This window comes from Miscanthus floridulus, chromosome 11, assembly GCF_019320115.1.
Source record: "Miscanthus floridulus cultivar M001 chromosome 11, ASM1932011v1, whole genome shotgun sequence".
Classification (NCBI taxonomy): domain Eukaryota; kingdom Viridiplantae; phylum Streptophyta; class Magnoliopsida; order Poales; family Poaceae; genus Miscanthus; species Miscanthus floridulus.
Window position 1 is genome coordinate 55,223,752 of NC_089590.1, and position 72,089 is coordinate 55,295,840.

Sequence of the window (72,089 nt, forward strand, 5' to 3'; positions counted from 1 at the left end):
CTACTTAGCGATATATGAATATACACTTGACATGGCATGAATTTAGATCATGTGCATATCTAGTTCAAGCACAAGGATTCAATTGGATATTTCGTAGAGTAGCAAAAAACAGTGAATCATTTATATCCAGACTAATTTGATAATTAGGCAAAAGGGAAAATTCCATAGTACCTGCATGAGATGAGGGGTTACTGGTGGCTCTAGTAGGAGAATTTGAATGGGAACTCGTCAGCTGGTAGATCGAAATGTCGAAATCTATGACATTAATGAAAATTCATGAAATCCAAGATTTAGTAAAACATAACTAGTCATGCCACCATGGTTAAAGGGTTGCAACATTTTGTTGGTAATCTAAATTACTGAGAATTGCAATGGTTTTGCTGATCTGAATGTTAATTTATTTCAGGCAATGACTTCAGTTTGCTATTCTGAATGTAGATCTTTTTCTATCTAGTAGCATCAAACATGTGAATAAAGACCTAATTCACATGTTTCCTTGTCACTATAGCAGCACAATGCATAACATAGGTGAGCTTTACTTGAGCTAGCTGCAGTGGTTACCACAGGTTAGTAGTCTTGTGAGAATGATCTGCACTGCTTTATGCTTAATAACAAGCTACTGCACGACCTGCATCTAATATGGATGCAAAACAAGGAAAGTATCATGCTTCTTGGTAGTGTTGCGATTGTTATACCTTACTGCATCTACTCAACTGAAAGGTTAATAATAAGAGCTACCATGAAGACCACGAATTAAAGAAGAGCTGTAGGTGTGGTGTTTGCTGTCAGTTGAGAGGAATATCTTCCCATAGGCATCATATTCATATCTTCTGCTGAAGTTGAGAGGAATATGTGCCAATGCCAATGCCATACCTTCATTGATGGATGGATGCCTTGCCAAGCATCCAAGAGCTTTCCACTTAGTAGGGAATTTCATCAAACACCTTACATGCATATGCCAACTCACAAGAGGTAGTCGGAAATAGAGAGGGAGCAGTGCACTGACGCATCTGTTCCTTGTATGTGGCCAGGCGACCAGCACATCGTCCTCCATGGAGGCCTGCCAGGGGCGTCGCTGTTGACTGTCTCCATGCACATCCCAAGCCCCTCCTTGGTTAAAACTGATACCACCACCAGCAGTATCCACCCTACACTCCGGTCCGACCTACGAGGAAGAGTGAGAGAAGAGGAAGAGAGGGAGCTAGGGCCTCGCCACCTCAATGATCTATGCCCCACCCATGGATCTGAGCCGTCGCTGTGTTAGGAGGCCACCCGTGATGAGGTTGCCATGTCAGAGCTCGCCCATGCTAGGGCCACCTCTAGAGAGAGGAGTGGCTACCGTAGGTCACGTTCATTGCGAAGAGAGGAGCCACCGTCGGAGGGGAGGGTGCTCGTCGCGGAGAGAAGCTACCACCAGAGAGGAGGAGCGGTTGTCGGAGAGCGTGGTCATCACGGGAAGGAATGGTCGATGGATTCAGGTCACGGTCCTCATGGGTTGGATGCGATGACGGAGCAGGCGAGCACGACAAGGATGATGGCGTGGCCGCATGGGGGAGCGAGCAGGATCTCGTGAAGGGGAGCACACAAGCGGGGGAGGGGGAGCGAGCGGGATCTCATGATGAGAAGCAGAGCGGGATCTTGAGCGAGCGTGCAAAGCGGAGGAAGTAGAGCGACGAGGCGGGCTCGCGTGCACTTGGTCCTACATGCCGGCGCCTTTCATCAAAGTCATGGAAGGGGATCGCAGAGCGACGACCCCAACAATTATCACACCATTCTGTTATCTTAGTTTGCTCTTTTTAGTTATATATACTAGGTAGCATGCCCGTGCATTGCTATGGGACAACTAAACTTTTGTACTTAAAATACACGGATCACACGATAAGATAATAATATTGTAAAAATAAATACCGACATTAAAGTGACTATTTAATCCAAAAAAGCAAAGTTCGTGCTCGTGCATTGCTACAGAACAAATAAGACCACAACAATCAAAGTCTAAATGTGTGTTATACATTTACCAAAAAATGATGTTCGGAGTGTGTTTTTCAGCGATGTGCCATAGCAAAGGAAAAAGGCAATAAGAGGGAAAACATATGATAAATGAACATGGCAAAACTTAACAAATAGATTTATTAGTTCTATATATAGGTTCGTACCCGTGTGTCGCTGCGGGAACAAAAAAACAAATATAATCATAACAATTGAAGTCTAATAATGTTATACCTTTACCAAAGAAAAAGGGATGCTTTGAGTGTGATTTTCGTGATGTGTGGTAGAGAAAACAAAGGCAATAAGAGGATCATGGAAAATATGAGGAATGAAAATAGCAAAACTTAATTAACTGCGTTGCAAGCATAATCTTATAGAAAAGCTTGAGTGGACATAATGACTAATCCCTTCTTAAAAAAATATGCACTAAACAGGAGAAGTTCTGAACCAAAACATCCATAGGCTACATGTGCTCTTTGGCTGCTTGTTAAAGAGCCAGTGGCATGACATGTGAAAGTGTCCTCGAAGAGTCCACCCTGCTAGGAAGCTCTTGTTGCAGACTATGCCAATGCTTATGAAGCCTATGTGAATCTTGATGCCATATCTGAATCAATGAAGACGACAGTAAGTCACACTTGATAACAGTAAGAAGAAACAATACAAAAGTGTGATGAGGACCACAAATTATAGGAAGAACAGCTTTTACTTTTATACTGGGATGCTTATATGCATGCAATGCATATGTTTAACATCACAGTTATGGTAAGAAGACAAAAAGAATTGGTAACCTGGATTTCCTTTGGGAAAGTCACACAAAATGGTATGGTCTATAGCATGAAACCAGGTGGAGCCATGTCCATTTGCTCAACAATTCTCATAACTTGGTTTGGAAACCCATATCAAGCCCTCTATCTTCCGTGCTTATAGGTCAAGATATCTAATTGATTGCAAAGATGCTCTTGCCTTTTTGACAAATCGACTAATCGACCAGGGGTGGCCACATGCCACAAGAAAGTAAACAACGCTCTAGAAATCTCTTAGCTGCACAAAGAGAAAACAAACTTAAGAAAATAATTTATGGCAAACACATTGACCATTCTAGACCAAATGTGTGGTGAAATATCTTAAATTTAAAATGGTAAATCTGGGTACTATATGCTTGTGATTCATAACATGGAACTTCTTGAGGGTGCAATAATGCATCTGAGCTAAATACACCTTCTTTAATGTCCATGTTCAAGAATTGAACATAAGGTTATCTAGGTTAAAACTTGTATAAGCTGTTACTGTTAGCACATATGACAAACTCAATAGGCCTGAATGATGGTGTTTGGACCATGCTCCATTTTAGTTGTTAAAATAAGCACATGACTAATGCAGCAAGTAATAGAACTAATCACACCAATATGAAACATGACACATGAGATACACCAAACATGGATATGAAGAAACAAAAAAAAAATCCTAATTGAGCACCTAAATGTGCCCATTCCCAGGATTTTTTTAGCATTTTTAGGTCTAGAGTACAAATAAGTTGACAGTCAATAAGCATAAGAAGCTAGCTCTAGTGCTTAAAGCTTAGCTTGATAAATGCTAAATTCTCCCGCATGTGCACACATGACCAACAAAGCAGTAAAGCACCTTAGTCCAATAGGAGTTGTCCTAAAGCCTTTCATCTACAATTTTGACACTATCCAGCTTCACCTGTTGAAAAGGAGTCAGAGCTATAGTAGATGAACAAAAAGGAAATTCATCACAATTCTGACATTGGTCAGACTAATGATGCCTACTTCAACTTGCTCTGAACAGAAAAGGCTGATGTTGGTGCTTTTTGTTACAAGATTAATGAAAAATAACATCCTCCAATAGCCAATGGACCAAATAAGATCACCGAAGCATAATAAAATATAGGCAATGCCTCAGGTTTTTGTTAACGTTGACTGAGATCCTATAAATTCTAATGTGATTTTTGTTTATCGTGGTGTTTAATCAAGATCCTCTGTCAGCTCAATATTGCCTACTAAATTTGCAAAAAATGTTGGTGACCCATTGGACTGAATAGCTGAATCCTCATAATACAAATCAGCAACAAAATCCATATTTGATTTCTATTTGTATTTTTTCACTTAAAATGGAAACATGACTCAGAAGGCAGTAAAATAGACGAATACTTGGTCACATACTCACATCCAAATTTTAGTTTTGGCATATCAGCTCAAAAAGCAAAAACATAACAATCCTGGTTGCAATAGGAAAACATTTTTACAATAGGGGCATGCCTTCACTTGTCATATCAGCATCAATGACAAGCAAGGCCTTTGCAATATCTCTATTTCTTCTACATACATATATGGCTAAATAGAAGCATGCATGAATGCCGCTGAGCACTTAACATTTTAACTGAACTAAATTTTCACTGTGCAGTTCACACTCATGGGTTCTGAGCCATGAAATGGACAATGATTAGCAAGTATGCATTTTACCTCATAGTTGTAATGAACCACAATAATTAACAAGTAAGCGAATGATATGTTTGCACCTACGTTCTGAAGCCCGCACATTCAATTGTCACGCAAAGGAGGTAAACTACCATGAACACACTCCAGTGATGACACCACCAACCTCCCTCTAATATCTTGGCTGAGCTAAGCTCCAAGAATAGGTACAAGTGTACGATGACTGCAACCTCTTCACCTTCAGGACAGAACTTACTGTCATCGAGCCCTTCTCGACGTGCTTCCTACATAGCACTACAAGGAGTACGCAAATATTTTTGCCAGAGGCTCTGAATTTGAGACATCAAGCAGGAGTTGATTCAGGGCTAGGGTCAAAGCATTCCACCATGTGATGGTTCATAGATGCTGGCAAAGGGGGTGTCACTAGACTTGGGTGACATGAAAGGCGACATCGAAACTGGCCGACAGGGAGCACGAATGGCGAGGGCAATCCCACATACTCTTCAACCCAGGTACTCCTAGCGTCGAGCTCCTACAAGCAGCCCTTGCGCTACTGTTCTCCTCCTCATGCAGCCACCCAAGACTTGTTCTCCAGTTGCGTCCTTCCTCGCGTGAGCAGCCACGGCTCCGCCTGCTCCAGCTCCTCGACCGCTTGCTACTTCAAGAAGGACACCATAGATCTGGGAGAGGGAGAAAAAGGGACATGGACAGACAGAGGAGAGGAGGCATGGGCTCACCTCGGCCTAGGGGTTTGGCACGGTGACCAGCAGACCCTGGTCATGTCACGCGTGCGGATCCATCATGCATGTCTCACACTTGGATTGTGGTAGGGCTGGGCACCGCTAGAGCAATGGGCAATGGCGGGGAAGAGCTAGGGAGTCCCTAGAGCCATCCCTATGGCAGAACCACCAAAATAATGCACTTACAGAGGTACTTGTCTTCCACTAGACACTAAGTACCCCGAGAACTGAGCTATATCGGGCAGGATTCCTGTCGAGCACACCCCAAGAGAGAGCCTAAATAATCCACATTTTCCCCTCAGGATCCAATAATGATAACAAGTTTACATTACATAGTCTATTTCATACATCCAGAGTTCTTAGAAATACATTATTATAGGACCAATTTAGAGTGTGGAAATTAAACAACATAATGAAAAGAAACATCTATCGATAATATACAAGGATCCATCTGTGCCCTACCAATTCGTGAATCAATGTGCCCAGCTGGGTACCCCTGAAACACATGCCCCGCTTGTACCCTAGGCACAAGCAGGACCAACCCACCACTCTCCTATCATGGGGTCTAGGTCCCTGTCCAAACTTAGACTCCAAGCCCCCGCTCCTTAGTCCTGGACTCAGTGCGGTGCTTAGACCTCCACCATCCCCGCCTCTAATCTATCGGTTTGAAAAGAGCTAGAACCCATAACAAGAGAGCAACAAGCCTTCCCTACGTCCATACATAAGTATGTGTTCAGGATAATAAGTTCCGTGACTTGCCTAGAACCCAATGCAATGGCTGATCCTTAACCGACATAGACAGGGAAATAGTGTAACCAAGCTATGGCCCATTGGCCATAGGACACAACCTCTTACATCCACCAATACCTAAACCATATCCCTACCCAGTCTCCATTTTCCTTTCACCATTTCCCCATTGGCCATAGGACACAACCTCTTACAGAGGCACGACCACGGTAGCGCCACGAGGGAAGTAGTGAGGACGAGGCTTAGGTGCGCACGTTGAGGAGGACTACGAGGCGGGGCTGGGGGTGCAACCAATTTGGCTCGGGATGACTAGGTGCGTAATGCCCACGGCAACGGCGGCTTAGCCTTTAATGGTGCGATGGCAGACGTCTGGCTCCAAATTAGAGCTTGCTAAGGCGCTATTGGACATTTCCCATCCATGCTGGATTGATGGCGTGGTCTAGTTGGCCCGGGCAATAAAGGAGGGAGGGGAAAGAAGGGGATGGGTTCGGCTGCTTGCTCGAGCCTTGGCAGGATGCGGCGACCACACACATGCAAGCGCTACAAGCCAACACAGCCAGGAGGCGAAATGTGCACAGCGTGTAGCCTCAGCAAGCTCACGTGCGTGAAGTCAGGACGAGCAGTGACACAGAGGCATAGGCAGACGTGATGCAACACTATGGCACAACGGTGACAGCGCAGTGCAGCGAGCTAGTATGTAGCCTAGTGGTAGGACGGCAGGTGGCATAGCGACATAGGTGGACACAACGCAAGCGGCATGGGCGCACGCGGGTAACCCAGCAAGCGCGACCACCACCAGCAGCAGCGGCAATGCGACGCAAGCGGTAGTGAGGCGAGACAGCTGCCAGCCAGGGCTCGACCAAACATGCGTGAGCGCACGGCCGATGCGCCGACGATGGCACAGGAGCGCGGTGACCGTGTCAACACGAGGAACCCGACCCAAACGTGCCATGCATGCTTTTTAAAGCGTCCTAAAAATCCAATTCATCAATTCAAACGCCAAACCACCTATGCTATACTTAAGAGGGCATGTTAGGCTACTAAAACAAGCCCTAATACCCCAATCACTCCTTAACCCAATTACTCTACAAAAATTGCCAAACTTAGCCTTGTCAAACTATTTTCCGACTTAAGAAATTTGACTGTCTTGATCGGATTCGCGTCAAATTCGATTTCCTAGCTATTAGGTATGTTAGCTAGTGAATTTATTTTTTGACCGCAGATATTTCATCATCATCTACAAAGTTTGTACTTCTAACTTTATTAAAGTTCCGTATATTTGTTCTATAGTGTTTTCGTTCAATAAAAATTCACGAACATTCTTACTTCCTAATTTCATAAGTCACGAACAACCTTTCATTTGCATTTCCATTGGTCGTCTTAAGTTACGGAAATTAATCTACACTCTATATTACATGCATTCACACATAAGCACGATGCTCATGTAATGTTTTAGTAAACAATTTATAGTGTAACACCGAGGGTGTTACAATCCCTATCGTTGGTTTCTCCTTCCATGCGCCCCTCACCGCCGCCGCTGAGGCCGTTTGCTGCTGGGGCTTCTTCTGCCCTATGAACCACCGTGGTAAAGGTAGGACGACAGAGACCAAACACCCTTCGTAGATGGGACCAGGGCTGAGGTCGGGGTAGGCGGTGGCCTCGGTGTGGTAGCAGCGAGGCGTCGGCGTCAGTGGGGTAGGTCGGTAGGAGCGGGTCATGGCGGCACGTGTCAGTCCCAGATGTGTGCTGGTTCGTGGCTGACTAGGCCATGGCTATAGCCGGTGGCCGAGGAGAGGGAGGAGGCACCCGCTGGCCAGCGGATGGAGGGAGATGCGACACGACTGCACCTAGCTGTGCCCAGCTTGGGGATTCACTTGAGGCGGTGGAGCGTAAGTGGAGGAGATGCTCGGGTGATTGGAGGATATCACGCATGCCGCGATGGGGAATCATGTGATTGGAGGAGAGCGAGAGGGTGAGGGATTTAGGAAGGTGGAACAGGAGGTGTCGTGATTTCGTGGAGTTAGGCGGGAGTTTTTTTTACGATGATCACAATTGCACGTTCTTTTCATAGTTGTTTCCTTTTAAAACCATGAGGGCGAGGTTTGTTTCCTTCGTAAGGACGGGTGTAGGAGCGACGGGTGCTGGATAGCAGCAGGTAGAACTATGGGCCCATGTTGGAATGTTGCACCAAAAAATATCCACGTTTTGTTCTTTTTAGTTGTGGGATATATATATATATATATTAGGAGATAGACTATTGCACTAGATTTTGTCATGTGTATTTACTAAGATCAAAAGATGAAGCGTTGCATTATTTTAAGACCTATAAAGCTGAAGTAGAAAACAAACTTGAGAAGAACATCGAACGGTTGCGAACTGATCGCTGGGAGAATATTTCTCAAATGATTTTTCTGAGTTTTGTGCGGAGCATGGGATTATTCATGAGAGGACACCGCCTTACTCACTACAATCCAATGGGATTGCCAAGAGCAAGAACGGCACTCTAACTGAGTTGGTTAATGCCATGTTAGAGACAGCGGGACTATCTAAGGAATGGTGGGGTGGGGCGATATTGACAGCAAGTCATGTCCTGAATATAGTGTCCACTAAAAACAAAGAAATTAGACCATTTGAGAAATGGAAGAAGAATAGATTAAATCTCTCTTACCTGTGAACATGGGGTTGTTTGGCAAAGGTGAATGTGCCAATGAACAAGAAGCGAAAGATTGGACCAAAAATCATTGATTGTGTCTTTCTTGGTTTTGCTATTCATAGCGTGGGTTATAGATTTTTAATAATAAATTCTATAGTGCTTGATGTAAATGTTGGTACTATCATGGAATCTAGAGATGCTACATTTTTTAGAATGAGTTTCCTATGAAGAATGCACATAGCACTTCTAGTCATGAATCTATTTTATTACCTGAGACACATGAATCGGTAATACATACTGATGTTGAAACCCATGAAGAAAATCTAGAGGAGGATAATAATATAGTCACTCGAAAGAGTAAGAGACGGAGGGTTGCAAAATCCTTTGGTGAAGACTATATTATATACCTTGTGGATGACACTCCTAAAACCATAGAAGAGACATATTCATCTCTTGATGCTGACTTATAGAAGGAAGCTGTTCATAGTGAGATGGACTCTATTATGTCTAATGGAACTTGGGAGGTGGTTGATTGTCCTTGTGGGTGCAAACCTATGGGATGTAAATGGGTGTTCAAGAAAAAGCTTAGACCTGATGGTACAATTAAGAAGTATAAGATGAGGCTTGTATCAAAGGGCTATACACAGAAAGAAGGTGAAGATTATTTTGATACTTATTCACCAGTTGCCCGTTTAATGACTATATGAGTGCTACTTTCCTTGGCTGCCTCACATGGTCTTCTCATTCATCATATGGATGTTAAGACAACTTTCTTGAATGGAGAGCTTGAGGAATAGATCTATATGGATCAGCCAGATGGATTTGTAGCAAAGGGTCAAGAGAAAAAGGTGTGTAAGTTATTAAAATCTTTGTATGGTCTAAAACAAGCACCTAAGCAGTGGCATGAGAAGTTTGATAGAACTTTGACATCAGCAGGCTTTGTTGTGAATGAAGCTAATAAATGTGTATATTATCGGTATGTTGGAGGAGAAGGTGTGATCTTGTGCTTATATGTGGATGATATACTAATTTTTTAAAATAATGTTAATGTGATCAAGGAAGTGAAAGACTTTTTTGTCTAGTAACTTTGAAATGAAAGACTTGGGTGAGGCTGATGTTATTCGTAACATAAAGCTACTGAGATAAGAAAATGGTAGGGTAACACTTGTGCAATCCCACTACGTGGAAAAGGTGATGAATGACTTTGAATATAGTGATTGCACGTCTGCTCCAACTCCTTATAACCCAAGTGTGCTATTAAGAAAAAAAATCGAAGAATAGCATGTGATCAATTGAGGCATTCTCAAATAATTGGATCGATTATGTATTTAGCTAGCGCAACGAGGCCTAACATCTCATTTGCTGTGAGCAAACTCAGCCGGTTTGTTTCAAATCTGGGAGGTGGTCATTGGCGTGCTCTTGAGAGGATATTGTGCTATCTGAAAGGGACCATGAGCTATGGCATTCACTATACTGGATATCCGAGGGTACTAGAGGGTTATTGTGATGCAAATTGGATATCTGATGCTGATGAGATTTACGCCACAAGTGGATATGTGTTCTCACTTGGAGATGGCACTGTTTCATGGAAGTCTTGCAAGCAGACCGTCTTAACGAGTCAACAATGGAAGCAGAACTCACAGCACTAGATTCTGCCTCAGTTGATGCTGAGTGGCTTTATGAACTCCTTATGGATTTATCGGTGGTTGAAAAACCAATACCAACTATATCCATAAACTGTGATAATTGGACTGTGATAATCAAAATGAATAGTTCTAGGGATAACATGAAGTCTACAAGGCATATGAGAAGGCAGTTAAAATCTGTTAGAAAACTGAGAAACTATGGAGTAATAGCGTTAGACTTTGTCCATACATCTAAAAATCTGGCAAATCAGTTTACAAAGGGATTGTCACGTAATGTGATAGATGGTGCATCGAGGGAGATGGGCTTGAGACCTAATTGAAGTCATTCCATAGTGGTAACCTGTCCTATGTCATCGGAGATCCCGTGAAGTAGGATGGTGAAATAAGCTAGTGGTTGACTGATGGAGAAACCCCTTATACTAAAGTCCAAATCGTTATGAGATGCACTGTTTCTCCTATGCTGTATGGTAGGTTGGTTAATTCCTTAATGTGATCCGAGTGGCTTATTTTAGCAGGGTTGTTGCCCTACAGAACATCCTAGAAGGAACACACCTATATGAGTTTGACTAATAGTCACAGTCTATGAGATGTGGGTAATCTCTAGATACTCGTAAAAGGCATAAAAGTGTGACTTATATGCTTCAAAACAGAGGGGATGCTTGTAGCAGCATAGTACCATGAAAGAATTTTGGTGAAACTCAATTCGCACAAAACTATCAATTCAAGGCATAGTCTATTGTTCAGTTGTGAATGAGTGTAACCCTTGCTCTAGACAGATGTTCAACTTAACAGTCTCTATTGAAACTCTAGTATATCAAAGAAATGTGGATTTGAGATTATTTAACATGTGCCTTCGAATTTGGTGGGGATTGTTAGATTTAATGTGGGCCAAAACCATATATTATCTAATTAAATCAAATAAATTCTAAGGCCCGTATTAAATAATGTGCGTGATATTATTTAGTTCCATATGGAATATTGACTGGATGTTGACTCGACTTATAAGTGCGGGCTGTGTCTGCCTATGTCGTTGGATGGTTGAGTGGAGGCGTGGCCGTGTCGTGCCATGGCCGACGCGATGCACGCGGTGCAGAACATGAAAAGTTTTGTCACTCAAGCCATTTATGAGGAGTTACGAGAGTTATCAAGTGACGGGAGTTTCTGCCCCCAATTGGGAAAGTTAATGCGGTAATAACGGGAGTTTGGGAGTTTTTGCACCCAAAGTGAAAATTGATGAGGAAGGTTACGGGAGTTTTTCTTCCGTTTCCTCTCCCGCTGGCGTCGCGCCTCCTCCGTTTTCTCTCCCGCTGGCATCGCGCCCTCTCCGCTCCTGCTAGTGTGAGATAAAAGAAAGACACACTTCAACATTTAGTTGGCTTAGTCTCTAATGCACACAAGTCTTCACACTTCCGCTGCATCCAAGGCTTCTCCGTCCCCGTTCCTGCGAGCACGGGAATAGGGAGAGCAGGCCTCCGAAACTGGGTTGTCTTCGTGTTCATCTGCTTAGGTGAAGGACGACCATCAGGTTTTTGGGGAGCGATCACGCGACTGCTTGATCGTTCGACAACTTCATCTTTTTCCCGGCGTTCGTGGCGTCGGCGGGAGATCGACACTGCAACATCTCTGCACTGCATAGAGCGGGACGACTACTTCAACAGACGCTATGTTGACTACCGCAACCGGCTTTGGTGCCACTGGTACGTTCTAATTCATCCCCTATCGTCAACGATTAAAATCATGATTATTAGTATCATCTACATGTTCATATCACTAAGATCACACTATCACATACATGATGTCACAAACCTTTTTGATTATTGCTATTTTCTAAATTAAATTATTACTGAAATTACCTAAAATTCTAACAAACCAATCAGGCCCATTGTTCAGCAGCTGCGCTGCAGCAACAATTTCTACTAATGAAGCTCTACCCTCGCAATACTTAGTGAGTGCAATTTTGCATCCGCTGCAGCAACAATATTTCTATGGATTTCGGGCACCGGTTAGGTGTACAAATAATGGCTCCGTTCGGGTGGCAGAATCTTGACTGAAACTGGCTGGTTTGTGAGAGAGAAATACTGTAGCGGCTGGTTGATGAATAGCATTTGCTGAGAGGAACCAGCCGGCTGGTCTGGATGGTCCAGACCAGCGAACACGGCGACTATATCATTATAATCATATTAATCGGTACAGAAAGCTCGAAACAAGCAAAATATATTTATCTCTATGTTATGCAACTAGTCATATACCACGTAGGTGCCACATAATTATACAGGGACTAAAAATTTAAGACCTAGGTACTACCTCTGTCCCAAAAATAATACAACTGCATATTGCGTGCCAGTTAAAATGGTTCATGTTTGACCAAGTTTTAGTGAATGGTATTCGCATGACTTCAAATCAATTTATTAAGAAAATACATTTTGTAATCATAATTAACCTAATGATATTTATTTGATATCATAAATATTGATAGTTTTTTATTTATAATTGGTCAAACTAAATATATTAAAATATGACGTTGTGCTAGAATTGTATTCAAGCCCCGTTCGGTTTGTTGAAACTTGGCTAAAATTAGCTGAAAAATACTATTCTGACTAAAAAGTAAGCCGATTTCTAGATAAACCAAATGAAGCCTTTATAGGACAGAGGGAGTACCAAACATGTCAGTAGCAACTGGACATGAATACTTGATCGCATTTAAAAGCCAAAAAGATGGCCAGCTCCTCGACCGGAGCCACCCTCCACGTCGCCCCAGATCTTCGCACACGTTAGATCTTGTGATGGACGGTCCAGATCGTTTGGAGCGGATTTGATGGGAAGCGGCTTCTCGTGCTTCTCCAATTCTTCTGCTTCTATTCAGCTTCTCCGGCTTCTCGTCCGAATCCAGCCAAACAAATATATACCCAGCTTCTGCTTCTCCTTCCGACGCTTCTTCTCTCCCCCTCCACTCTCTCCTCTTCGCTCTCTCTCTCCCGACCTCTCCCAACGCGGCTAGGGCAACGGCCACCTGCGCGAGCGGGCCGCGGCAGCGGCCGCCCTCCTCCTCCCCCGGCGTGCTGGCTGTGCCAGCACTGCCGGCTCACTGCTCCAGGCGCTGGCGGGGCGCGACGGTGCTCCCGGCCTGCGGCACGGCGCCGTGCGTGGCCACCGGCCGTCGTTGTCCCCGGCCACGGCGCGGCGCGATCGGGCCCCGACGGCGGCTGGCCGCTGGTGTGGGTGCCCCCAGCGTTGCCTCCTCCCGGCGGTCCGCGTGCGCTCGACCAAACCCTAGCGGCGGCGGCTCAGATCGGCGGTTGCATCTGCCGGTACGTCACCGTCTTCCTCTCCTACTTCCTCCCATGCCTCCTCCTCCAGATCCCCTCTCCCCAGTCCGATGTCGGCGCCGTGCAGCGAACGAGCTTGGCCCCGTGAGGCCCGCTCGCTTCACCTCCCCTCGCTCCGCCTTTTCCTCTAGGCCCCGACATACGGGTGGAAAGAGCCATCCTCCTGGACCTCTCCCTGGCAGGACCGACCATGTGGTGGCTTGAGGAGGCGGAACGGCCGAACAGCGCTGTGGCGCGGGCCGGGTGTGTTCATCTCATTTATGCTTTTAATTGATGCGTTTTTAGATTGATTTGGTCCATTTACATTTGATTTGGTGAATCTGTATTTTATTTTGGTGGATTGCAGTTTGGTAACCGATTTGGCTCCTGCTGCACCGTGCTGCTTGGTCTCCTCTCCTTGCCTGAGGGCAATCCTCCATTTAGAACCTCCGTAGTCTGCAGTCTCCGACCTGTGCTGTGCGTTCTGGCTGCGACCATCGCATTTCTGCAGTGTCCTGTACCCAAATCAGCACCTATGTATGCGCCTTTGTGAGATTTTAGAAAGTAATGTTGTAAATTTGCTAGGGTCTGCTCATTAGCTATTCAAACCACAGTGCTTCAAATGAAATTAGGCTCATTATTTGATCATTGTTAACCACAAATAGAAGTACGACTATCAGGCTAAAAAATTCCTTTTCCCGCTATAAAAAAGGACCATCTGCTTAACATACTAATACTATCTAGGATATGTTAATTTTAGTGTCTGCAATTCTAGCTTCAATGCATTTTTTTATTAGAAGTTGTCCTGAATGTAAAGCTTCAGGGAAAAAAATTAGTGGCTTAGTATCCCAGAGGAAGCACAATGTTCTTAAAAGTGACAATTGTCTTGCTGAATTCTGCCGCAATGTCCTAACTTGGTGTTTCTCTTACATGGTTAGTAGTTTTGGTCTTGTCCTGCTACCATTCTTCTATGGTCTTTCCTGAGCTGACAGATGTTTCCTATGAATCATGTGTCTGAATTGCTAATATGTCCATGCTTTGGTTGCCATGTAATGAAAATAGATCTCTTTGTTCCGTCTCTGCGGATCCATGGCATTAGCAAAGCATTATTCTCCCTTTTATGTTACAAAACCCATTAGCTCCTGAGATGGAAGCCGTGTCCACATCGGCAGAAATTTTTTTGACCGTTAGATCTCCCGATCCGACGGCCTAGGCCCCCAGCAAGAATTTTCTAGAATCGGCTTCGGATTACACTGTGGGCTTTCTCCAGCTTCTCCACAGATTTCTTGTGTTACGACCGTTCCCTCCTAGCTTGTCTACAGAATCATAGTCAGGATTCCAGCTTCTTCCGTCCTCGGCCCATACTCTTCCCGATGTTTCTCTTCCCGACCCCGACGTCTTCCCGCACCACGCCGCCTAGGCCGCTCCCGACGGTGCTGGGGCCCGGCAGGCACGCCGCGACGCCGGGGGAGAGGGAGAGGAGAGCCGCGCGGCGCGCTGCCTGGGCGACGGCGCAGCCGGTTTGGTGCCCGGCGGCGCGCGTGGACCCCGGCGGCAGCCGTCCCCACCATGGCACGACGCTAGCAGGCACCACCGGTGGCTGCCGGCGTGGCTTCCCCACGGCGCTGACTGCTCCCGCTGGTCCGCATGTGCTCCACGAAACCCTAACTCCCTGTGCTTGACGACCGCGAGCTGCTCCTGGCGACGCGACCGCTCGGATCCTCAGCATTGGACTGTTAACAAGTAATGTGGTCATTGAATTATTGGTCTCACAACAAATTCTGTACAGTTAGTCAGTCTGCTAATGGTCTGTAGTGGATCTTGTGTAGGTGCAATTTTTGCCTGACTATGGTGTATAAAATCGACTATTCAATTCTTCTGCTTTTATTTCAAATTCATTTTGTGTTCACGATATATCTAAATATCTGCCAACTTTTGATTGTAGGTGTGTTCCCAAGTTTATGAATTTTGAAACTTTGATTTCACATTGAGGCAGTTCATGTACACTTTTTTTATTGCACTATGCGATGTGCAACCGAATAAGACCTAAAATGAATAGCGTAGAGCATCGACCTGGCTCCATCTGTTCTAGCACCAGTTAATACATGATTTCATTTGTTCTGACTAATTTTATGTGTTCCGCCTAATTTATGTAATTGTTTTTTTATGTGTGCACAGGTTGTGCTGAATCTGCTTCCTTTGCAAAGCACTGTTGCTGCAAGTATACATATATGTGTTCAGCCTTTGTAAATATGCCCATTTATTGCTGAATGTTAAATAGCTATTGCACTTATTTGGGGACTTTTATACCATACACAGTACTGTTAATTTTTCTAAATTTTGCTTGCAAGATAATCCATTTTGTTTTTTCATGTTGTCCCATTGTAACACATTATGATAGGATAGTTCCTGCGATTAATTGGTTCAGAGCCTTTTCAAACCAATTTTTCTGATAGTCTGCTACTTTTTCTTTTTTATCATTTTCGACTGACCCTCCTCCCTTTAAAATATGATGTCAGATGAAAACAGTGCAGACTAAAAGGTGTCCGCGGAGAAAACTGTGCTAGGGACGGCAAGCACAAGGTGATTGATTTACAGGTTGGCAACTTGCTTAATGCCTCATTTGTAGTAAGGAATGCTTCTTTTCAATGCATGGTGTTCATACTAAGTACAAAAAATTCAGTCTCATGTCATCTAACAGTGGGGGCTTCCCCTGCTGTTTTCCTGGTTAGAAAAAAAAGGGTTCTGTTTTGATTCCTTATATTGATCTAAGTTACCTTATGTTACCAGAATAGGATGTTGTTTTACTACTTTGTGAGATTTTTAAAAGTAATGTTGTAAATTTGCTAGGGTCTGCTCATTAGCTATTCAAACCACAGTGCTTCAAATGAAATTAGGCTCATTATTTGATCATTGTTAACCACAAATAGAAGTACGACTATCAGGCTAAAAAAATCCTTTTCCCGCTATAAAAAAGGACCATCTGCTTAGCATACTAATACTATCTAGGATATGTTAATTTTAGTGTCTGCAATTCTAGCTTCAATGCATTTTTTTATTAGAAGTCCTGAATGTAAAGCTACAGGGGAAAAAAATAGTGCCTTAGTATCCCAGAGGAAGCACAATGCTCTTAAAAGTGACAATTGTCTTGCTGAATTCTGCCGCAATGTCCTAACTTGGTGTTTCTCTCACATGGTTAGTAGTTTTGGTCTTGTCCTGCTACCATTCTTCTATGGTCTTTCCTCAGCTGACAGATGTTTCCTATGAATCATGTGTCTGAATTGCTAATATGTCCATGCTTTGGTTGCCATGTAATGAAAATAGATCTCTTTGTTCCGTCTCTGCGGATCCATGGCATTAGCAAAGCATTATTCTCCCTTTTATGTTGCAAAGTGATCTTTCAACAACAACAACAACAACAAAGCCTTTAAATCCCAAACAAGTTGGGGTAGGCTAGAGTTGAAACCCAGCAGAAGCAATCAAGGTTCAGGCACGTGAATAGTTGTTTTCCAAGCACTCTTATCTAAGGCTAAGTCTTTGGGTATATTCCATCCTTTCAAGTCTCCTTTTATTGCCTCTACCCAAGTCAACTTCGGTCTTCCTCTGCCTCTCTTCACGTTACTATCCTGGCTTAGGATTCCACTACGCACCGGTATGGATCTTGTACTACATATGTTGGATTATTGATGCAATACTTTGCTTGTTACGCAATAAATTGTTAGTCCATACTTAGTTCATCAGACGACCTCAAATGGTTAGACCAATTGTTTAAGTTTGAGTTACGCAATTACATGCTTTCCAGTCGACTTTGAGCCTAAAATAAATTGTTGCTACATAAATAATTAGCCAATCCTTCTGCAACCAAACAGTTCTGCATGAACTGCTAATTTAGCAATGCAATTTTAGGGCTCTGCAGCCTCGACTTATTCTTTTTTCTGGTGATGCAAATTTATATCTATTTCTATGCACTGGGTGTGTTTTTCTGGTTGAATGGGCGTCCTAAAGTCACTGCACATGCTTCATAGAGTACCGTTCACATAATCAAAACCAATGATTAATCAGTTCTTAGCTATTTCATTTTCTCCAACACAACAAACAATATTCAGGAATTGACCAGTTGATTTTTTTTAATGGATATTGTTTTTACATTTCCAGTGCATACAGAAAAGGCATTAATGCAGACTTGGAATCTCATAAGCCATTGCAGCGTCAAACGAAACATATTTGGATGTCTGGCAAAACATATTTTAACAAGTATAGATCAAAGAAATCTATGCCTAAATTGTATGCATGTATACAAGTTAGTCCGGAAGGGATGCATATGTTTGCTGGATTAGTTTTTTAATTCGGTGCTGAAACTCGAAATGTTCAGAACTCTGCACTGGCGCCATAATTTAGACAAATAATCAGTTATAACTAATCTTAGTTTGTTCCTATACAGTGATGCGCCTCAAAATTTTCCCATGCCTGTATCACTATGTTTTCTCATTTGGGGCTAAAGCAAACTCGGGTTCCAGCTTATGAAAATAAGTTGTCGGTGGTCTGGTGGAGGATTTTGCAACAACAAAGTGAAAAAGCCAGAAATGAAAGGTATGTGCTTCTCTCCATTATAATTCTTCACAGGCTCTTATTTCGTAGAGTTCCTGTCAGCGTCACATGGCCTTGTTACGAATTCTCCGTTCTTGAGATCATCAGGTTTTACGCTTTCGGCGCAAGCTAGAATGACATCGTTAATAACATGTCAAGCCCTTGTGAAAAAATCAGCTCTCCAGAAAGTGATTAGTGACACACCTGCTTTTTCTTTATCTTCTACACAGTTTTTCTTATTTTGTTATGACCTTCCATTTGCTTGAAATATTACGTGGTTACATGAAATAGATATCCATAAACAACCCTCAAAGGGACCTTCTTGATCTGGTTGGTACCAAGATTGAGGAGCCTAAGAATGGTTCTAATGTGTTTTAAGGAGTCATGTTCTAATGGTACCTTTTAAAAAAGCTATGAGAATAGCAATTTAACGTTCTGCCTTACTGCTATGGTAACCTCTAAAAAAACGATGACTTTAGTGCTTTACGCTTGCGCATTACTGCCTCTGTAACTTATTGCTCAGCAGTATTGCAACTCTTCTGATGTCGTTCACACTTCCAGTGACCACACATTCCATATGTACTTATCCCTATGCAGGAGGCGACTTATAACCCTATTATTGGCCTACTCTACAAAAGCCTAATCTCTAAATTTAATTTGCACAACCTTAGCCGTTTACTTATCAACATCATCAGCCTCACAACATGTTTACATCTGTGGAGACACTTCTAACAATTCCTCAATGGACACCTCAGACGACGACAATCAAGGCTGGGAACGCGGGATTTTTTACTGTGAATAAGGGTCTTCATAGCTCAATCCGGAGTGCGTAAATGGTAAGGGCCTGTTTGGAATGCGGGATTTTTTCCTGTGAAAATGAACTGATTCCTGTAGAATTCCTGCGCAATTCCTGTGAAATTCCTGCGTTCCAAACAGGCCCTAGTGTTATAGCCTCAGAATAAATATGCTTACACATGAAAATTGTTAGAAGGTGTACGTGTAGGGTAATTTAACAAATTCCTATCATGAAGGGAAGTACCTTACGGTTTACCACCCTGGCCACTATCAACGACTCACATGACCCCACTTTTAATTCTTTAGGCATTTCTTTGAATAAAGTTGGTACCAACCGTACGGGTGACAGCAAGATTGTTTATTTGCTGTCACTTCTCTTTGGATGGAAAGTTACTAGCTGGTGCTGCTCATGAGAAGGAGGTAAAATATTCTTTCAGATCCTACGTCTTGCTCTGTCCTTTGGTTTTTGACCCACACCTCCTCACGGTTCAATGCACTGTTTTGTTACACATGTATTGCTGCACGGGACTGATCATTTCTTATCTGAGTTGGGCTTTATCAGTTGATAAAGACCAGTGCTATGCCCCTGGGCTTTATCAATACAAGATAATTTCTATGCAGTTATTGTTCCCGAATGGTTAATCAGTGTGCCATATTTTTTCCTTTCCTTCTCAATTCTTGGAATTCCATCTGCCTGTCGTAATATAACTGAGAGCTTTCTCCTGCTCGTAACTATTTTTTATGGCCTCGCTTTTTATGATCTTATTTTTTTGCCATTTGGTACAGATAGAACAGTTAGCTTTTTTGGACATTCTGCAACCACTTTCCTCTGATAACACATATCGTGTCCATATTGGAGGTGACAATTTCCAATTTGTATAAATCTCAAAGCTCACTTCCGAAGAATTCAAGGTGAGAATTTCCAATCTGTATAATTCTTAAATTTGATGCTACTTAGCATCATCTGTATACTGCTTGTCTTATTTCAGTAAGCCTTCCGTCCTAGAGTCCAGTTGAAGGTTGTGCCATGGCTTAACCATATCACATATAATAGCACAACCGCACAAATTATGTTCAAATCAAATCTTCTTTGCTCCAAAACTATTTTTCTATGAAAAGGACTGGATTAATCCCAACTAAATCTTAAGAATGTTTAGTTTTCTGATAATAGGTACCTTAGTTTTCATTGACATTTTCATATCACCTCATCGAATGCTTGGTACAACAAAGAGGAATAGAGTGAGCTCAAAGTACACTAGAATTAAAATTACAGTGTGGTTCTCTTTGTCAGATTCGTAGCCTTTATGTCATAGGATTGTAAAATTAACCTCTCCCTACTCTATATGCACAGTGGTAAACCATGTGTTTCATCATCAAAGATACCCAGTTTAGTACACCTTATAACATTCAGGCTACAGCTCGTTTGACATATGAGTTGTGCTTTCAGCTCACTTAGCACCATCCAAACCGAGTTGCATAGTTCTGGTGCAATGGTTTTTACTCAACATTTAGGCTACACTTCCTTTGGAAATGTTGGAAGCAAAAAATCAGTACCATGTACAGGGCTTTTAATACAGCACAGCAACACTTGCCAAACCAATCTTAGTCATAGATACTTGGCCAAAGAGGTAATTTCAGCCATGGATGACTCCAAACATAGCGGTCTCAACAAATGCGTTGACAACTCTTTTGCTGTGCATTATGACCTATGTAATTTCAAGGCATGATCAGCTACTACTCATAGAAGAAGATAAGAGGACTATAGAAAATCTACAGCTACATTCTTGTACTTCTACCATTCATTTATGCTACCCAAATTCCACGTGTATTTCTATTGCAATGCCTATTTTCATGTAGTTCTATCAACCATTTATGCTTACCAATATAGTACGTTCCCAGGCAAGATACTACCACTATGCATTATTACTCGGCTTGTTCGGGTGTTCTTAAAAGCAACACTGGTGCAGCCAAAAGTCTCACAGTTCACTATACGAAAAGCAGCTGCTGCTTGTAAATTTCCCATTATATCTGCTGAAATTTCCCATCTTTTTTAGCAATATACTGTCTAAAGATCTATCTTACTCAGGTAAAGTATGAAGTCTATTCTAACATTGACACTAAATAAATTACATATAAGAAAATTACAGCTGTATTGTGGCTACTTGGGGGCAATTGTAGATGAGCACATTCAAATTATTAAGATTTATTGACCTCTGATCCCATAAATAAGCACATACATGATTAATAGACTATTATTTTATAACTGTAAATGAAGAAAGCTTCAGTACAATAGAAAGATAACTAGCTTTTTAAACATCATGGGGTAGATGTAGAAGAGTTTAGCAGCTCAGATTGTGCAAATGTCTTCAGCTTAGTTTAATCAATATTCCATCTATTTATCCTTCTGTTTATTTGACAATCAAATATATACATGGTCAGCGGGACAATAGGAAGCATGCTGCTAAGCCTTCCAAGTTAGGTGACTGATTAGCTTCCCACATCCACATGTCCAGTTGACCAAATATTAACTGATTTGTTGCAGCTTATTGACATGGCATATTTACATAACGCAGATATAGATGTGCTTGCCTATTGTTAGTCCTGATGATTATAATTACAAATATTTTTTACTCTACACATGGATGTATTGTCTATTAGTCCCTTCTTTTAAAAAATGAAATTGCAGTATAGCACCCATTCGGTATTATAACCTTCAAAGGAAAAATGACTGACAGGTTCATACTTGTTTTTCCCCTGTTTTCTATATGGAATTTCCCTTTTTCATTTTAATGTGTTATTTCTACACCTTACCACCCTGAAGCATTTATTTTTAGAGTGCTTCGCACAAACTTTGTTTACTGAACCACCCAAACCTTAAATGGCCTTCAGAGGTATTATCCTGTATTTATCGACTTCATCACACAACAAAACAATTCAACTGTTTAGATCTCCATGCTATTTTCCAATCCAATTATGATATGTCTATATTTCTAGGTTGGGCTCCCTTGCTGATCTAGGAGCAACACTTTCTCAATCCTGTAGAGAACACCTTCCAAGTTCAGTTCATCCTTTGGGTGAGTTATCCTCTTCATTTGCCTTTCTTACATGTTATCCTGGGACTGTCATATGAACTTAATTGCTGTTGTGTGGTATTCGTCATGTATAGGCGCTGCTCATTGGTTTCCTGGATGGGTGGGATGACAGCCAGGGGCCTCAAGTCATCGCCCCAACCATCTGGTCAAAACTAATGCCGACCTCACACACCAGTTAATCTCATCTCTTCCAACCGAGTTTAGACAGGCAGCAGCTCATATACCACAGTCACAGGAACTATGCAATCCACTGGATGAACTAACCCTTACCATAGACTACTACCACAAAAACGTGCAAAAGCTGCATGGATACTACGAAACCAACAAGGTACGCTTCTAACATCCAGCTATGTGTCCCATCTACTACCGCTACCTCACGTATTCAGAAACAATGGATGCCTATGCTTTCAGCAAAAATACATCTCAACCAGACTGCAGACAGAAACGCCGAGCCTAGCAGGCAACCGCTGGGATTGGATGAATGCAACAGAAGAATGATGTACATCAGCATCATCATGCATCGCCTATCACCAGACCTTCACCAGCACCACCACACATCGACAGCGCTACTACCACCGAAGACAACTATTTGTGTACACCGGCTTAGAGATCAGCTACCGTGTATAGCTTTCCTACTATAAAATACTTATCCCTGTAATATATTTCAATAGACCTGTATAACCTCTTAACGTGCTACCGCGCGAGCGCGCGGAATCGCGCGCCAATCCACTAGTATGATGCTATTTCAAACCTTGATAGGTACCCGCAGGTGCAATTTAGCACTCGCACACGACTCTTGTTCATTTCGGACTCCTACCCGATGAGACTCGTATGTGCGATGTGGCGCCCGTGCCCGTGGGTTCAACTGCCGTCCCTAAGCATATGTTTTTTCTTGATGTAAAAAGTTTACGTGTCTTTGTATTAAGGTAGAGAAAAAATTTAATTCAACACGTCTTCAGGCACCCTGAGAGGTCAGTAAAGATTTACATGAAACCAGACCTTTTCTAATGTACTCTATTTTTGCTAGTGTTTGGACGTGGGGTCAACGAGGGATGGGCCGGACCTCATGCGTTTTGCTAGTTTGATCTTTGATGATCGCATGGGTGTGTGGAAGATTATCATTATATATGGATCACCAGGTGCCCCCTGATTTAGACCAAAGCGTGTCACTTCTCCCTCTAATCACGGATTTTAGAAGGTTTTCCTGATTCCTGAACGCACAGATGAACACGTAGACGGAGATTTTTTGTTTTTTGAAATCTACGGAGAAAAGCTTTGGTGACACGATGATTCCGGCGTAAATACTACTAGTAGGTCACAGCGGAAAGGCAAAAGGGTGGGATAAGGAAACATAGGTGGGCCAGTGGGTGTTCCATGGGCCATGGCATTTGCGATGAATAGCATGAAAGGCCTAATTGGGCCCGATCGAGAGAGAGAAAGAGAGTCAGCATGCATGGTTATTACTCCCTTCGCCTTTGGGAGACAACTCTCACGTCTCACACGCCAAGAGGTACCAATGCCAAATTGCCAATGCCTGCTATCACGCCTTGCGTTTCCTGCGGATGCAAATCTGCAGTCGAGACTGGTCCAGCTCTTGGGCGTTGGGAGATTTCAACAATGACGTTCTTTGGTACCTGGCCAGCAGGCAGCAGTTCATTGCCACTTTGCCAGTGTAGTACGGCTGAAGTTACCTCCCAAAATTGGACACCAACATTTCTTTTGTCACGGGGGTGCGAGCTTAAAGCTTCCACAAGTAGAATGATAGCCCAAGTTGCATTTGAGAGCACTTGATCCAATACATATGAGGTTGAGCAATTTTTCTCCGACTATGGAAAATGAAAGAGAGGGGCATAGTAGAAAAGGGAAAAGAAAGAAGATGATGTAGAGCTTTCGTTATGGAAGGAAATTTCCTTGTTTATTGCAGACTCTGCATAATGCTGCACTGCACACGATCATTCATGATTACACGTATTAGCCTGGCTGATGTAGAGCTAGCATCCAGATAATGGGATTCTTGAACGTGAATAGGGAAAACTTTGGGTGATTTACTACTGTAGTGGACGGTCCAGTTGCTAACGGGGAAAAAAAGTCTATCCCTTGTTAAACTTTCATTCAGGAACCCGGAGATTGGAGGCCCCTGGAGCTAATCAAGTGGTAGACAGCCTTTTCGATGCTAATATAATGATGCATGTACTTCAACTGAAGGAAGGTCTAAACTTTGCCCTCCCTTCTGGACCACAGTCGATTTCCTTATTGTGTCCACAATCAAGTGATCAAGTGCTAGCACAAACAAATCGATGGAGCAAAAGCTCCAAACTACAACTACAACTCAGCCGGGTGAAACTGCAAGGCCCAAAGTACCCACACCTCGCAGCCACCAGAAGCGTGAGCCGGCCACCGTGCTGAACTCGTTCTGGTCCCCGGCGACGTGCCACGCCGCGCTCCTCCCCGAATCTCCGATCAGGATTCCTGGCATGCGGGCGCCGGTAAGCACAGTTCCCTGGCTGGCTGGCCGCCGCCGCCGTGCCACCAAACCGGTGTCACCTCGAGCTGTGATCTTGGACCCATTCCTTGCGGTTCCCAGCAGTCCCATCCGTGCGTTTGGATCCTGTCCCGTCCCTCCCCAACCGTAGCTGCCGTAGCCTAGCCTCTCTGTCTGTCCATCTTCTGCATGATATAGGAATAGGATCACGTCCAGTCCAGCTCCCTCCCCACGCAACAAAGCGCGCTGGACTTTCGTCTCAGTCCTTGTCCGCGATGAAGCTCATGAAGCTCGGCACGCGGCCGGACTCCTTCTTCACCTCCGGGCCCGTCAGGTACTGCCTCTACCTGCCTGCCTCCCGATTCGTTCCGTCCGTCCCACGCTCCCAATGGTGAGTTGCTTTTCTAATTTCTTCTCTGATGAATTGGTGTGGCTTGTCCGTCGACGATGTGCTTCCAGGTCTGTCTACACGGAGGTGGCCACCGACCTGCAAATCCAGGTGGATCACTGCCTGTTTCGACTCCACAAGGTAGCTATTCTTTTGCTTTAATCGATAGTGAGATGTTCGGTTCTTAACGAAGTTTGCTCAATTTCCGTTTTTTCCGTTTGTCGTGCGCCGTCGAACTCGGGCAGTTCCCTCTGCTCTCCAAATGCCAGCTGCTACAGGCTCTGTGCGCGGACTCCGACGCCGTCGAGCTGCGGGACTTCCCGGGCGGCGCGGACGCGTTCGAGGCCTGCGCCAAGTTCTGCTACGGCGTCGCCATCACGGTGGGCGCGCACAACGTCGTGCCCCTGCGCTGCGCGGCAGGGCGCCTCGGCATGACGGAGGCCGCCGACGGCCGGGGCAACATCGCCGCCAAGCTCGACGCGTTCCTCGCCTCCTGCCTGCTTCGCCGCTGGAGGGACGCGCTCGCCGTGCTCCGCTCCGCCGGCCGCTACGCCGCCTTGGCCGCCGAGTGCGAGGAGCTCGGCGTCACGTCCCGGTGCGTCAAGGCCGTCGCCATGCTCATCACGGACCCCGGCTGCGGCGGCGACGCGGCGTCGGCCGCGCCGGCCACGGCCAGCTCCTCGTCGTCGCCGTGGTGGGCGCGTGACGTCTCCGACCTCCGCGTCGACCTCTTCTGGCGCGTCATGGTGGCCGTCAAGGCGGCTGGCACCGTCAAAGGTAGAGCCGTCGGCGACGCGCTCAGGACCTACGCGCGCCGGTGGCTGCCGACCGTTGTCAAGAGCGGGTACCTGGTGGTGGAACAAAACGACATCAGCACGGCCGACGAGGGGAGTTTCGATTTCGAAGTGGTCGCCAGGAACAGCCAGCTTCTTGTCGAGAAGATGGTGAGCTTGCTCCCCGCCGAGAGGAACGCCGTCTCCTGCAGCTTCTTTCTCAAGCTTCTCAAGGCGGCCAACGTCCTGGGCGCCTCTCCCGCGTCCAAGGCAGAGCTCGCGAAGCGGGCGGCGTTGCAGCTGGAAGACGCCAACGTGAGCGACCTCCTCATACCGTCGTGCGCGAGCGAGACGCTGTACGACGTGGACGCCGTGATGGCCATCCTTGAAGAGCTCGCGCTGCGGCAAGCGGCGGCGGCGGCGGCGGGGGGCCCGGAGGCAATCCCGCCGCACACGCGCGGACACAGACGGTCGCGGTCCGCCGAGAGCTCGGAGTTCGAGGGAGCGCGTCGGTCGACGTCCGCCGCGGCGTCGCACGGCGCGATGGTCAGGATCGGGAGGCTGGTCGATGGATTCTTGATGGAGGTCGCCAAGGATCCCAACCTGCCCCTGGACAAGCTGATCGCCATTGCCGAGGCCGTGCCGGACTGCGCCCGCCCGGAGCACGACCATCTTTACCGAGCCGTCGACACTTATCTCAGAGTACGTCGAAACAAACAGCCGCATTTCAGCTGACGCTGTCCCGATTGATGTTGATGCCTCACTGTTCTTGGTTCGATTTACGTAACAGGTGCGTCCGGAGATGGACAAGGGATCGAGGAAGAAGCTGTGCAGGGTTCTCAACTGCAGGAAGCTCTCCGAGACGGCGTCCATGCACGCCGCCCAGAACGAGCTGCTGCCGCTCCGGGTCGTCGTGCAGGTGCTCTTCTTCGAGAACGCACGCGCGGCGGCGGCGCTGTCCGGCCGCCCCGGGGCCAACGGCCGCGTCGCCGGCGTGGCGGGTGGCGTCAGGGCGTTGCTCGCCAAGACAAGGAGGGAGGCAGACGGCGAGGAGGCCAAGAACGAGCAAAGGCTCCGGGGCCTCGCCGCCGCGCCTGGCCCTGACGACAACGACTGGAGCGTGGAGGGGCTGAAACGCGCGGCGTCGAGGATCTCGACCCTGAGGATGAAGCTGGAGGAGGACGAGGACGCGGACGACGAGGCGTTCGTCGTGCACAGGGCGCGCGCGGGGCGGGTCCGGAGCGCGTCCGCCCGCATCAGGGCGCTCTGCGCGATCCCGGCCGGGAAGCCCAAGCGGATGCTGAGAAAGCTGTGGCCGTCGAGCTAGCTCGAGCAGAGCCGTCACTGAGAGGCATTGAGACCTGCACGGGAGTCGAGAGCAACGCGGTGGCAGATTGATCGATCAAGGCACACTATTCTGGTCGCGAAGGCTGTGCATTTTTGTACAAAAAAAAGTGAAAGAGAACGCTGCAAATACTCAATTTGATATGCCACACTCAAATCTATGGTTGCTTGAGAGTCCTATATATATGATCTTTCAAAAAGAGACTCCTACGTATATATATATATTTTTCAATGAGAAAAGAGGGATAAAAACGTTGAATATCATACTGGTGCAACATTTGCCATGTTTACATTTGATTCCAAAATACACTAAAATGAGTTTGGATATAGAGTAGTTAAATCAACTACAAAATTGTAAAATGTTTCTATAATTTGTGCTCGGCATCAGCAAAGCTGTCAAACATCCATGGACGGTAAAGACTGGAAACTTGTAGTACTTTTCCGGTTCTCCCCATGGAAAATGTGAGCCGTAAGGAGCGCTTTGCTGTGCCAACAAGCCAAGGGAACAACCATTGGCAGATGATGGTTCGTTTCTTTTGGCGGACAATATCAAATGATTCTTTCACTTTGCACCTACCTTAATCCCTCTCCTGGAGGCGCCGGTATCATTGTTCATGAGCTCTAATCCCACTACATGCCGGCATATGATTGCAGGTATCAACTTTACAGAAAGGAGAATGTAACAGAAGAAGAATCATAGGCGCACAAAATCATCTGTACATGCGCAACAGATGAAGCATACGCCACGCCAGCAACTTCTCGCAAGTTGCAAGTGCATATGCGCTTAATTACACTACATATGGCATGGGGCGCCATGATCTCCGTCCGGGAAAAGGGAGGAAGAAGAGCTGATCAGCATGGGCATACTTTTCTCTCAGGTCGCCTACAGATTTGGCGTCTTGCCCCGTTGCTCATCGCTATCATAGCATCTAGCAGCATAGCGTCAATCAAGCCTTCGATATGATTCTGCAAATCGTTTTATCTCTCCAAGGATTGGTCATGTTTTAGCACAGGACATTAGTGGACTGCCGGTCACTGGATGGGAGAGTGATCTGGAAAGGCACTCTTCTTAAGAGGCTTGGGACAAAGCTATGAAGAGACTCCTGCTTGGTATATGATCTGAAGGTACTATATGCAATATGCTGTAGGGTGCTGGCACCAGGACCAGAGTGGTTTCAGTTTCAGCCTTTCAGCCATCCACTGAAAGGATTCCAATTGAACGAACTTTCACTGATTACTGATATGATATATATAACCTCAACATCACAAATGAACGTGTCCGGATTAGCCACGAATGCCTTCTCCCCCTCCAAAATTGCGTGCAAGTGCCGTTTGATATCTTCTCTCTCGAGGATTTTGTGTTTTTGCATAACTAATTTACTATCGTAATCCTTCTTCAGCTTAGAACAGATCTAATGTCCAAACTGAAGTTTATACGTGCTACTATGGCAAAATATGCCAAGATTCTGAAGACTCCCTCGGTGTCAGCGAGGCCCCTGCACGGGCCACAGGGCGCCCACGAGCTCGGCGTGGCAGCCAAGGAGGGCGGCCAGGGAGAGCCCCAGCCCCCAGCAGCGCGGCCCCGACGGCGACCGGCGCGCTCTGGACCACCCAGCACGTCATGCTCGTGGGGACCGCCATGGCGACAGACCACTGCAGCACCTGCCCGGCCGCACCGGCCGCCCACCTCGCGCGGCGCCCGCGGTCCTCCGGGAGCGCGCACAGCGCCAGCAGCGACGTGAACAGGCAGAAGCTGGCCAGCTGCGACGCGAAGACGGCGAGGAGCACGTACTCCTCGCACGCCGCCAGAAACGCCAGCGTGCGCGTCGCCGTCGGCGAGGCGCGGGGAAACGCCTCGCAGTCGAAGGCGCAGGCGTCTCCCGACGGCGCCTTCGTCTCGGCCGCCGCCGTGGGAGGCAGCAGCAGCGGCTGCTCCACGTCGGCGACCGGCTCCCCCGTCTTGCTTCCGCTGCTTCCATTGCGCACGTTGCGCGTGGAGGTGGAGCTGCACTGACAAAGCCGTGCAAGAGCGATTTATATATTGGACTAGATAGCGTTTCAGTACGTGGAGAAGTAAACTTTTGTGCTAAAAATAAACGGATCGTACAATAAAATAATAATATTGTGAAATTAAATAGACGTTAAAGTGACATTTAATCTAAAAGGCAAAGTTCGTAAAAATAAAACAAGATAAAATTTGTAAAAAATAAACAAACAATCAAATTCATTAAAATTCATGTCTCATGTATTATATAACAAAACATTTTTATCACATAATAAATATCGCATAACGACTATGAGGCATGTTCAAGACTACTAGGCCTGTTCAAGCAGCTATGAGGCCAAGAACAGATTCACAAAATGAGGCATTTTCAAGCAAATTTTATGGCATCATTGTCAGAGCGGGACCCACAGGATACCCCGCACGGAAGGGAGAACTAGTCTAACTATGATTCTTTCCATGTAATCTTAGTAGTAGTATTACTCTGTAATTCTACTAGGAACTCTCATTGTAAACCGACTAGGACTCTGGCCTCCTAACTATATAAAGGAGGGCAGGGCTCCTCGAATCGAGAGATTTTCCAGAGAACAATTGTACAACACAACGCTTTACAATCAATCTAACGCAAGGGCTAATACCGATCAGACGTAGGGCTATTACCCGATCGAAGATCGAGGGTCCGAACCAGGATAAATCTACTGTCTCTTGCGTTTATCGTTGAGTCCGCATACGCTGAAGCCCGAACATACTGCCTCGGGTACCCCCGTGGCAGGCTATCGGTGGTCAAACACCGACAGCTGGCGCGCCAGATAGGGGCTTTCGGCGACTTTGCATCCGAGAGCTCGATGGACCTCGACAACACGATCTTCTCAAAGGGATCAACCTTCATTTTCGGTTCATGGATCTGCGAGGCAGGCGACGATGGCAAGCTCCAAGGCCGTCTCCTCGAAGATTCAGATCATCATCGGGACTTTTTTATTTCGGCGACAACGACAGATCAGCTTGCCAGAAGATTCGCACAGCTCGTGATGTCCAATCCAACTCGGATTTCACGACTTCACGCATCCGATTCAAACTCAGGTTCCGCTTCCGAGACGGAGTCTTATCCAAGTTTTTTTTCGGAAAACCAAGTTCTTTTCCGATAAGGTTCTGGACCACGACGTCAACCTATCAAGAATACTACTCGGAGTACACCCGGAGTACTTCAAAGAAGTCGGGTCATCTTCCGTTCGGACTCCACAACATGGCAACATCTTATCAGACATGGCCCGAAGGATCCACATATCCCGTGCTTAGAATGCCGCTGAAGGGAGCCCAAGAAGGTTTCGTCTTAACTATAACATCTCAAGACTGTATCGTTCATTGGCCAGGTTCCGTACCTGAAGATGATGGCACCCAACTAGTCGATGATACGACAACAATAACTCTACCCTACCAAGAAGGAGACTCGATCTGTGATTGTGAAACCTCTACTGAGGTTATCAACAGCTCTAGCAGTACGGAAATCAACGACGATGACAGAACAACTCACGCTAGAGAAGTATTCATGATTCGCCGTCCTCGGTCACCATTAGCCCCCCCAGAAGCACTCGACGTCAGATCTTCAGATGAATCCGAATCCAACATATCACCATTTATCCAGGGGCACGATGGTGAGACTGAGAGTCAGAGGCAAGCCAGAGAGAGAAAGAACAAATTGAAACAAGGGCGTCAACGCCATGCTAAGCAGCGAAAGGACACTTAGATCAAATATGAATCAGACCTAGCCGAGTACAATAGAAGAAAATCAGAACGAGAGGTCGAAGAAGGACGAGCAGCGAATACACCCTACGACAAGATCCGAGAAGCATTAGAAGAACTCAGAGCAACTTCACATCCCAATGAAAAACAAGAACAGCTCCGGGACTTCCTCCGATCAACAGTCCTAAGGACGCATGACGGAAGGGCCCGCTCAAGACTACCGGACAGGTCAGCGTCTCATGAACAGGAAGATCAAAATCAAAGGAAGTCCGCTTTTAAAAGACTTGGACCGAGCGGAAGTCACAACAGAGAAAGTAGAAGGAATCATAGTCAAGACGACCGGGTCGAACAAATAAGAAAGGCTAGAAGTAAAGCACCTACTCAGACAGCCACGCAAAACTACTCTCACCAAGACAACAGTTGGCAAGAAGGGGGCACAGAATCAGAATATACAGAAGCCAGAACGCACGATAGATTCCCCTGTTTTGCAAACAGACTTGCTTCAATACGACTACCTCACAAGTTCAAGCCGTCCAACCACTTCAAGTATGATGGCAAGACCAAACCAAAGCAATGGCTTAGGATTTACTCACAATTGATTGAATTGGTCGGTGGGGACAATGACATCAAGACCTTGTTCTTTCCCATGGTCCTTAGAAACTATGCCACTTCAATGGTTTGACAAATTGAATCCAGGATCAATCAGAAATTGGGAGGACTTGCAAAGAGCTTTCTGTGAAAATTTCGCGGGTATTATTACACACCCAATCACCCACGCAGAGTTAAAAGGACTCAAGCAGAAAGGAGGTGAAAGTCTCAGAAATTACTATCGACGATTTGGCGAACTACGAGCTCAAGTACATGACATCACACAACAGGAAGTAATCGAAGCTTTCTCTCACGGAATCATGGCTAGGTGGCAATTTCAAGACTTCTGCAAAGAAAACCCAAGAAACAATGAAGAATTCAGACGAACAGTAGAAAAGATGATTACTGTAGAGGAAAAGATACGAGAAAGATTCCAGATAGAAACAATAGAGACAACCCAGACAGACAAAATCCTCGAAACAATAGATATCAGAAAAGAAAGCATGGTCCGGACAACACAGTAGCAATGGCTGACAAATCAAAGAAGTTTTCAAAACCCAAAAGATATGACGACATTGAGAACATACGTTGCCCCTTGCACCCCAATGGAAAGCACACCATCGGAAATTGCTACACCTTCAACGAAAGATACACAAAGAAAGATAGTAAGGGGAACAATAAAGAAGACAATCAGAAAAAAGAAGATGACAACCATGAAGACAAGGGATTCCAAAAATCTAGGGGGACAGTGGCAGTAATCTTTACTGGGGTTCCAGATTCCAGAAGCAAACATCAAGAAAAGCTAGCGCTACGAACCATCATGGCAGCAGAACCCGCTACACCAAGATATCTCAATTAGTCAGAGTATCCAATCCAATTTTCAAGAGAAGATCAATGGACCAGCGTAGGAAACACAGGCCATTACCTACTGGTTCTAGATCCAACCATTGCCTGGTATGACCAGTCACGAAAGTACTAATCGACGGAGGAGCCGGACTCAACATCATTTTTTAGAAACTCTAAGGAAGATGGGACTACAACTCGCCGGGATGATCACACCAACTAAGCACGCCTTTTTATGGCATAGTACCCGGCAAGGTAGCGATGCCACTTGGACAAATCACTCTACCGGTTACCTTTGGGACTCCCTCGAACTACTGTACAGAGTTCATCAAGTTTGAAGTCGCGGACTTCGATTCATCATATCACGTGATCCTTGGGCGCCCGGCACTAGCAAAATTCATGGCAATACCGCATTATTTATACCTGTTGCTTAAAATGCCAGGGCCTAATGGTGTTCTTTCTCTTCAAAGGGATTTGAAGCGCGCATTTGACTGTGATGTTCAGGCAATCCAAATTGCAGCAAAAGCACAAGCTAACAATGGTAGAAAAGAAATAGCCACTATTGCCGCAGAAATAAGCCAAGAAGAATTAGAGATACTGCTAAAAAACCCAGCATCCTCACACCAACAAAAGAAACCGACGTCAAGCAAATTGACCTATGCACTGGCGATCCCTCTAAAATGGCAACCATCAGCGCCCACCTCTCGGCAAAATAGGAACTCGCGCTCACCAACTTTCTTCGGGACAACAAAGATATCTTCGCTTGGAAGCCAGCTGACATGCCAGGGGTCCCAAGAGAGTTGGCTAAGTACAGAATTGATATCAATGAAGGCTCCAAACCTGTGAAGCAATGACTACGACGATTCTCTCCTGACAAGAAGGCAGCAATTAAAAAGGAAATTACAAAACTAATGGCAGTCGGATTCATTAGAGAAATCCTCCATCCAGATTGGCTAGCAAACCTAGTTCTGGTACAGAAAAAGAATACGGATGAGTGGCGCATGTGTGTCTACTACATAGATCTCAACAAACACTGCCCAAAGATCCGTTTGGGCTACCACGCATTGATCAGATAGTTGATTCAACAGTAGGATCTGCCCTATTATCCTTCCTTGACTGCTATTCAGGATATCACCAGATTGCATTAAAAGAACAAGACCAGAGCAAGACATCTTTCATCACTCGATTCGGTGCCTACTGCTACAAAACCATGTCATTTGGACTAAAAAATGCTGGTGCAACTTACCAAAGAGCTATCCAAACATGCCTCGGTGATTAGATTGGCGAAAACGTAGAAGCATACGTAGATGACGTAGTGGTAAAGGCAAAGAACCCGGATACACTAATCGAAGACTTAAATCAAACTTTTGAAAACCTAAAAAGATGGAGGTGGAAACTGAATCCAAGCAAGTGTGTATTCGGAGTTCCTTCAGGACAACTACTCGGATTCTTGGTTCAGTCATCGCGGAATCGAAGCAAGCAGCCAAGCAGATTCGAGCCATAATGGAGATGGGACCTCCTCGAAGTATCAAAGATGTGTAGAAACTAACAGGCTACATGGCGGCCCTCAATCGTTTCATATCAAGACTGGGCGAAAAAGGGTTACCTTTCTTTAAATTGCTGAAGAAGACAGACAAGTTCGAGTGGACAGAAGAAGCCAACGAAGCTTTCAAGAAGCTCAAGGCATACCTCACCTCTTCACCAGTTCTCACACCTCCGAAGAAATACGAAGACATGATGCTATACATTGCGGCAACTTCTACGGTGATCAGCACTGCGATTATCGTAGAAAGAGAAGAAGAAGGGCGTATATATAAAGTACAATGTCCCATATACTACATCAGCGAAGTACTGTCAGAATAAAAAATACGGTATCCACATGTGCAAAAACTACTCTACGCCCTCCTGATTCACTTCACGCAAGCTTCACCACTATTTTGAAAGCCACATGATTACCGTGGTGACAGATTTCCCACTCGGAGACATCTTACACAACAGAGATGCAACGGGGCACATATCTAAGTGGGCAGTTGAACTTGGTGCTCTCAATATCGATTTCACCCCACGGAAGGACAATTAAATCTCAAGCCCTGGCTAATTTTGTTGCCGAATGGACAGAAATTCAACAACCCTGTGTCAGGCACCATCCTTGATCATTGGAAGATGTACTTTGATGGATCACTTAAGCTAGGCAGGAGCCGGTGCAGGTGTCCTCCTAATCTCTCTAGATGGAAAACAACTCAAGTACGTTCTTCAGATATTATGGCAAGCTACAAACAATGAAGCAGAATACGAAAGCCCTCATCCACGGACTACGAGTGGCAATTACCCTCGGAATCAAGCGTTTACTCGTTTATGGCGATTCAGCAGTGGTAATCAATCAAGTCAACAAAGATTGGGACTGCACCAAAGAAAACATGAGCGCTTACTGTACTGAAATACGAAAGCTCAAAAAACATTTTCAAGGATTAGAAATTCTACACGTCCTGCGTGATTCTAATATTACAGGCAGACATCCTTGCCAAGCTTGGATCAGACAGGGCGAAGGTCCCACCCTGATGTATTCATAGAGGAGTTATCAGCTCCCTCTATCAAACAACCCAGTGAGATAACCCCTCAAATCTCGGCTAAAGGCACCTAGATCTTGATAATCACCACTTCATGGACCCAGGTTTTTATTGATTACATCAAAGAGAATAAGTTGCCAGCAGAAAAACTAGGAAGCTACCCGAGTTAGTTCGTAGAAGCAAGAATTACGTCCTAGTAGGAGACAAGCTCTACAAAAGAGCCGCATCATCAGGAGTACTCCTAAAATGCGTCTCATTTGAAGAAGGCAAACAAATCCTAGACGAAATACACTCAGGTTGCTGTGGAAATCACGCCGCTTCAAGAACACTAGTCGGCAAAGCATTCCGCACCGGTTTCTACTAGCCAACCGCTTTGAAAGACGTAGAAGAACTCATTAGAAGATGCAAGAGTTGTTAGATGTTCGTGAGACAGGCTCATGTGCCAGCCCACAACCTCATCTGCATACCACCCGCTTGGCCCTTCTCCTGCTGGGGGCTAGATCAAGTAGGACCTCTCAAGAAAGCAAAAGGCGGCTTCGAGTACATCTTCGTGGCAATTGACAAGTTCACCAAATGGATTGAATTCAAACCACTAGCAAAATACAGCGCGGCCAAAGCAGTTGAGTTCATCCAAGACATTATGCACCGCTTCGGCATGCCCAATCGAATCATCACGGATTTGGGTTCTCCCTTCACGGCCACATAATTCCAAAGTTGGGCACAGGACTACGGTTTTCAGAATAGATTATGCGTCAGTCGCACATCCAGAAGGCCAACGGATAGGTCGAAAGGGCAAACTGACTCATACTAGCTAGATTAAAAACCAAGATTGTATGAAGAACTAGTAGACTATGGATTAAAATTGATTGAAGAATTACCTAAGGTTGTATGGGGGCTATGGACTCAAATAAGCAGAGCCACCGGATACTTCCCTTTCTTCCTGGTGTACGGATCAGAAGCCGAACTACCTGTAGACTTGATCTGGATGTCACCAAGGATAGAGCAATACGACGAAGGAGAAGCCGAACACACCCAAAGATTAGAACTCGACAATACAGAAGAAGTCAGAGTAAATGCTACCCTGTAGTCAGCAAGATACCTCCAAGGACTAAGACACCGCTATAACAAGAATACCAGTCTCTATCATTACAAGTCGGAGACCTAGTACTAAAAAGAATACAAAAAACCAATGGACGCCACAAACTACTCAGTCCATGGGAAGGTCCTTTTATCGTCACAAAAGTTATCGGACCAGGCACATACAAGCTAATAACTGGAGATGGAAAAGAAGTCAACAATACATGGAACATCAGTCAGCTATGAAGATTCTATGCATGAAAACAACTCAAGGGAAAATATATATACAAGACACAAGAGATCAACGTTCATGATCAACAAAGATAGCGCTCACCAGCAACATATGTACCATTGTGACCTATCAATATTCATGATCAATAAAGATGGTTCTTTCTCGAAAAACATATGTCTCATTATGGCTCTCCCTGAGTTGTTTCGTACACCCAAACAAAAAGCAAAATGGCTAAAAAGACGCCTGAGCATACCGGCCGAGAGCAAAATAGCTAAAAACATGCTTGAGCCTGCCGATGAGGGTAGCTAATAAGCTAACACCCGAACCAAAAGCAAAATGGCTGAAAAGACGCCTGAGCATACCGGCCAAGAGCAAAATAGCTGAAAACATGCTTGAGCCCGCCGATGAGGGTAGCTAATAAGCTAACACCCGAACCAAAAGCAAAATGGCTAAAAAGATGCCTGAGCATACCGGTCGAGAGTAAAATAGCTGAAAACATGCTTGAGCCCGCTGATGAGGGTAGCTAATAAGCTAACACCCGAACCAAAAGCAAAATGACTGAAAAGGCGCCTAAGCATACCGGCCGAGAGCAAAATAGCTGAAAACATGCTTGAGCCCGCCGATGAGGGTAGCTAATAAGCTAACACTCGAACCAAAAGCAAAATGACTGAAAAGACGCCTGAGCATACCGGCCGAGAGCAAAATAGCTGAAAACATGCTTGAGCCCGCCGATGAGGGTAGCTAATAAGCTAACACCTGAACAAAAAGCAAAATAGCTGAAAAGACGCCTAAGCATACCGACCAAGAGCAAAATAGCTAAAAACATGCTTGAGCCCGCCGATGAGGGTAGCTAATAACCTAAAACCCGAACAAAAAGCAAAATGGCTGAAAAGACGCCTGAGCATACCGGCCAAGAGCAAAATAGCAGAAAACATGCTTGAGCCCGCCGATGGGGGGTAGCTAATAAGCTAACACCCGAACCAAAAAGAAAAATGACTGAAAATAAGCCTAAACATAAATCAGAGCAATTTTAAGACAAGACCCTCCAGCTCCTTATTCCAAATAGCGAGGTACTCGGGGGCTACACTCAGAAGATCCCAAGAAGCGCTACATGGTTTCGCTCAAGAAAGCACTCGAACAACGCTTGCTCCTGCTCAACAAGACTTGAAAAAAAATAAAAAAATAAGACAAGGCTTCCAGAGCTCTACCATAAAGCGCTCGGGGGCGTGTCGGTCCGAGGATACTTTCGCAACTAGAAATAGGACCAGATGCTGACCACACTATGAGCTAAGCCAAGAAGAAGAAGCTAGAGATATCCTAAATCTTTTCAGTACTAACAAGAATGCAAAGTTTGTCGACACAACGGGCTATACCAAGTTGTTTACAAGTCACAGACGAAAGCCAGACAAGTACTCGACAAATCAAGAAAATTTATCAAAATACAATGATCTACATACAGCGAGTGGTTTATACAACGTAGACAAGAATCAGAACATATAGCTACCCAGGGAAAATTCTGATCAATTGGACAACACACTTAAAGAGTAAGCAAGGATTAGACATCCAGACAAAGAAGACATAGACAAAGATAAAGGATCTTCATTCAAGAAAGAGTATAACTATTTTGTTACAAAAGCCAGAGTACAGAGGTCGATTACATTCAAGCATTATCATCTGGAGTAGAAACATCAATATTGAGATTATCTACAATCTTCTTGGCTAAGTCATAGACCTCGGGCTCTAACCTCTCAACGGCATCAAGGTACTCTTGGCTTTCGGCTTCATCGGCCACCTTGGACAAAGGAAAGTTCGGAGAAAGAACCTGGACCTGGGCGAGGACGTTCCTGATACACAGATGGGCACACCTCTTCATAAACCCCTGGAAACGAGTTGGCACTTGGGGAATAAATTGAGCCCAAGATTGACCGTCATCCGCTGGAGTTCGGAGAAGGCTGGCTACTGACCAGAAAGACTTCCATAAAGCATTCTAGTTATCAGTAGCCGTTGCCAACCTACCGGTCAAGTCTTGAATAGTCTTTTGGGCCTGCATAAGATCCCTGTCAGCTCCACACCTAATCAACTTAGCAAGCGCGAGTTCTTCTTCAGCTCGAGTAATTACCTCCTCAGCTTTGTTGTGGTTAGTGCGGACGAGTGTCTTCATCTCTTCGATACCCTCCGAGAGCTTCTGCTTTTCAACTCAGAGAGCTAGGTGAAGCAACAAAAACAAGTCAGCAAAAAAGGAAGTCAAAATATGAAAAGAAACAAGCGCAACCCACAATACCTTTGCACTCGTTCTTCATGGACTCCACCGCAGCATCCTTCTACTTCTCTGTCTCTACCACCTGGGCACGAAGGGCCTTCTCCTCTTTTGGTGCGTTTGGCGCTTAGTCTCCAACTAAGCCCGGAGGAGGTCAAGATCGGCCTTCAGGGCGCTCACCTCAAAAGACAACTTTTTCTCATTTTCAGACGAGAAAAAGAAGCCAGTATGATCATGAGAGAAGGACTGAGCAAAAAGAGACAAAGAAAAACAAGACATAAGGACAAAAGAACAACGAACATCCAAAGAAGGAACGGACAGAAAAACTTACCTAGGAGCTTTTCCCCAAAAGAAGTCGCAAGGGTCGATAAGCTTCCCCAGGCGGCAGTTAACTCCGATAGCCGATGAGTGGCATCAAACTGCTGCACCACGTCATCAGCAAAGGATGGACCACCAGAGGTAAGAGAAGGAGAAGGAGAAGCCGGCCGAGGCGAAGAAGGCACAACCAGAGCAATCTCCTGAGAAGCCAAGGCCAATCCCTCAGATGGACCGCCGCTATGGCCACGGTCACTTCAGGAGACTGGCAAATCAGCAGCTACGGACTCTGTCCCCCTCACGGCCACCTCGGCGCTCATGCGTTCCGAGCCCTAAGACTCAGCACGCAAGGGCGCACTAGAAGTTTGACAAGAAGTCGACTGGAGGCTCGGGGAAGATGAAGGCCTAAAAGATGACAAGGAAACCCGTCAAGAAAAGAATAAGAAAAAAGAAGAACAGAAGCAGAGAAATAAAACCAGAGTTCACTCACTCAGCTATCTTCTTCCTCATTAAACCAAAAGAAGACCTCGCTGGGGGAACCAAGGCAGCAAAAACATCCCTGCCACTCGGTGGCAGGAGCGACGTAGCGGGAACCAGAGCCCTGGAAGAACTTGGTACCAGAGCTATGGAAGAACTCAGTACTGGAGCTACGGAAGAACCCGATGCAGAAGCTTCAGAAAAACTGATATTCGACGACCGCTTACTACAAAGAGATCAAGACCAATGTCAAAACAAAAAGAAGGTTTCAAGTACAGGGAAATAAGAAAACAACTCACCGCCACATGATAAGGGGCACATCATCATCCTCTTCTTCCTCAGTCTCGACCAAGGCCACTATAGCACTAGCTGAAAAAGGACAAAAGTACTCGGTTAAAGATGGAAACAAGCAACAGAAGGACAGAGCGTATTAATGTGCTAACCTAAGAGCATGCTAGCTATAACTTGAGTACCTAGAGAAGTACTTGACTGGCAAGCTTTCTTGGTAATAGGCACACTAGAAGAAGAACCAGCCACTCACCCTCTCTTGCCGATGCTACAAGCAGCTCGAGGAACTAAATGGGGAACGTACTCTTCATATACGCCAGAAAATGTAGAAGAAACACCAAGGAGCGTTACGGTGGTTTGCGACTTACTAGTTAAAGAAGCCCCAGCAAGACTACTCCTAGCCCCCACAATGGCAGGGAGGTCGTGAAGGGGAATCAGGTCAACGAAGTTACGCCCCAATGCCTGCGAAAAGAATAAGACAAGGAAGATTAAGCGAAAGTAGATACAACAAAAATAAACACAAAAAGTACCCACATAAAGAGAAAACAACTTACAGCTGGAGGCGGGTTCTTTGCACAGTACTTAGAGACGGTAAGCGGGACGACGCTTGGTCCCTTCAGCATCTTCTGAAGGCGCTCGAGTACCTCTTCATTGGTCAACTCAAGGGCAGGGACCATGCGTGAAGGATCCTCAGCCCCAGAGTACTCGAAGCCAAAGTTCTCTCACTCCTTCAGAGGCTGAACACGACGGCAAAGAAAACTAGAAATGATTCCAAAACCGGTCAAGCCCTGCTACTTTAGAATCCTTATCCGCTCAAGGAACGGCTAGATCGCCTAGAGCTCGTCTGGCGTTAGGGAGTTCTTTTCCCACCGGTCGTTAACCGAGGGACCAGATCCAGAATGTACGGCAAGAGAAGGAATCAAATTGGTGGCATAGAACCAATCAGCAGACCAATTCCTCACAGAATCAACCAGGTCATAATCAAAGAACTTGCTTTTAAGACCCTGGCGAAACTGAATCCCATAGCCGCCAAGAACATTGGTGTCTTCACGGCAGGGTTGAGGCTTCAAACGAAAGAAGTGATAGAAAAGAGAAAGAGAAGGAGGAATTCCAAGGAAAGCCTCACAGAGATGTACGAAAACAGAAAGATGGAGGATGGCATTGGGAGTTAGATGGTTCAGACTAACCCCATAATAACCAAGAAATTGGTGAAGGAAGGCAGAAGCGGGAAGGCAAAGTCCAGCACGGATGAAGGAGACGAAAAGGATAATCTCACCAGGACCTAGAACAGGGACCCGATGCTCGCCTAGAACTCTCCATTCAGCAATGCCCTTGCTCTAGATCAGACTATCATCGGCAAGCTCACGAAGTTGGTCTTTAGTTGTTGTCGGAGCCGGCCAAGCTTTCTAGGCAGCCCTCATGGCCACGAACTCCTAGTTCTCGATCACGGAAAGAGACGACTGCTCATCCGTGAAGGTTGCCTAGGACTTGCTCACAGCTTTCTTCCTACCCATGTACTAATGGAAGCAAAAAGAACTAGGAAAAGAGAAGGCTCTGACGGTGGTGCTCAAATGGCGGCGGTAATGGCGACGACGGAGTTACAAAGGCTAGGGTTTTTTCAAGGCGAAGGCAGGGTACCAAAGAAAAGGAGGACAAAGGCCTTTAAATAGATTTTACACCGGTAAAAATGCGGCCCACCAGGCCTGATTAAAACACAGTGTGAGAATGCAACGGTCCATTTACTAACACAACTAAAATGACGGAAGGCACAAATCCACACAACGGTATAGTTCAATGGGCAGATTTCAGACTTATCCATCCAGCAAAACGGCGGAGTTACCATAAGCCAGTAGAAATAACTCATCAGCCATGAAGCAACGGGAGGTTACCTCACAAGGAACATAACAACCCGGTTCTAACATAAAGAACTCGGGAATCTCATAAACAACCAGGAAATCAGCAGAATAAAGAATGACAACTTAGAAGACAAGATTCTCTCTATTACAAATGACTTCAAAGGATACGAGATTACACATCTTACAAGACCCAACGAACTTGGAACTACAACAGACAAGTAGCGAAAAGGAACTCAGAAACAACTAGGCTCTGGAACGACTACGCGTTCCAAATCGCTACTCGGTAGAACAAACCGTATTCGGCTACACTGTTTTCTTCAAAGGACGGATGCAGTGCACCCAAGGTGGAAATCAACAGAATGGCAGGACAACATGGAGCAGAGAAGGCCGGCAGGCATCTGTCTACCCAAGTCCGATGTGATGCTGGATATGGTGTTGATCTGCATCGGACAGTCTCAAGACAAGCGGCGAGGATCAACCTAGAACTGTCAGATGAAGGAATGAAGCCCACATCATAAGACTCCCTCCAACTACTACCATGTACATCCTGGTACATTGCTGCTGTGGGATTAGCCTACCTCTAATCCCTATCACAAGACTTCCTCCAGCTATGGCAAGACATACAAGAACTACAAAATAAACCTGGGGGCTGCTCTACCTCATAAACTACCATATTCATGACTATAGAGACTTCAGAACAAGCAACAAAACACCCAATAAATCAAAATAGCACTCCAGGAGGGTATTTATAGGTCGAAGGAGTGGTGCACATGGACTAGGAGCACCAATGGAATAAGCCTAACAAAGGACACAGTGAAAAGATAGAACTCAATAATGAAAGGGAACTCAGGCATGAAGGAACAATACTCAACAATAAGCATATTTGGGAGAATATACCAACACAGTACAACCCATGGACAAAAGGCATTTACACTCAACCACCATCATACAACTACATCTGACAACAGCAGACTACCAGAGAATATGCCAAGATCCAGTAACTGAGCTCTTTTTGAACAATGCTCGGGGGCTACATCAGGGGAAGTTTTCAATTCCTTGAACAACTCAAAGTCAAGACCCTAGCAAGAGGCTCGAGGGCTACACTCAAAAAGGAATTTTCAAATAGCATAAAGATTCAAGACCCTCCAACTTTTTATTCCAAATAGCAAGAGGCTCGGGGGATACACTCAATGAGTGCACTTTTTTCAAAAAAAAGTGCACATCACTTAGAAGACTTCTTCAAGACAAACGACTTCATGGCCACACGATGAAAAGAACCCAAAAAAAGCTATATCCGAGCTCTTCTTGGCAAAGAACCCGGATACACGCTCGGGAGCCCTTCGATGAAGAATCAAGGTGATCTCAAGAAAAGACCCTCAAGCTCCTTATGCCAAACAGCAAGAGGCTCGGGGGCTACACCCAGATGGATGTACTTTTTCTTCAAAAAGCACTCACCTCTCGAAGATCCCAAGAAGTGCTACATGGTTTTGCTCAAGAAAGCACTTGGACGACGCTTGTTCCTACTCGACAAGACCTGAAGGAACAATACGAGGCTTCTAGAGCTCAACTATGAAGTGCTCGGGGGCTTATCGGAGCAGGACCCATGGGATACCCCGCACGAAAGGGAGAACTAGTCTAACTAGGATTTTTTCCCTATAATCTTAGTAGTAGTATTACTCTGTAATCCTACTAGGAACTCTCATTGTAAATCGACTAGGACTCTGGCCTCCTGACTATATAAAGGAGGGCAAGGCTCCTTGAATCGAGAGATTTTCTAGAGAACAATTATACAACACAACGCTTTACAATCAATCCAACGCAAGGGCTAATACCGACTGGACGTAGGGCTATTACTCGATCGAAGATCGAGGGTCCGAACCAGGATAAATCGACTGTCTCTTGCATTTACCGTCGAGTTCTGCATACGCTGAAGCCCGAACATACTGCCTCAGGTACCCCTGTGGTAGGCTATTGGTGGTCAAACACCGACAATCATGATCACTAAATCAATAAGTTACAAAACATCCATGTTTACAATTCAGAATGTGGAGAGGCCATCGTCATAAGCTCAAGGAACTCCCCTTCAGAATTGCATTGAAGCACTTACTCAAGGGAGAGGCCATCGAGGACTCCTTTTGGAAGTTCCCTAAACCATGTCTGTCCAATTTAAATGTATAGAAGTTTTAGTTCTCTGAACCATGCCTATCCAATTTAAACATAGTTTCATGGTTGTTTCAAGCTAACAGATGTCCTACCTTAATCAGGCGGGCCAAGCAGTGAACACCAATGTCCTCAGGTACAACTCCTTTGTTCACCTGGTCCTCGTGTGTTCCTCTTGGTCATTCTCTGGATTAATGCAAAAGATCCTCTCAGCCTAAAATTGAAATGCAGGAAACTTTAGGGTCTACATGGTTTTACTACTTGATACATTTCTTAGGGGAAGTAAATTTACCAGGCACTTGCTGGTTGATAGAACAATTCTGAAACAAATGCAAACACTAACAGAAATAAAAACAAAAGCTTAATTAAAAACCATGAAATTAACTCCTTGAATATTCTAAATTCTCTAGTAGTTTTTTGAAAATACCAGACCTCATTTACAGTCAAAGGATTTATAGAAAAATAACTTAAGCAAACACTAAATCTTCTGAATCCATTGTGTACTTTTGATTCAGGAGAACAAATAAGTTTCAAATTTAATTGGGTCTATCCTTTTCTAGCCTCGCCATTGCTTCATATACTAGTGCCACTAAACCTTGACCAAAACTATTTTGAATGAAACTCACAAATACAATAAAGAAGAGGTAGGAATTAGAAATACAAAGAAATGCAAATCAAACTTTTTTAGTCGAAACTCACAAATACAAATAGAATTGGTGAACCTTTTTTAGCATACATAAGACAACTTTCTCTGCTGAACCAACCTGATCGATGTGAAAGCATCTAGGCCCCTAGTTGGATTTCGGTGATTAATGACAATACGAGATTACTATGACTAACGTGCATTTTGCAGATGCAATTAAGTTAGGTCATGGTAATGGCAATTGATTGGGCAATCATGGTTGTCATGCCCCTACGATGGAAATCGTTTTGGTTTTCAAAGGATGGACGAAAAGGTTAAGGATGGACTAGTTCTAAGTGTTGTTTGATGTTCAAGAGACACTTAGAGTAGTTTAGAATTTTGTTTTTCTTTTGGCTATACTATCAAGGGGGTATGGATGGGTAGCTTGACCTAGGTGAGTCTAGTCGGTTAGGTATGGTGCACACTTGTCAAATCTAGCACTAGGTAGCTCCTAAGTAGCTCTTAGATCATATGGAGCGAACTTCATTCACATATGATTATGAGTTGGAAGTGAATGGAGGGTCAAATGTTGACCGGACACTGGTTCCGATGTGACCGAACACTGGCACAGAGTCTGGTCAGTTCATTTGATCAAGGTGAAGTCGTTTGGATGCGACCGGACACTGAGAGAAATATGATCAGACGCTGGGTGCCAGAGTCCAATCAACTCCAGAAAGGTTCTAGAGAGGGAGAATCCTGATTGGATGCGTTCGGTCAGTGTTGACCAGACACTGGTCAGGTTCTAGCTACTGACCAGATGCTGAGCAGCAAAGTGACCGAACGCTGGGTTCTAGAGTCCGATCAACATCAGTAAGGTTCTAGAGGGCAGTTTTTGTGACCAGACGTGTCCGGTTGGTGCCGACTGGACGCTGGTCTATGTTCGGTCACAACTTAACTGTTCGGTAGCAGGAAGAACTAACCAGAGCATTCGGTCACCCCGCAGTGGCACATAACAGTTCATTTTGAATGAGGGGTTATAAATACTTCTTCTATTCACTCAAGGGATCACTTTTGCTCATTTCAACAGCTGAGAAACACCCTTGAGAGTGCCAATAAGAGCAAGGTCCTAGTGAGGTGATTGAGATTTGAGAATCCAAGAGAGAAGCCTCATTAGTGAAAGCAAGAGTAGCAAAGTGTGCATCCACCCTTCTCATTAGGCTTGTTGTGGTCAAGTGAGAGTTCGTGCTTGTTACTCTTGGTGATCGCCATCACCTAGACGGTTTGATGGTGATTGGGAGCTTGGTGATCATCTGGCAAAGCTTGTGGATGACCCAACTCAAGTTGTGAGCGGTTGTGGGTGATTCACCGCGTTGGAGTGTCAAAGAATCAACCCATAGAGAGCACTTAATCCTTGCGCGGATCAAGGGGGAGCTACACCCTTACACGGGTGCTCCAATGAGGACTAGTGGGGAGTGGCGACTCTTTGATACCTTGGCAAAACATTGCCGTGTTCCTCCTTCTCTCTTTACTTTAAGCATTTATATTTGAGCAATTCAATTCTTGTCTTTACATACTTAGAATTGCCATGCTAGAGTAGGATTGGAACTTAGGGTGCTAAACTTTTGTGCGGTAGAACATTAGAAACACTTTCTGGGCACAAGGGGTGAAGTGGGCTAAGTGTAGGGTTTAATTATTGTAAAGAATTTTAGAATTAGCCTAATTTACCTCCCTCTTGGGCATCTTGATCCTTTCAATTGGTATTGGAGCCTTGTGCTCACATATTTAGGCTTAACTGCATAGAGAAAGATATCTCACGGGGATGGTCCTCCTCCTATCTTTGAGGGAGATGATTTTCCTTATTGAAAATCCGCATGGAGGCGTATTTAGAAGCTCTAGATGTTGGAATACTTAGAGCCGCCTCACAAGGATTCCTAAAACCTCAGGATCCCATGCACCTTCAAGGCGATGAAGTGAACTACGAAAAATGGAATGCAAAGGCTAGAAACACCATCTTTAGAGGCCTTTGCAAAGATGTGTTTAACCAGGTGAGGAACCATAAGGACACCCATGCACTATGGTCGGACATTTGTGCGCTCCATAAGGGAACTAAGAGCAAGCGTGAGGAACGCTATCATCTCATAATGAAAAAGCTTAATTCTTTTGAGATGCTTCCTATAGAAAGTCCTAATGAAATGTATTCATGCTTTAATATTCTTATAGAGGAAGTCAATGGACTTGGACTCACTCAAATGCAACCATCCGATGTTGTAAGAAAAATCTTGAGTGTCCTCCCCATTGATATATATGGGCATATTGTGACCATGCTTCATCAAGGTGATTTTTCCACCACTACACTAACTCAAATCTTAGGAAAGATCAATGCTCATGAGATGTACATACACATCACACCACAAGATGGCTCATCCTCTACCAAGAAGAAAGACAAAACTTAGCATTCAAGGCTAGCCAAGAGAAGGGCAAAGCAAGAATTGAGTACGAGAGCTCAAGTGATGATAAAGTTGATGATGCAAGTCTTGCTCTCATGGTGAGAAGAACCGCCAAGATGCTAAAGAAGCTCAACAAGAATGGCGTCAAGTTTGATGGCAAGAAAAAGAAGTTCTTCACTAGCACAAGAAGGAAGCCAATCTAAGAGATGGATTGCTACAATTGTGGAGAACTTGGTCATCTGGCACATCAATGCACAAAGCCCAAGAAAGACAAGTACAAGAAGAAGAACAAGGACAAGAAAGATGACTCAAGTGATGAAGATGATAAAAAGAAAAACAAGCCATACAAGAAGAAGGATGGCAAGAAGAAGGACTTCCACAAGAAGAAGAAAAACAGAAAGGCATACATCATCGGTGATTGGCTCACGGACATTGATTCATCAAGTTGCTCATCCGATGATGATAGTGAGAATGAGAAGGTGGCCGCAATTGTAATTGACTCTTCATCATCTTCACCGATGATAGTGAACGAAAGGTATCAAATGATGATGATAGTGATGGTGAACGAAAGGTATCAAATGATGATGATAGTAGTAGTGATGATCATGCTAACAATGATGATAGTGATAGTGATAGTGATGATGGTGAATTTAATCACCTTCATATGATGATCTTGTTAAATTGCTAAATCAATATACTAGATCATTAGAAAGTCAAGAGCTAAGAATGAAAAGCTTGAAATTAAGAATGACTCTTTTAGCTAAATGTGACATAGCGGAAAAAGCTAGTGTTGAGCTTAGAGAAGCAAATGATGCTATGTCATCCAAACTAAAGGAGCTCAAATCTTCTAAGAAAGAGCTTAAAGAAAAACATGATAAACTTGAGAGGGTACATAATGAGCTCATCACTAGCCACAATATGCTAAAAGAAGACTATACAACTCTCAAGATCAATCATGATAATCTTGTTATCGCTCAAGAATTTTTATCCAATGAGCCACATGATGCTACTAACGATGTTGTTAAGATTAATATAGCTACATCATGTGATGATTTAATTGTTGAGAGTTGTTGAGAGCATTGAGCAAGGATCTAATGGCAATGGCAAGCAAGTGGTTGAAACCGACAACTATGATGAGTATGTCAAGCTCAAGCATGATAATGAAAAGCTCAAGAAAGATCTTGAGCTCAAAACCACCAACACTATAGTGTTAGAAACTCTTGATCATGATGGTGATTTGATTCTTAAGAATGAGAAGCTCAAAGAAGAGAACAAGAGACTCAAGGAAGACAAAAATGATGATGCACTCAAAGAAGAAAACAAGAAGCTTAAGTTGGAAAAAGAACATCTCAAGATTGGATTGAGCAAGTTCACAAGAGGCAAACATCTTTAAAGTGAGTTACTAATGAACACCGTCATGAAGATGGATAGAAGTGGCATTGGGTACTTGGCAAACCAAGAGAAGAAGGCTCAAGCTCAACAACAACAACAACACAAGTTAAAGCCAAAGCCAAAGAGGTGTTTTGAGTGTGGACAAGAAAGTCACTTTGCCCATGAGTGTCAAACACCACCACCACAACCCTTGCCCAAGCATGCTAGACCCTTTGCTTTCAATGCTCATTACATGCTTAGAAAGGATTCTAGTGGAAACATGAAAGTTATGTTCTTAGGACCTCCCAATAAGAATAGGCCTAAGAAAATTTGGGTAGCAAAGTCACTTGTTGAGAAAGTGAAGGGCCCTCAACAATTATGGGATCCTAAACAAGCTTGATCTCTTATATGTAGGTGAACTACAAGACCAGTGGAAGTCATTGGATAATTGATAGTGGTTGCACACAACATATGACCAGTGATCCTCGTATATTCACCTCACTAGATGAAGAAGTAGATGGACAATAAAGAATCACATTTGGAGATAATTCAAAGGGCAAAGTTAAAGGATTGGACAAAGTGGCAATATCAAATGATCATTCAATCTCAAATGTGCTATATGTTGCTTCATTGAGTTTCAACTTGCTATCCATTGGACAATTATGTGATCTTGGCTTTCAATGCCTATTTATCGAGAAGGAAGTGGTTGTATCCAAGAAAGATGATGATCAAGTGATATTCAAGGGATTTAGATACAACAACCTATATCTAGTGGACTTCACCTCTGAAGATGCTAATTTGAAGACTTGCCTATTTACTAAAACAACACTTAGGTGGCTATGGCACAGAAGACTTGCTCATGTTGGTTTGAGCTCACTCAAGAAGCTAATAAAGAATGATTTGGTGAGAGGGTTGAAGGATGTGAAGTTTGAGAAGGACAAGTTTTGTAGTGCATGTCAAGCCGGCAAGCAAGTTGCAAATACTCATCCTACAAAAACTTTCATGTCAACAATAAGAGTGCTAGAGCTCCTTCACATAGACTTATTTGGACCAACAACATATAATAGTTTGGGAGGAAATCTTTATTGTCTTGTGATTGTTGATGACTACTCTAGATACGCATGGGTATTCTTCCTTCATGACAAATCCGAAGTTGCATCATGCTTTAAGAAGTTTGCCAAGAGAGCACAAAATGAGTTTGAGGTGAAGCTCAAGAAGATCAGAAGTGATAATGGGAAAGAATTTGACAACACAAACATTGAAGCTTATTGTGACGAAGTTGGGATCAAGCATAAGGTCTCCTGCAACCTATACTCCTCAACAAAATGGTGTAGTTGAGAGAAAGAACCAGACATTAATCACACTAGCAAGAATAATGCTTGATGAGTACAACACACCTGAAGCTCTATTGGCAGAAGCTATCAACACCGCATGTTATGCATCCAACCGCCTATTCCTTCAAAAGTTTCTTAGCAAGACACCTTATGAGTTGCTCAATGGAAAGAAGCCAGACATCTCCTTCTTTAGGGTGTTTGGTTGCAAATGCTACATCTATAAGAAACGGCAACACCTAGAGAAGTTTCAAAGACATTGTGATATTAGTTTTCTTGTTGGTTACTCATCAAAGTCCAAAGCATATAGAGTATTTAATCATGCCACCGGCTTGGTTGAAGAAACATATGATGTAGAATTTGATGAATCTAATGGCTCCCAAGGAGCACATGAGAATCTTGATGATGTAGGTGATGAACCATTGAGGAGGCCATGAAGAATATTCTGGTTGGAGACATCAAGCCATAAGATGATGAAGATGATGTACAAGTGATTAATCCACCTTCTTCATCAAATGTGCCACAAGATGGTGATAAAGATGGGAGAGTAGAAAATGAAGATACTCATGTCTCCCATGAGCAAATGGTGACACAAGCACAAGATGTTGATGCTCCACAACCTCCCCCTCAAGTGGTTGATAGAAGAAATTCACCTCTACTACAAGCTCATCTACAAGATCTCATCATAGGGAGTCCATCAAAGGGTGTAATGACTCGATCTAAAAACTTGCTTCATTTATTGAACATCACTCTTTTGTCTCTTGCTTTGAGCCTACCAAGGTAGAAGAAGCGCTTTAAGATACGGATTGGATAAATGCCATGCATGAAGAATTGAACAACTTCACCCACAATGAAGTTTGGAATCTTGAAGAGCGACCACAAGGTGCAAGAGTCATTGGAACAAAGTGGGTGTTCCGCAACAAGCAAGATAATCAAGGAGTTGTTGTGAGGAACAAGACAAGACTAGTTGCAAAGGGGTTCTCTCAAGTTGAAGGGTTAGATTTTGGAGAGACCTTTGCACTGGTTGAAAGACTAGAAGCCATTCGTATCCTCCTTGCATATGCATCACATCATGAAATGAAACTATATCAAATGGATGTTAAAAGTGTTTTTTAAATGGCTTTATTAATGAACTAGTCTATGTTGATCAACCTCCTGGGTTTGAAGACCCTAGATATCCTAATTATGTTTATAGGTTGTCCAAGGCGCTATATGGGCTTAAGCAAGCTCCCAAGAGCTTGGTATGAGCGCCTTCGGGACTTCCTAATTGAGAAGGGCTTCATCATTGGAAAGGTCAACACCACACTATTCACCAAGAAGCTTGATGGATATATCTTCATTTGTCAACTATATGTTGATGATATCATATTTGGATCATCAAATGAAGACTCTTGCAAAGAGTTTGGTGAATTGATGTCGAAGGAGTTCAAGATGTCTATGATTGGAGAGCTTACATTCTTTCTTGGTTTTCAAGTCAAGCAAATAAGAGAAGGGATTTTCATCTCTCAAGAAAAGTATACCAAGAATCTTCTTAAAAGGTTCAATATGGATGAATGTAAGCCAATCAAGACACCAATGCCATCTAATGGACATCTCGACCTAGATGAGGGAGGTAAAACGGTTGATCAAACTCTCTACCGCTCTATGATTGGTAGCTTGTTATATTTAACCGCATCTAGGCCCGACATCATGTTTAGTGTGTGTATGTATGCTAGATTTTAGGCTAATCCTAAGGAAGCTCATTTGATTACCGTTAAAAGAATCCTTAGGTATCTTAAGCACACACCAAGCATTGGCCTTTGGTGTCCCAAAGGAGCTAGATTTGAATTAGTTGGCTATTCTGATTTAGATTATGCCGGTTGCAAAGTTGATAGAAAAAGCACATCCGGAGGGTGCCATTTGCTTGGTAGATCACTTGTGTCTTGGTCCTCCAAGAAGCACAATAGTGTGGTTTTGTCCACCGCCGAAGCAGAATACAATGCCGCGGGTACTTGTTGTGCACAAATACTTTACATGAAGCAAACTTTGCTAGACTATGGTATAGTTCTAGAAAAAGTACCTCTTTTGTGTGACAATGAGAGTGCGGTAAAACTTGCTAATAATCCTGGTTCAATACTCTTGCACCAAGCACATAGATATCAGCCATCACTTTCTTAGAGATCATATTGTTAAGAATGACATTTCACTAGAAGGTGTAAGGACCGAGGATCAATTGACGGATATCTTCACTAAACCGCTAGATGAGACAACTTTTTGTCGATTGAGGAATGAGCTCAATGTGCTTGATTTTAGCAACTTCACTAGAAAATGAGCGTGTGTTGTCCCTTGCATTGCATTGTAATATACAACATGTTTAATTTTTGGTAATGCATTTAGGGCTTGTCTAACATGGTTAAGATAACTGCCGAAAAGCGTGTGAAGAAGCTTAACCTTGGATCAAACTTGACAAGCAACTAGAATTACTTTCAAGTATTGCATTGCAAATGCATGTATGTTGTTTTGTCGTTTCTCTTCAATCACCCTTTTATTGCCTATTTTCTTAAAAAGAATTATAGCCTAAGGCAAAGTACTTTGAAAATTTTGAGGGTTTGAGAGAGGTCACTCACATCAGTCCCAATTAGTGTTTATTTGGGTCTTATGGAAGTTGGGACTTGATTGGGAACAGGTAGCACGAAGAAACTTTGAAGATCTGCTGAAAAAGAGTGACCGTACGCTGCACCAGACTCTGAAGTCCTAGCGTCCAGTCAGTTAATAGGTGGTGAACTAGTGCTGCGAAGGAGTGACCGGATGCTTGAACAGTGTTCTCCCTGCATCCGGTTAGAAGGTGAACCTGCATCTGGTCAAGCGAAGAAGACAAAGACAAGATCGACCGGACTCTAGCTGCGTCCAGTCAGTTGGGATCGGACGCATCTGGTCACAACTTGGGGGGACTTGGACCTCTCTGGAGTCGACCGGACTCTGGGATGGCAGCGTCCGGTCATTGCCACCAGAGCCTCCGGTCAGTAGAAGTCATGCGGGTTCTGAACTCCTATTCCTTTCCTTTCCCAGTCACGTTGGGGGGCCACCATAAAATCCCATCAGTTGACCTAATCCCCACCATCACTATCACCCACGCCATGCCCGGGTAGCCCCCTGCGTAGCCGGAAGCTCCAACACCCATGGTGAGCCAACGTCAGTCCACCGCGCCGTTTGCCCGCTTCCTGTGCCGCACTGCGCCATCCATGCCCGTAGCAATCTAGCTCTACCGCCTACGCCTTCCCTGCCACTGATCCACTGTTGTTGAGCCCTAATGCCACCGCGGCACGCCTGCCTCCACCGAGCCCATAGCCTTGCTCGGCTGCCACATTGCGTCGCCGGAACCCTAACCCTAGGCTGATTCCCGGTGGTTCCACTACAAGAGATATGACCTTCTACGACTGTTCCATTTATGTCGCAGAAAGTGAAAATTATGTCGTATTTCACAATTTGCGACGAATGCACTGATGAAAATGCATTTGTCGCCTATTCCCCGTAGCTAAAGGTGTTCTGCTGACAAAACTAATATTATCGTCGTAATTATGCGACTGTTCATACTTGCAGTCGTTGATTTACGACGTTCGATTTTCATCGTTATCAAGTAGAGAGAACATCGCAAAAAAATTGACCATAGATGACTATACATGTGCCACGTAGGACAAAAAAGATCGTCATAAAATATTGTTGTCATATGATGCTGGCAGGATCTGACATGGCACATTGCAGCTCACAAGAAGTCCATTGAACAATATACAACCCATCGCATCATTGCAGATAGAAATCATTTGTCAACCATCAAGTGCTCACATTCATTACATCATGGATCCATTCAGAGTTACATGTTCAAATAATTTCACATGTCAAACTCAACCCAAAATACATTAAACTCATGTCCAAGTCACTACCAGATCCACCCAAGTGGCAAAATCAGCAGCCACATATCCAAGGCATTACCAGATAGACAACCAGATGCAAACCATTACTAGGTCCGAGCCATTGTACCAAAATAAATAAACAGCCACATATCCAAGCCATGTTGAGGACATGCATCATGATCAGTAGGATAAAAGAAAAAGGTAAGGAGTGACCTAGTCCTTGTTCAACGTGAACAACCGACGAAGAAGAGCATTTGTTTCTTCTACTTGTTTCTTCAAATTTCCAATCTCTTCTGTCTGCTTCTCTCTTGCTTCCTCTGATTCCTCAACCTTTTTCTTCAACGCTTCCAACTCATCCTGTTGGCAATGAAGTTGATCTCTAAGTGCTTGTAGCACCTTACTTCTCGGCCTGCAACTTCAACCTCCCTGCTCTTGTACATGTGCAGCAGCAATAGCGCTTCTCTTGGGGACTGTTGTGTCAAGGCCAACATTTCAAAAAAATTACTTGATGGCAAAACATGAGCAAAAACTTCATCAAGAGTCCTTGGTTGTCCCCCTTCTGGTGTAGGCTGAGCCATCATGGTATCCATTTGACCCTAACATGATAAGAAAAATAGTTTGCATTAGTATACAAGTGTAGGTATTTTAATATATGTTGCTGTTGCTGCAAACTGTAGCATGAAACAACTAGTTCTATATGCATAATTAAACATTTGATAAAGAACGTGTAGCATGAAACAACTATTCTGTATGCATAATTAAACTGTTAAAGTAGAAAAGTAGCATGTCCACTTTACACTATGGCAACATCAAGTCATATTAAAATTCTGTGATTCACTTAAAGGTGCAGAAATAAAATAGCATTAATTTGTTCTCTCCTAGTTCCCACAAGCAACATATGAGTCTTCTTTTCAGCAGCCTTGCAGAAATAAAATAATAAGCACATAACCAACGAGGAGAAGCCATGTAGTATTGCAGGAGCACACTAAGCAAGTATTGTAAGTTATTAGACTGGAACTTAAAAGATAGCTAAAGGTTGAGCTGAGTCTGCTAACCAGTATGGAACTCAAAATTGCTGCTGCTGCAACATTGTAATCAGTCATATAGAAGGTTCATTTTATTGATGGGACATTGTATACATGGTATTAATCAGTCTAAGGAGATACTTTCCCACGGTTGCTGATGTTTTTGATACACCTTTCCTATAAGATATATCGTAGTATGAAAGGATCAGATTATAAAGGTAGTTTCTAGAAAACTACTACATATATCAATGCCATTTTGTTTTTAGTACCAGCTACTAGTTTGTGTACTGGAAGTAAAATGACATCATTATTTTTGTGAACAAATGCAGATATAGTGTCCAGCGTATAATCAGACTATTTTGTCGATCATAATTTTAATATGTAAACAACTTAAGCTTCATTCAGACAAACTGTGAGCAATCAAATTAAATTGTCCATTTAACTCTATACCTTATGTTTAGGGCATGACCACAGCTCCACCAATGCAATCCATTGTTCATCAGTCATACTCCTCACCGGCGATGTTGTTCTGACTTCATTTGCAGGTACTCCATCAAAGTAAGCCCTCTTTGGGTTCTGCCTTAATTGTCGTTGTCCAGTCTTGAGCAAATCAAAGCATGCAGCTTCAACTTCCTTGTCATCAGGGTCTATGGAAAATTTGATCTAGTGAGGAGCATGTCAAGAGCACATAGATTAGAAAAGAGGCATTCAAACCATAACAAAAAAAGAGAACATTAATTGCTCTGTTGGAAAGGCTTTCTTCTACTTACACCCATCTTTCCCATGTAGTTTTTAAAAGGATTTTCATTTTCATCATCATTCTTGTACTCCTGCTTGTATAGTTGAGGTCAAGCAGCAGAAGCAAGACAAATGAATTGAAAGCATAGGCCCAATGGATAAATGTGTGCTTAGGCTATTGAATGAAAGAGTAACATGTAGCACCACTGTAGGCTTATTTAAAATGCATAGATGAATAGTTACTCATCACTCTTCAGGCAATTAGTAATTGGTAGTACAGATGAATAGCTATTGTATGCATGAGTTAATTCAAACCTCTTTGTCTGAAAAATAGCACTAATTTCAGCTATCGTAAGTTCTGCAATAATAGCAGAGAAATTTCAGCAGGCTGTATGAAATTAGCATCAGGTAGCTTACTGATCCAGCGAAGGATGCATCAAGTCAGGACAAACAGAGATTGATTTATCTAAGCCGAACTTTCAAAAAATCTGAAAGATGAAAAAATGATCCCAAGATCATCCACTGTCATCAAGGAATAATACGTTGCCCCTAGAACTCATGTGAATTATGATGCCTTGTTAATCCTAAATTAGGACAATATTAACATGAGATCTATCTGTTAGATTCAGACTACAAGCCACATAAGTGATATCTGAAAATATGATACAGACCAAGATGCACAAAAAAGGAATTAGCTAGAAATAGAACAAACTGTGATTAAGCACCAGGAACAGAAACATGATTTTTAATCATTGCAAAAATTGGTGAATCAGCAGATACTAATCACTTCCATACACTGCTACAAAACATGATTTTTAATCAATGCAAAATTTTGACATGTTTAAAAAGATGATAATGGGAACATCCAATCCATCAGTGAAGATAGCGAGTTTCTTTCAAACTACACACTACAGTGATCTTCATACTGCTAAGCTGAAAATGCTTGGTGCTAATATAGGTACCAATTTTAAAGGTGATCCATTATATCGATATCAGAAACAAAAAGTTCCAGCCTCCCAATCATACTTATTTAACACAGCTAGTGCATCTCAGCCCCTAGTAGAATATTGTAGCACTCACTTGTAGCCATACAGATTAAACAAATAGCCGAGATTGTACAAACAGCACTCACTTGTACCCATACTAGATTAAAAAATTACAAATAAAAAGACCACACTCGCAATTGTATGGACTACATTTACAATTTAACAAGAGGATACACGGGCAAAAGGGGACTATTGAATAACAAAATCATTTGATTGGAAATTTTCTAGCAATTCTTCAGTGATAAGGTCTTAAGACAAATAAAGATGGTAGACGATGAACCTTTCCCATTGTCTTCCTCATGCATGGTGAGCAGATTCACTACGCTAAAAAGTAGAGGCAAACCTAGAACTAGGTGATTCACTTAAATCCCACAAAAAATCAGAGAAAAAAAATGAAAGGGTACTACCACTACGGCACTACACAAGTTCACGCAACAAGCAACTGAAAACCTAACAGTAACTCAAAAATTTCAACAGGTTTTCAGGAGTTTGTTTACCTCTTGGTTGCTGGCTGCTTGCTCCAACCTTCTGACCAGGAACCATGGTGCTCCCACCTTTCGAAGTGGCGCATGGAGTGGGGGGAGAGGGGTCACGGCTACTGGCGGGGGAGCGAGGGGGGTCGCACCTTCTGATGGAGAGTGCCTGCTGCTTGAGTTGGCGTGAGGAGTGGGGGGCGGCGCCTGCTGGGGAGCGACGCCCGCTCGGGTCGGGCGGAGTGAGGGGGCAGCGCCCTGCTGCGTCGGGGTCAGGCGGGCGGGCGGAGTGAGGGGCGTCGATTTAGATTTGGGATAAATAGGAAGCATGTGGTGTTGGCGGGATAGAAATAGATGGCAGGACGAGAAAATTTTGGGACAGTTTTCATCGGGAGAAAGAGGGAGCGCATGGCGTCGGCGGGAGAAGAATGGTGGTGGTAGATGAATTTTTTGCGCTCGGCGTCGGTGGGAGAAGAAGCTGGTGGCGGCGGATGAATTTTTTGCTCCCGGCGTCGACGGGAGAAGATGCAAGCATAGTAGCGGCGGATGGTTTTTTGCTTTGGGATCCAGAGAGCTAGGGTTTAGTGAGACTGCTGGGCCTAATGGGCTGTTTTTAGAACATAAAAAAATTAAAGGTTTATTGAGACTACTGGGCCTAATGGGCTCTTTTTTAGAACAGAAAAAAATTAAGGATGGAAAAGAAAAAATATTGAAATCTCATAGCCGCGAGCAAGTCGCCCTATTTTTCGCGCAAAAAATACACGCGTATGGCTGATGAGATTTGAACCTCCAACTTGCAACCTCACGTGTAGCACCCCTAATCACTCCACCTCAAAGTCATTTGAGACTAAATAGATGATATAGATGATATTTTTCTTTAGTAGTCTAGATATTGTTGATCTCATCAAGCTATAGAACATTTGGTTTTAGTTGTTTCTCCATCCAATGTTGTTTGGACAATTCAAGAAAATTGCAATTCAAAATATTATATGTGAAGTTGAGTTTATCATGTTAAAATTCAAATCATAAGTTGCGACGATTGTCTATTAGCATGTCATGACAAATTGCAACTCGTCGTAATATGGAAATCCTTTGGTTTACGACGATCGCTTCTAGATCTTAGTGACGGACAAATAATTTTCAGTCGTAAAGTCATACTCCCACCAAATAATGTCGTAAAACAAAATGACTTAGCGACAAATTTAGCTATCGTCATGAGAAATTCAGTCGTAGAAGGTCATACTTCTTGTAGTGTTCCCCGCGTGTCGTTCCTCTTCTCTTCAGTCGCCAGTTCAGTCAGGTAGCAAGCCCTCGCTTCTAATTTTGTATCTATTGCTTGCTTCTTAGGGTTTCATATCTATAGATGTATATTAAAATTATTCATATATCCAATCTATTCCATCATGTGCAGCAAGTCAGCGTTGTTGAGGTCACTTTGGCAGTTGTTAGTTAACTCAGGGCCAAGCTCACGAGTATGGATTGAGGCCAAGCCTTAGGAGTGTCAGTGACAGTTGTTTCTTATCTGAGGAAGCAGATCGTTCTAGATGGCACGTGTCAAGAACGCCAGAGGTGGTCCTAGGTGATGAGGATCTGAGGCCTCCTGCCTCGCTTGCCTACTGATGTGAAAGGCAAGGCGACGAAGAAGATCACGTCGAAGAAAGTAGAAGTATGCAGATGCTGATACAACTGAGAGCAGCAGCAGTGACTAGCCGCCGCAGAGCAGTGTAGAAAGAGGAGGTGCTAGGAGTGGAGTCTAGATTGCAGATCAGCTTTCACCAAGTAGGTTGAGCGTTGTCATGGTAGTCCAGCTAGGGACTGTCATGCTTCAGGGACACCGTGTTGCTTTGGAGGAGACTCAGCCTTAGGGGGAGCCACAGCAATAGACAGAGCAGACATAGGAGGCTAGAGCAGACCGAGGAGACAGAGCAGGCACCTCAGCCATAGTTACGCCGCTCTGGTCATACTCAGTACCCAGGTGACACTGAGGGCAGAGACACAGTGGAGGGGTTCTCGTCCACCTCCTAGACCATAGGGTCCACCTCTAGTGACTCATCTAGATTTGAGGGCCGCCACAGGCCAAGCAGGTGCAACATCTCAGATTTGTATAGTTCGAGGAGTAGTTCCCTGCCTAGGAGGGATGAGCGTGGTTTTGAGGGTTTCTACATACCACTGTAGGAGGAACTTTTATAATGCATATCTTAACAGGTGGGGTTGCATTCAGGTCTCAGAGGGTTTGTTCTATTGAGGCCATTGTAGCAGCTATAGGAGAGCAGATACAGTCCTCACCTCTCTTACTTGGCAGGGCTGATAGATTTACTTGGATGGACATGCATATATGTACCATCTTGGGTCTGTGAGTTCTATGCTACACTTTGGATTGACCTAGCTCATAGGTTTATTCACTTTGCATTCAGAGGCCACGACTATAGGCTGATGAGCTTCAGGGTCCGATAGATCCTCTGGTTACATGATTCACCCATCCGCATTCATGAGGTTTGCTATGAACACACAAAGCCTCCTAGACACCATCACGGTGGTCTTGTGCCTCCTACAGATCTAGTTCGCCCTTGCTTCATAGAGCCTTTCGGTGAGGGGTCGAGCATGACACCCAAAGATCTTACTCCTACAGCCTAGACTGTTAGATGCTATCATTAGGAGGACCCTACTTTCGAGAATGGGTTATCGCGAGGGATTGACTCGCATTCAGTTGTGGCTACTGAACGCCTTGATGTAGTAGTCTGTCTTTGATGTATGGGATGTCATTCTTTCTGAGATGGAGGATACCCTTGTAGAGGGATTAGAGGACATAGACAGCTACCGTATGCACACTAGATTACTTTTCTGATTCACAGGGTAGTTACAATGAGGCCTCCTGAGATGTTGGCAAAGTATTCAGGTGCTACTACTGAGTTCCCAGCATATAACATGACCTAGATGCTCTATCACAGCAGGCCGAGTGCACCTAGCCAGCCGCGTCGTCGAACAGAGGTGATAGAGACTGTAGCCCAGCAGGATGAGACTATCAGGGGCATTGCAGCTATAGAGGAGGAGCGGTTAGATGCTCAGTAGGAGGGTATGGTAGAGAGCGACCCCAGTGATAGTTCAGATAATGACTACCAGGATATCCCTTAGATGCCTCCTCTATGACATGATCATGAGGATGGTAGCTCTAGTTTAGCTCCACTTACACCGTAGACAGACCCCGCTCTCCTTGCTATACTTGAGCGGATGAGGCAAGATCAGGCTCGCCAGGCCCAGGAGCCACAGCTACATTTGCATAGTTTTAGGCCAGATAGGACGAGTTCTAGCGACAGCAGCAGGCTATCCAGCAGCAGCAGTAGGCCATGCAGCAACAATAGCTCCTCATGCAGCAGTAGTTACCTAGATTTATGTAGCATGTCATCTCTGCTATTGGAGCTCCACCACCATAGCTTACACCTTAGCTTGGTCAGCCCGCCACCACTTCACAGACTCCAATTGTACAGCCTAGTGGGCTTCAGAGTCAGGGACAGCCAGTGGCATAGTTTTCCTTCACCTACAGAGCAGGTGTCCTAGTGGTTTGCCTCGCCAGTGATAGCCCTAGTAGTTCACACCTCTTCATACGGGCTTCACACCGGCTTAGAGTTCATCATTGCTTATGCCAGATACCCTAGTCTCCAAGAGCCTTGGTGTGACATTCAGTGAGTTGATAGGGTAGCCTACTCTACCAGATCTACATATCCCTAACCCTTCCACTAGTTGCTCCTATCACTAGGACTATAGAGATGCTTCCTTCGTCAGTTGCATCATCAGAGCCACCAGCTTCAGTGATACCTATAGAGTCACTAGGCCACACCACTACCAGATTCTGACCCAAACCTGCTTCAGCATCACTTCTAGCTGATAGAGGGTCATACAGCTCAGAGCTCAAGATTAGATGATGATGGCACATAGTTCTAGATCGCTCATCGCACCTCAGCGCCCGACTCGTCCTGCTGCAGCCCTGCCGACCAACCCTTAGGTTTTGGTGTTTGGTGCCAAAGAGGGAGAGGGATCGAGTATGATAGACTTAGGGGGAGCGACATATCTAGGGGGAGCTTATCTATTATATTTGGCATTTTATGTGTGATACACTTATGCATTCATGTTTACTTTCATGCATCGAACTATATTTATGTGATAGTGATATCTATGTGATGTGATATTTAAGTGATATATGACATGTGTGCTCTCTACTTTGAATTACTTATATGTCATGTCACTTGATTACGCTCATTTGCCTTGCTTCCATGTTTTACTCCGATGCAAATGAGCTTTATTTCTTATACTCATGCTTATTTCATATCTATTGAGTACATCATGTTGGCTTAGGGTCATATAAGCTTGCCTAACTCTTTTGTTCTTATTGTCAAAAGCTTATATGAACCAAGCATGTTAAAAACCTCATCTCTTTTACATACTCAAGGTTGTATTGTCATCAATCATCCAAAAAGGGGGAGATTGAAAGCATCTAGGCCCTCTAGTTGGGTTTCGAGTGATTAATGACAATATGAGATTATCCGTGACTAATGTGTGTTTTGCAGATGCAATTAAGTTAGGTCATGGTAATGGCAATTGATTGGGCAATCATGGTTGTCATGCCCCTACGATGGAAATCATTTCAGTTTTCAAAGGATGGACGACAAGGTTAAGGATGGACTAGTTCTAAATGTCGTTTGGTGTTGAAGAGACACTTAGAGTAGTTTAGGAATTTTATTTTTCCTTTGACCATACTATTAAGGGGGGTATGGACGAGTAGCTTGACCTAGGTGAGTCTAGTGGGTTAGGTGTGGTGCACACTTATCAAATCTAGCACTAGGTAGCTCCTAAGTAGCCCTTAGATCAATTGGAGAGAACTTCATTCACATATGATTGCGAGTTGGAAGTGAATGAAGGGTCAAATAGTTGATCGGACACTGGTTTCGGTGTGATCAGACACTGGCGTAGAGTTCGGTCAGTTCATTTGATCAAGGTGAAGTCATCTGGATACGACCGGACGCTGAGAGAAATGTGACCAGACGCTGGGTGCCAGAGTCTGATCAACTCTAGTAAGGTTCTAGAGAGGGAGAATCCTGATCGGACGTGTTCGGTCAGTGCTGATCAGACGTTGGTCAGGTTTTGGCTACTGACCGGACGCTGAGCAGCAAAGTGACCGGACGCTGGGTTCTAGAGTTTGATCAACATAAGTAAGGTTCTAGAGGGCAGTTTTTGTGACCGAATGTATCTGGTCAGTGCTGACCAGACGCTGGTCTGTGTCTGGTCATAACTTAACTGCTCAGTGGCGGGGAGAGGTGACCGAAGCGTCCGGTCACCTTGACCGGAGTGTCCGGTCACCCTGCAGTAGCACATAACGGTTCGTTTTGAATGAGGGGTTATAAATACTTCCTCTATTCACTCAAGGGATCACTTTTACTCATTTCAACAGCTGAGAAATACCCTTGAGAGTGCCAAGAAGAGCAAGGTCCTAGTAAGGTGATTGAGATTTGAGAATCCAAGAGAGAGGCCTCATTAGTGAAAGCAAGAGTAGCAAAGTGTGCATCCACCCTTCTCATTAGGCTTGTCATAGGTCAAGTGAGAGTTTGTGCTTGGTACTCTTGGCGATCGCCATCACCTAGACGGCTTTGGTGGTGATTGTGAGCTTGGTGATCATCCAGCGGAGCTTGTGGATGACCCAACTCAAGTTGTGAGCGATTGTGGGTGATTCACCACAACAGAGTGTCGAAGAATCAACCCATAGAGAGCACTTGATCCTTGCGCAGATCAAGGGGGAGCTACAACCTTGCGCGGGTGCTCCAACGAGGACTAGTGGGGAGTGGCGACTCTCCGATACCTTGGTAAAACATCACCGCGTTCCTCCTTCTCTCTTTACTTTAAGCATTTACATTTGAGCAATTCAATTCTTGTCTTTACATACTTAGAATTGCCCTGCTAGAGTATGATTGAAACTTAGGATGTTAAACTTTTATGCGGTAGAACATTAGAAATACTTTCTAGGCACAAGAGGTGAAGTGGGCTAAGTGTAGGGTTTAATTATTGCAAAGAATTTTAGAATTAGCCCAATTCACCTCCTCTTGGGCATCTTGATCCTTTCACGATGCTAGCTGCAGCTAGCCGTTCATAGTCAAAACTCCTCAACTTGGAGGACCAGTCAGGAGTTAGGACCAAGCTCGGCATCAAGGACTGAAATTAGCTACTTCCTTAGCATAACATCAACACCTTGACGAACAATATCAAGAGCTGCCAACACCTACATTAAGTTGGCCAAAGATTAGTTTGAATACACTTAGACATCACAAGGCTATGACAAATGAAGCATCAAATATAAGGATGGACCAAAATTGTGGCAAATAATTTTACAAAAGAAAATAATTAGCAATCTTCATTGTCACAATCTAAACAAAGAATGTGAACCTCTGTGATAACCACGTGCTTGCGGCACTTGCTTATGATGGTTGTTTGTCCAGTTAAAGTGCAAATAAATTTCATTCATAAAACCAATGTCAACTATTTTAATTTTTTTCATCTAATTTAACTAAATAAAAGAACCAAAATGAGTACTAATGTGCCCTGCATATTTCATCCCAAACAAGCATAAAGGAACACAGAACTGTTTGCAACAATCCAAAACTCCAAGTTTATATGCAGCTGACAGCGAAGTAGATGAGTTACCCAGGACAGGCAAGATTTGCTTGCAGACATCAAGGAAGGGCTTGGTTAGAATGACCCTGTTCTCCTTCCTTGACATGCTCCATCCCTTCTAAAGAGGGGATGAACATCGTCTCTGCCATCTATGAACCTGAAAGAATCAACAAATATATCAACCAATCATCACAACCAAGGGCAGACCCGGTAAAGAACATGGTGTACACATGTACACCCAATAATTTTTGAAAAAAAATCATATTCATTAGGAAAATACATATATAAACTTTAATTAGATCAGATCCAAATAGTGTTCGAGTGCTCGCTGCTCGGATTTAGACAGAAGGAAGGGAAGAGAAGGGGTGCGAATACCTGGTGGGCGTTGGCAAGCAGTATATCACAAATACTTATATTATGAATATGCAACACAACCATGAGATATCCTTCAAAGGAAAGCTCAAAAACACGTTTACATGATAATAATTGTAAGCCAATGCAGAAAATTTGAGCCACATCCAAGTCCTTTGCAGCCCTGAGCTCTTGACCCTTGTGTTCTAATGGCGTAAACCCAAGTCGTCAACCAAATAAAATCAATTTAGTTTAAATTCTGTATTATTTTAGTCTGGGTAATACTTATTGTTTGACAAATATCTAAGTGACCAATGTCACAACATCATTGGTTTAGTAATCAGATGTTGAGTCCTCGCTGGTGTGCTGAGTATATTCTAAGGTTTGTTACCAACTTGTATTGGTCCATCACAAAGCCATTAATAGGACTCGCTTACTGGATTGGCTAACTTCAGAATAATCAAAGCAAATCACAATTACCAAAAAAAAACACAAAGAAAAGCATGAAATGTGGTTCAGCACTGGTTTGCTACCACTACTTTTCTAAAATCGACTCTTTGCTCCATCAGAACATGAAACACACCTAATATAAAGTAAAAGGTTTATCAATTTTTTGTTCCATATAACATTATTATTCCATAACTTGCCATAGACACAAAATATTAGACTTGCTACCTTAAATGTCTATCCACAGCCACTACCCTGAAATAACCATCAACAATTATTGGCATCAGTCTACGAGAGAAAGAAGGTTGAGCCATCTTTAGATAATATTTGAAAGTTTATTACCAAAAATTCACAAGTGCTAAACAAGATAAGCATATCATACTACTTGCATAGAGTACTGTATAACCTTTTTTATGGCTAATGACATGAATTAAGAACAAAATGAAAAATGCCATGAACTCAATAGATAGCAGTCATATGGAAATTTTCTGGGCATGTGGCGCCTTTGATAATGCCCGTGAGATTAGGGGATACCAAGAACAAATTAGTGGTTGTCCATGAAACAAATACCAGGGGACAGATCAGTGGTTATGCGTGGGAACTGATTATTGGCACACATGCTGCTGCATTCCTGATTAAAACAAGCAATAGCACACATCACCTTTGCGTAATACAGAATTGCAGTTCGATCAATTCTTTCCTGTGATGTGCTGCTGCTATGGTGATTGGCGACTGAGACACCATCTATCAGGTCGCTGAGTCCCTAGTTGACCAGGGCGACGAGCATGGGCGTTGTTCCGTGGTGATGTGATAATACAATAGATTCCTGAAAAATAACAACAGATTCCATTCAATTATATGCTTACAGATGACATATCCACAAATCCCTAAGCCTTTACAGTTCAATCTTCCTTCTTCTCTAATGATGTCCAAACCCTAACACTGAGAATGAGATTTGGGAATTGGGAGAAAGTAGTGGAATGCAGAAGAACAAGCACTCATGAGAGGCCAGTAGGCCACAGGGCACCACGACCCTGCTGGACTGGCCGTCGGCCAGTGCAGTGGTGCCGATGGACGGGCGCCTTGCGGGGGCGGTCGGCACCTCCTCGCTCCTCGCTTCCGTGGGGGCGGTGGCGAACGGGAGGGTGAGCCGGAGGGTGCCGCCCCGTGCGGCGCGGAGGGCGGCCAGAGGGAGGCACGGAGGGAGTCCCGGTGGGGGAGGGCAGCGGGGCCGGGCGTCGGCGTCGTGCGTGAAGAGGGCGTGCGTGGTGCGAGGATGAGATCCTTGCTCCTCGTGTCTCACTCGACGGCGGCAGGCGACGGTGGTTCCTGCGAAGGGCGTGGTGCGGATAGTGACTTTACGAGGCCGACGGTAGTCGCGACTTCGAGAGGGCGTGGGCACGGATAGCAGGCATGCGATTGATTGACTTATTGATTCCTGCGTTGTTTGAACGATTTGCTTCCACTTTTACTGGAGGAATTGTCGCACGGGGGAGGGAGGGACGCGCGAGCGTCGTCGTCGCATGGGGCAGACCGACGCCGCGTTCCCATATCGTCGCGCGACGCGGAACGCACGGACGGGAGGGAAGAGCGACCCCAAAAAAAAAAGTCGCACCAAACAATTGTCTTACTTTTGTTCTTTTTAGTTATATGTAGGAGATACACCGTCGCCATCGCCGGCTATACCCTGGCGCAGAAATGCAACAAATGCATAAGCAGATAAGCGCCTCCACGGCGGAAACAAGGAAGACAAGTCACAATGAGCAGAGGCTCCATAAGAGAGCGATCTTTACAAGGCCAGGAATGAACACACATCTGAGTATCTTAAGCAGTGACTGGAGATTAATCAAAGAGGTAATGGCATTTGAATTGGTACATAAATCAGAACAAAACAAAAGGAACAGCGTGCACGATGTGATCCCAGCCTAAAAATTTGACCAAACAGCCAATAATAGTAGATGTGGACACCCAGGGCGCCTTTCTGGCCACCAATCCTTCCCCCATTTCTCTCCAAGGATAGGCCATGTCTAAGCACACTTTTGTTGCGAAATCTCGCCATGATTTCCAGTTAGTGCTAGGCTATGACACGACCAGGTGTTTTGGTGGACCATTTCTTTGCATGTCCAATGTCCCCATAGCTGCATAGATTTGCAATAATGCAGATGATTCTTTGAATACAAGGAAACAAAAAGGCATCTTATCAATTTGTGCGCGGTACATGGTTCAGTCAACCGTAAGTTACCTCTTTTCATATGCAGCCATTCATTTAGTTATGGCTTTAGATGAGAAGCACTTGACGGCAAGTTCAAATAAACACACGACTACCTCAACTGTGCAGTTCGATAAAGAAATCATGAGCCAAAACTAAGGCTTCAGCCTGTAGCTTTGCGCTTCAGAGGGAGGACAGAGGATACTGAGTACTGACTGGTGAGTATCATTAACCAATGCCCATGGCATGAATCGCTTATGTACATAGACTATGCCAGTAATTCGTCCAAACAGGAAATAATGCAGAAGTCAGAACTAAACCCCAGATAGCAGTCAACCAGACACCAGCAAACCCACAGAAACCAGAGGTATCACCGTATCAGAACCGTAGAAACCTTTCATTTTGGTTCTTCAGTTTATACTTTATATAAACAGAAAGGGGCTAGGACCACACAAAGTGCAGACAATATGATGCTGTCAATGACTGTCAAATGGAGGGGTACGATACTGTGATTACAATTACTCTGCTTGCCACTTTTTTGGACAAGACAGATTGTTAAGATTCACCTTGCTCAACTCATTAGCAGCGAGTCACAATTGTCACTTTTAATATAATCAGATTAATACTCCCTCTATTCCAAATTGTAAGTCGTTTTGGCTTTTCTAGATTCATAAGCTTTACTATGCACCTAGAAAAGCCAAAACAACTTACAATTTGGAATAGAGGGAGTAGAATATATGAACGTAGGGAACAGACAAACAAAAAATAAACAAGATGAGTTGTAATCTAACCAGATTGAAAGGAGACTTCACTTGCTATTGTTCAAAATCTTCAGAAAATCAAGTATGCCTTTTTCATTCATCCTTAATGTTTACAGGTACTCGTCACAGATTGACTGAAAGCACTATTGACAAAGGCCTACAACTTTGTTAAGGGCCACTGGTGCACAAAATGCTAGTGTCATCTGGCCCTCATTGCCAATGCTGCTAATCATGAAACGTACAACTTGTACTCACTACTTCTGTCAGGAAATGCTATGGCGTTGTAAAATGCTACTGTAATCCAGCATATGTTGGACAAACAAGTCCTTGGTCCACTGCGAACAATGAGCTTATGCTCTGCTTCCTAGCAAGCTCAAGCTTTTGCATCATCTGCCGCAGCCATTCGCTCATCTTCAGTGGTAAGTCCCTCAATCAGGGAGATATATGTGCTGTCATCTGGGGTGATGCCCTTCCCCACCATCTCTTTCAACAGGTTCTCAGCGTCATCTCCCTGTCCATTCTTGCACAACCCCTGTATAAGCGCATTATATGTCAAAAGTGTTGGATTGAACCCCTTATCCAACATCTCATCCCGGACTCTCAAAGCGTCCTTTATGTCACCCTTCATGCTATAGCCGCTGATCAGCGTGTTATAGGTGACAAGGTCTGGCTGGATACCCCTCTTTGTCATCTCATCAATGAGCCTGCGAGCTTCATCAAGCCGCCCAAGCAAGCAAAACCCCCTCATCAGTGTATTGTATGTCACATCATCCGGGGGGATCCTCTTCTTCTCCATCTCTGCCGTGATCTCATATGCTCTTTCCATATCTCCACCTGTGCAGTGGCTATTGATCAGAGCATTGTACATGACAACATCAGGCCTGATGCCCTTCTTCACAGCCACTTTAAATAACCTATCCGTCTCTTGAACTTGCCCTTTCCTGGAGAAAGCATATATCAACGACGTGTAGGTCACTGCAGTTGCACGCACCCCTTTCCGAGACATCACCTCAAACAACTCCAATGCTTTCTTCTCATTGCCCTCTTTGCAATACCCATTGATTAGTATGTTATAAGTGAACACGTCTGGGTAAAGACCATTCCTCTGCATCTCCTCAAGCACAGCATAAGCATCTGATGCACGTCCAACCATGAACAACGCGTGCACAAGTAAATTGTATGTAGCAACCGTCATGGCAACCCCCCGCTGTACCATATCCTCCCGGTATTGCAGAGCCACATCCAGTTTGCCCCTGTCACAGTAGCCACCGATCAATGCGTTGTACATCACCGCAGATGGCGCCACCTCTCCCTTAGTCAGCATTTCGTCGAACACCTTGGCGGCGTCCTCTGTTCGACCGATCTTGCACCACCCAGAGATCAGCGTGGCATAGGTGTACTTGTCGGGAGCAATCCCTCCGCGCTCCCGCATCTCGCGCATGACCTCCAGAGCCGCCTGGACACGGCCGCGCGCGCAGAACCCGGCTATGACGGTGTTGTAGGTGACGGCGTTGGGGCGGGGCATCTGGCGGAGCAGCTCGAGCGCGCACACGGGCTTCCCCGTGGCGCAGAGGTGGCGGAGCATGATGTTGAAGGTGGTGGTGCAGAGCGGCAGGCGGAGGCGGTAGATGTCGGCGAAGAGGGCGAAGGCCGGGGCGGAGGGGAGGGAGGAGAGCAGCGGGTGGAGCGAGGCGACGGGGATGGGGACGGAGAGAGACTTGAGCCGCGCGTAGAGGCGGAGGGAGGTGGCGTGGGGGCGCGCGGCGGCGGAGGCGGTGAGGAGGAGGTGCGGCAGCGACGGGGACGCGGCGAGGTGCGGGAGAACGGAAAGCGGGCACAGGGCACGGTCCGCGGAAAGCGCCGACTTGAAGAGCGCGAGCGCAGCGGCCGGCGTCGGAGACGCGCGGGCAGCAGTCGCCACGGCGGCGGGGGAGGTGGGCGGCGCCATGGAGGCGGAGTGGAGAGCCTCTAGCGACTAACGGAGTAACGGGCGCGCCGTAGGGGCCGGACCGTCGGAGTCGGACGTCACGCACGTTGGGCTCGGGCGCCCGTGTTCGATTGCTTTCTTTATAATGGTTGTTTTGAGCTTTTTTTTCAGCTGGAATTTTTTTTATAATAAATTAGTTGAAATAGTGTTTTTTTTTCAACGAATTAAACTGGACCTAGACGACGGCTCGTCTAAACAAAGATCTTTTTTTAGACGAAAAAGATACGGGGCTTTTTTTTTTCTTGTTTTGGGAAAAAATAGGAGTCCGACATAGCAAAATACACATAACAGTCTAGATTAAAAAAAACAGTAATGCTGTACGATCCGTCGGACGGCGCCATTAGTGGTCCGCGACGCTGGCCAAACTATCCAACAGACTCACACCGTGTTTCTAAAAAAAAGTTATGGAATACTCCGTTCTCACTTTTCCGCTATGCCCTACCGCAATGTTGATGTGCTCCATCGTGGCCGCGCTCGCACTGCCCCGACGTACTCCACCACAGCTCTCTCCACCATGCCCGCCTGGCCGTCATCCTTCCTCTCCACCGCGCCTCCGCCCCGTCGTGACCTTCTAGAGCGCGCCACCTCTGCTGGTCGGGCCGCTCTCTCCCGTGCGCATCGAGCTGGTGGTGCTAGTGCGCCGCCACTCGCCACCAGCTCGCACCCCGAGGACGCAATCGACCGGCTCCGGCCTCCTCTCCCTATGTTGCAAATATATGTTTTCAAGTGTTTCAGATGTTTCAGAGGTGCGTTGCAAGAGTTTTATATGGATGTTGTAAAAGTAGATCGGGATGTTGCATATGTTGCAAGTGTTTCAGAGGCATGTTGCAAGTGTTTCGAATGCATATTGCAAGTGTTTGTTCGAAATGTTTTCATCTGTTTTAGACGTATGTTACAAGCGTTTCGATCTGGATGTTGCATATGTTTCACACATATATGTCACAAGAGTATGTTCAAAATGTTTCAGCCGTTTCAATCTTATATTGCAATAAGTGTTTTCATGTTGCAAGTTGCAAGTGTTTTATCTAGATGTTCCATATGTTTCACACACATATTTCAAGTGTATGTTCCAGATGTTTTATCTGCTTTAGACGTATGTTGCATCTAAATGTTTCATATTTCAAAGGTACAGAGTCATGGAGCACAGCCCCGGCGCGGGGGATGGGGTGTGGTGAGCTGGGGCCAGCGGATGAGGTGTGCTGGGGGCCGACGGTCGAAGTGCGTGGCGCACCTGGGGGCGTGCGGATGGGGCGCGCTTGTCCAGTCGTCCTCATCCCGGCTCGTGGGTCCTGCCCGTGCGGAGAGAGGAGGGGTTCATGGGGAAGGAGCGCGCGGGGGCGGTGACGGGCGTGGAGAGGAGGCGCGATGTCCGAACTCGCAGAGAGAGGAGGGGGTAAGGAGGAAGGAGCAGTGAGCGCAGTGTTTCCGTGGGCGTGCGTGATGGAGGAGACGCGGGCGTTCAAACGCGCGCTTCTGTCCGGACGCTAGTATCTCCTAAAACACACACACACAGAACAGTCATAATCTCATAACTAAACGATGGACTGTACTGTAGACTGGCCAACTCACCTGGTCTGACCCTGATTTTTGATAGACTCAAATTGTGCTTATGATTTTCTTGATGAGTGCCACACTAGTCATAATCCACTATGAGTGCCACACTAGTCATAATCCACTGCAGAAAGGTACAACATCTATTCTTATTATTAATTTTTTTGCGAAGAACATCTATTCTTATTAGGATTTATGAAAGAATATTTATATCTCACAGATGATAAATCAAGCATAGACTTGTTACAGAAAAACGGTAAGTATACAGGCAACGAGCGTACCGGAAGGATGATCAATAGAACATCACCTCGGCGACTACCGTGCTGCTTGGTAGTGAATAGACCCTACTGGTTGTGTTTTTCATCTTCCTAGTATAAAGGTATGTAGCTGTATTGTGTGATTGAGAAAAATAAGGCCATCAAACCACTAACACAAAAAAATTGATCATTAGTTGATTCAATCCCCTCACGACCATCTTTGATTTTGGCTTTTCCCAAATTTCTCCCTTTTCTAGGTTTTCCTAATTTTCTGGAATCCGCGTGAAAGGCTCAATATTTTTTAATAATCCATGAACGGTGGAAAGGTACAACATCCATTCTTGTTATGATTCATGAAATAATGTTTATTTTTCATAAATGATAAATTCATTTATTGACTTTTTGATGAAAAAGGGTATATATATGTGTGACAGTTCTTACTACAATTATGACCAAAAGAACATGACCTTGCTCGCTGCCCTGCAACTTGGTAGTGAATAGTGTGTGTGTGTGTGAGTGTGTGTTTTGAATTTTGTGAGAGAGAGAGAGAGTGTGTGTGTGTTTGTTTGTGTGTGTGCGTTTGTGTTTGTGTGTACTTATTTTGTCATCATCCTAGTATAAATACATGCACCTCTCCTGCGTGTTTGAGAAAAATGATTCTTTCAAACTACTGAGAAAAATATATAGAGCAGACATAGACTCATAAACAAATAGTGGAATAATGAAGCTATTGCCTTGTCGTTTGGTCCAATAAAAAATGTAGAAATCATGTCATTATAATGGTGTAATTTGGACCAATTTTTACTTATCTCAACATCTCATTCGACCAAGGGGACACCCATGGACCCCATTGGCATGCAATTTTGGAGCTGCGGACTTTTCCCAATCATTGCCACATTATGTCCATTATGATCGAGCAAACAAAGGGCAGTGTCACTACTAGTGCCCACCTAAAAGAAAGAATCAAACCGTGCAATCCATTGCCCGCCTAAGAGTTGAGATAGGGAGTTGTTGGAGATAGGTTTTTTTTCAATCTTGCTAAAAAAATCTAGATTGTGAGTGGGTTTGGAAAACTCTTGGAGATGCTCTTACTACTGTTTATGTTGAACCAACCTAGATCTAGGAAACGCCTCTTCACACCCATTAAGCCTATCAAAAAATGTGAATCCCCAACTCTTTTACAGGCTTCTCCTAATGTTTTATTTCCTAAGTATTTATTTTGTATAAGAGATCTTGCCACGTACCATCTTCATTACAAAGTTTGAACAACCATTTGCTTAACAAACATTTTGTTCTGTAAGTCTAAGTTTAGAATTCATATTCCTCCTTGCTCCTTTGGCTAACAAAGAATATTCCATTTAACTAATCTATACTTCTTTTTATGTTGTTCATTTTACCAGAACAGTCTTGATCTAAAATAATCTATATTTTTAGTACTCCTCTTGGGACCTCATAAAAAGATAGCATGAAGAGAGGTAGGCTAGATAGAACTGAGTTGCTCTCCTAGAGACAATTTTTTTTCTTTCC

General features: G+C 44.5%; 2 protein-coding genes and 1 long non-coding RNA gene across 17 annotated transcripts; 2 read left to right on the forward strand and 1 right to left on the reverse strand.

Moving 5' to 3' along the window:
• Window positions 1–13,164: 13,164 nt before the first annotated feature.
• LOC136490792 (uncharacterized) lies at window positions 13,165–22,699 on the forward strand. 13 transcript variants are annotated; one of them, XR_010767860.1, is made up of 9 exons: window positions 13,165–13,800; window positions 13,904–16,134; window positions 17,978–18,126; window positions 18,879–18,959; window positions 19,225–19,338; window positions 19,705–19,830; window positions 21,913–21,992; window positions 22,085–22,338; window positions 22,422–22,699. It is a non-coding gene; the product is annotated as an uncharacterized lncRNA (long non-coding RNA). The 13 variants fall into 13 exon arrangements; XR_010767861.1 differs by lacking the exon at window positions 18,879–18,959 and adding an exon at window positions 16,861–17,188 and having other exon boundaries at window positions 13,904–15,757; window positions 16,056–16,134; window positions 19,225–19,830; XR_010767867.1 differs by lacking the exon at window positions 18,879–18,959 and adding an exon at window positions 16,861–17,188 and having other exon boundaries at window positions 13,165–13,539; window positions 15,715–15,757; window positions 16,056–16,134; window positions 19,225–19,830.
• Window positions 22,700–24,127: 1,428 nt separating this feature from the next.
• Window positions 24,128–27,243, forward strand: LOC136493386 (BTB/POZ domain-containing protein At1g67900-like). 2 transcript variants are annotated; one of them, XM_066489464.1, is made up of 4 exons: window positions 24,128–24,826; window positions 24,952–25,021; window positions 25,126–26,355; window positions 26,444–27,243. In XM_066489464.1, exons 1-4 carry the CDS (start codon window positions 24,768–24,770, stop codon window positions 26,978–26,980), a joined length of 1,896 nt encoding a protein of 631 aa, XP_066345561.1. In that variant the 5' UTR covers window positions 24,128–24,767; the 3' UTR covers window positions 26,981–27,243. The 2 variants fall into 2 exon arrangements, with proteins under 2 accessions (XP_066345561.1, XP_066345562.1); XM_066489465.1 differs by having other exon boundaries at window positions 25,159–26,355.
• Window positions 27,244–63,052: 35,809 nt separating this feature from the next.
• LOC136493399 (pentatricopeptide repeat-containing protein At2g15630, mitochondrial-like) lies at window positions 63,053–68,791 on the reverse strand. Of its 2 annotated transcripts, XM_066489482.1 has the most exons (3): window positions 66,798–68,791; window positions 64,459–64,623; window positions 63,053–63,156 (listed from the first exon to the last, which is right to left on the reverse strand). In XM_066489482.1, the coding sequence occupies exon 1, from the start codon at window positions 68,713–68,715 to the stop codon at window positions 67,141–67,143; it is 1,575 nt and encodes a 524-aa protein (XP_066345579.1). In that variant the 5' UTR covers window positions 68,716–68,791; the 3' UTR covers window positions 63,053–63,156; window positions 64,459–64,623; window positions 66,798–67,140. The 2 variants fall into 2 exon arrangements, with proteins under 2 accessions (XP_066345579.1, XP_066345578.1); XM_066489481.1 differs by lacking the exons at window positions 63,053–63,156; window positions 64,459–64,623 and adding an exon at window positions 65,617–65,935.
• Window positions 68,792–72,089: the final 3,298 nt, after the last annotated feature.

What these genes read in the sequence shown, in the direction of transcription:
- LOC136493386 (XM_066489464.1), top strand. Translation starts at nt 24,768, where the DNA reads ATGAAGCTCATGAAGCTCGGCACGCGGCCGGACTCCTTCTTCACCTCC. An exon ending in TTCACCTCCGGGCCCGTCAG is followed by an intron (nt 24,827 to 24,951) that starts GTACTGCCTCTA and finishes ATGTGCTTCCAG; the next exon opens with GTCTGTCTACACGGAGGTGG. An exon ending in GCCTGTTTCGACTCCACAAG is followed by an intron (nt 25,022 to 25,125) that starts GTAGCTATTCTT and finishes GAACTCGGGCAG; the next exon opens with TTCCCTCTGCTCTCCAAATG.
- LOC136493399 (XM_066489482.1), bottom strand. Translation starts at nt 68,715, where the DNA reads ATGGCGCCGCCCACCTCCCCCGCCGCCGTGGCGACTGCTGCCCGCGCG.